The 72,089-nt window shown below is 37.7% G+C and overlaps 1 protein-coding gene across 1 annotated transcript; it reads right to left on the reverse strand.

Annotated features, from left to right (window-relative positions):
• Nucleotides 1-28,650: 28,650 nt before the first annotated feature.
• Nucleotides 28,651-57,264, reverse strand: LOC117074973 (zinc finger protein 85-like). The gene is given in 6 exon segments (XM_033196973.1): nucleotides 28,651-28,844; nucleotides 29,403-29,654; nucleotides 29,823-30,419; nucleotides 50,884-50,958; nucleotides 52,026-52,152; nucleotides 57,241-57,264. Coding segments are annotated over 6 exon segments (1,269 nt in total).
• Between the last annotated feature and the right edge of the window lie 14,825 nt (nucleotides 57,265-72,089).

Raw genomic sequence — 72,089 nt, forward strand, 5'->3', positions numbered from 1 at the left:
GGCCCAAGAAAAATTATTTTACATCGTTGAAGCTTCAGTCTTCATTATTAATAAAATATTTAAATTACAAAACTAAAAGGTGGATGTTACTTAAATGATTCTTGATGTATAAATGGATTTTTAAAATGGAATACATGAAACGAAATATAATTCTACCTTATAAAAGGAAATCATGTCATATGTTACAATAAAGATGAACCTTTAGGGCTACTCCTGTAAAGCAAGCATTTTGGGAGGCCAAGATGAGAAAATCTTTTGAGCGCGGGAGTTTAAGACTACCTGCGGCAAAACAGGAGGACTACATCTCTCAAATAAAACAAAACCAAAAAAAAAAAAAAAGAAAAAATAAACCTTTAGGTCATTAGGTTAAGTGAAATTGCCAGGAACAAAATAACAGAGAGCATATTTATATGAGATATCTTCAGTAGTGAAATTCATAAAAATAGATCCTAGAATGATGCTTGTCAACAACTGGGGGTGGGTTAAAGTGACAGTTGTTGTATAATGGATTTAAATTGCCTTTTACTTCCACAAAATGTAAAACTTCTGGTGGTCTGTTGCATCAAAATTTGAATATACTTAATAAACTTAACCGTACACTTTGTGGTCAAATATATATAATAACATAAAAAACAAGCCTAATTATCAAAAATATAAATTTTTTTATACTTTATGTTCTAAGGTACATGTGAACAACATGCGGGTTTGTTACGTATGTATACATGTGCCATGTTGGTGTGCTGTACCCATTAACTCATCATTTACATTAGGTATATCTCCTAATGCTATCCCTAGCCCTACCCCCACCCCACAACACGCCCCGGTGTGTGATGTTCCCCTTCCTGTCTCCAAGTGTTCTCATTGCTAAATTCCCACCTATGAGTGAGAACATGCGATGTGTGGTTTTCTGTTCTTGTGATAGTTTGCTGAGAATGATGGTTTCTAGCTGCATCCATGTCCCTACAAAGTACATGGACTTTTCCTTTTTTACAACTGCATAGTATTCCATGGTGTATATGTGCCACATTTTCTTAATCCAGTCTGTCATTGATAGACAATTGGTAGATTCCAAGTCTTTGCTATTGTAAATAGTGCTGCAATAAACATACATGTGCATGTGTCTTTATAGCAGCATGATTTATAATCCTTTTGGTATATCCCCAGTAATGGGATGGCTGGGTCATATGGTACATCTAGTTCTAGATCCTTGAGGAACCTCCACACTGTCTTCCACAATGGTTGAACTAGTTTACAGTCCCACCAACAGTGTAAAAGTGTTCCTATTTCTCCATATCCTCTCCAGAACCTGTTGTTTCCTGACTTTTTAATGACTGCCATTCTAACTGGTGTGAGATGGTATCTCATTGTGGTTTTGATTTGGATTTCTCTGATTGCTAGTGATGAAGAGCATTTTTTCATCTGTCTGTTGGCTGCATAAATGTCTTCTTTTGAGAAGTGCCTGTTCATATCCTTTGCCCACTTTTCGATGTTTTTTTTTTTTTTTTTTTCTTGTAAATTTGTTTGAGTTCTTCATAGGTTTTGGATATTAGCCCTTTTTCAGATGAGTAGATTGCAAAAATTTTCTCCCATTCTGTAGGACATCTGTTTCCTCTGATGGTAATTTCTTTTGCTGTGTAGAAACTCTTTAGTTTAATTAGATCCCATTTGTCAATTTTGGCTTTTGTTGCCATTGCTTTTGGTGTTTTAGACATGAAGTCCTTTCCCATGCCAATGTCCTGAATGGTATTGCCTAGGTTTTCTTCTAGGGTGTTTATGGTTTTAGGTCTAACAGTTAAGCTCTAATCCATCTTGAATTAATTTTTGTATAAGGTGCAACTTTCTACATATGGCTAGCCAGTTCCAAGTTTCTACATATGGCTAGCCAGTTTTCCCAGCACCATTTATTAAATAGGGAATTCTTTCCCCATTTCTTGTTTTTCTCAGGTTTGTGAAAGATCAGATGGTTGTAGATGTGTGGTATTATTTCTGAGGGCTCCGTCTGTTCCATTGGTCTAGATCTCTGTTTTGGCACCAGTACCATGCTGTTTTGGTTACTGTAGCCTTGTAGTGTAGTTTGAAGTCAGGTAGCATGATGCCTCCAGCTTTGTTCTTTTGGCTTAGGATTGTCTTGACAATGAGAGCTCCTTTTTGGTTCCATATGAACTTTAAAGCAGTTTTTTCCAATTATGTGAAAAAAGTCATTGATAGCTTAATGAGGATGACATTGAATCTATACATTACCTTGGGCAGTATGGCCATTTTCACAATATTGATTCTTCCTATCCATGAGCATGGAAGATTCTTCCATTTGTTTGTGTCCTCTTTTATTTCATTGAGCAGTGGCTTGTAGTTCTCCTTGAAGAGGTACATCACATCCCTTGTAAGTTGGATTCCTAGGTATTTTATTCTCGTTGAAACAATTGTGAATGGGAGTTACCTCATGATTTGGTTCTCTGTTTGTCTGTTATTGGTGTATAAGAATGCTTGTGATTTTTGTGCATTGATTTTTGTATCCTGAGACTTTGCTGAAGTTGCTTATCAGCTTGAGGAGATTTTGGGCTGAGATGATGGGGTTTGCTAAATATACAATCATGTCATCTGCAAACAGGGACAATATGACTTCCTCTTTTCCTAATTGAATACTCTTTATTTCTTTCTCTTGCTTGATAGTCCTGGCCAAAACTTCCAACACTATGTTGAATAGGAGTGGTAAGAGAGGGCATCCCTGTCTTGTGCCAGTTTACAAAGGGAATGCTTCCGGTTTTTGTCCATTCAGTATGATATTGGCTGTGGGTTTGTCATAAATAGCTCTTATTATTATGAGATACTTTCCATCAATACCAAATTTATTGAGCATTTGTAGCATGAAGGGCTGTTGAATTTTGTCAAATACCTTTTCTGCATCTATTGAGATAATCATGTGGTTTTTGTCTTTGGTTCTGTTTATATGCTGGATTACATTTATTGATTTGCATATGTTGAACCAGACTTGCATCCAAGGGATGAAGTCGACTTGATCATGGTGGATAAGCTTTTTGATGTGCCACTGGATTCTGTTTGCCAATATTTTATTGAGGATTTTTGCATCAATGTTCATCAGGGATATTGGTCTAAATTTCTCTTTTTTTTTTTTTTTTTTTTGTTTCTCTGCCAGGCTTTGGTATCAGGAAGATGTTGGTGTTATAACATGAGTTAGGCGGGATACCTTCTTCTATTGATTGGAATAGTTTCAGAAGGAATGGTACCAGCTCCTCCTTGTACCTCTGGTAGAATTCGGTTGTGAATCTGTCTGGTCCTCGACTTTTTTTGGTTGGTAGGCTATTAATTATTGCCTCAATTTCAGAACCTGTTATTGTTCTATTCAGGGATTCAGCTTCTTCCTGGTTTAGTCTTGGGAGAGTGTATGTGTCTAGGAATTTATCCATTTCTTCTAGGTTTTCTCATTTATTTGCGTAGAGGTGTTTATAGTATTCTCTGATGGTAGTTTGTATTTCTATGGGGTCAATGATGATATCTTCTTTATCATTTTTTATTGCATCTATTTGATTCTTCTCTCTTTTCTTCTTTATTAGTCTTGCTAGCAGTGTATAAATTTTGTTGATCTTTTCAAGAAACCAACTCCTGGATTCACTGATTTTTTTGAAGTGTTTTTTTTTTGTGTCTCTATTTCCCTCAGTTCTGCACTGATCTTAATTATTTCTTGCCTTCTGCTAGCTTTTGAATATGTTTGCTCTTGCTTCTCTAGTTCTTTTAACTATGATTTTAGGGTATCAATTTTAGATCTTTCCTGCTTTCTCTTGTGGGTATTTAGTGCTGTAAATTTCCCTCTACACACTGCTTTAAATGTGTCCCAGAGATTCTGGTATGTTATATCTTTGTTCTCATTGGTTTCAAAGAACATCTTTATTTCTGCCTTCATTTCGTTATGTACCCAGTAGTCATTCAGAAGCAGGTTGTTCAGTTTCCATGTAGTTGAGTGGTTTTGAGTGAGTTCCTTAATCCTGAGTTCTAGTTTGATTGCACTGTTGTCTGAGAGACAGTTTGTTATAATTTCTGTTCTTGTACATTTGCTGAGGAGTGCTTTACTTCCAACTATTTGGTCAATTTTGGAATAAGTGCGATGTGGTGCTGAGAAGGACGTATATTCTGTTGATTTGGGGTATAGAGTTCTGTAGATGTCCATTAGGTCTTCTTCGTGTAGACCTAATGCACCAGGAATTGGTGAGTTCAATTCCTGGATATCCTTGTTAACTTTCTGTATCGATCTGTCTAATGTTGACAGTGGGATGTTAAAGGCTCCCATTATTATTGTGTGGGAGTCTAAGTCTCTTTGTAAGTCTCTAAGGACTTGCTTTATGAATCTGGGTGCTACTGTGTTGGGTGCATATATATTTAGGATAGTTAGCTCTTCTTGTTGAATTGATCCCTTTACCATTATGTAATGGCCTTCTTTGTCTTTTTTGATCTTTGTTGGTTAAAAGTCTGTTTTATCAGAGACTAGGATTGCAACCTCTGCCTTTTTTTGTTTTCCATTTGCTTGGTAAATCTTCCATCATCCTTTTATTTTGAGCCTATTTGTGTCTCTGCACATGAGATGGGTCACCTGAATACAGCAAAGTGATGGGTCTTGACTCTTTATCCAATTTGCCAGTCTGTGTCTTTTATTTTTTTTATTTATTTATTTTTTTTTTGAGGCAGAGTCTCGCTCTGTCGCCCAGGCTGGAGTGCAGTGGCCGGTTCTCAGCTCACTGCAAGCTCCGCCTCCCGGGTTTACGCCATTCTCCTGCCTCAGCCTCCCGAGTAGCTGGGACTACAGGCGCCCGCCACGTCGCCCGGCTAGTTTTTGTATTTTTAGTAGAGACGGGGTTTCACCGTGTTAGCCAGGATGGTCTCGATCTCCTGACCTCGTGATCCGCCCGTCTCGGCCTCCCAAAGTGCTGGGATTACAGGCTTGAGCCACCGCGCCCGGCCCAGTCTGTGTCTTTTAATTGGAGCATTTAGCCCATTTACATTTAAGGTTAATATTGTTATGTGTGAACTTGATCCTGTCATTATGCTGTTAGCTGGTTATTTTGCTCATTAGTTGATGCAGTTTCTTCCTAGCATCAATGGTCTTTACATTTTGGCATGTTTTTGTAGTGACTGGTACTGGTTGTTCCTTTCCATGTTTAGTGCTTTCTTCAGGAGCTCTTGTAGGGCGGGCCTGGTGGTGACAAAATTTCTCAGCATTTGCTTCTCTGTGAAGGATTTTATTTCTCCTTTACTTATGAAACTTAATTTGTCTGGATATGAAATTCTGGGTTAAAAATTCTTTTCTTTAAGAGTGTTGAATATTGGCTCCCACTCTCTTTTGGCTTGTAGAATTTCTGCTGAGAGACCTGCTGTTAGAAATTTTTAATTCAAAAAGGCTTGACCTTCCATCTTTGCTTTATGATTATGCAAAGTTTCATTTCCATTATCATGCCAACTTTCTACCTTCTCTTTCTACTGCTACTGAGATTTTCTTAATTTTCTTTCATGCTTTATGAAAAAATTAAATGCATTTGTCTGGGATTTATTATCACTTACTATGGAACTTTAGCTTTTGGTTTTTCTTTTCTTTTTGAGATGGAGTCTTGATCTGTCCCCAGGCTGGAGTGCAGTGGTGCCATCTCGACTCACTGCAACCTCCGCCTCACAGGTTCAAGCAATTCTCCTGCCCCAGCAGAGTAACTGCCGGGTAGCTGCAATTACAGGTGCCTGCCACCACACCCGGCTAATTTTTGCATTTTTAGTGGAGATGGGAGTTTCACCATGTTGACCAGGCTGGTCTTGAACTCCTGACCTCATGTTCAGCCCACCTTGGCCTCCTAAAGAGCTGGGATTACAGGCATGAGCCACCGTGCCATCAGTTTTTCTTTTTTCTTAAGGCAAATTTATCAGGAAAGTAAAGGAATAGAAGAATGGCTGCTCCATAGGCAGGGCAACCTGGCTTTTGATTTTTATTCTCATAAATTTTTTTGGAAAGGAATCATTTGAAGAACACTAGTAGTAATTACCTGCTATGTAAAGTTGTGTAGGAGAAATACTCAAAATTGCACTTCTCTTTTAAAGCAAAGCTCTAGAAGCCCACGTAATGCTTTCCGTCAAGTGTCAAATCTAAAATTCATTTTCTTGCCGGGAATGGTGGCTCATGCCTGTAATCCCATCACTTTGGGAGGCTGAGGTGGGTGGATCACGTGAGGTCAGGAGTTTGAGACCACCCAGCCAGTATGGTGAAACCCCATCTCTACTAAAAATACAACAAATTAGCCGGGTATAATGGCGGGTGCCTGTAATGCCAGCTACTTGGGAGGCTGAGGCAGGAAAATTGCTTGAATTCAGGAGGCAGAGGTTTCAGTGAGTGGAGATCATAAGACTCCCTTGCAATAAATAAAAATAAAATAAAATTCATTTTCTGTAAAGGACTGTTGCTTCCACTGGAAATGATGGATACCAAACTCAGTAGGCTTGTCTGTGCTTGCTTGGGGAATGGCTTAGTCATTGTATCCTAAGTCTCATAAGTAAAATAATTTCTTAGGAAATGGGAAAAAGTGATATTAACTTATGAAACTGAAATATTTTATTTTTTTATTTTTTATTTTTTTATTATACTTTAATTCTAGGGTACATGTGCATAACGTGCAGGTTTGTTACATATGTATACTTATGCCATATTGGTGTGCTGCACCCATCAACTTGTCAGCACCCATCAATTCATCATTTATATCATGTATAACTCCCCAATGCAATCCCTCCCTCCTCCCCCCTCCCCATGATAGGCCCCAGTGTGTGATGTTCCCCTTCCCAAGTCCAAGTGATCTCATTGTTCAGTTCCCACCTATGAGTGAGAACATGCCGTGTTTGGTTTTCTCTTCTTGTGATAGTTTGCTAAGAATGATGGTTTCCAGCTGCATCCATGTCCCTACAAAGGACGCAAACTCATCCTTTTTTATGGCTGCATAGTATTCCAAAACAACAGGTGTTGGAGTGGATGTGGAGAAATAGGAACACTTTTACACTGTTGGTGGGATTGTAAACTAGTTCAACCATTATGGAAAACAGTATGGCAATTCCTCAAGGATCTAGAACTAGATGTACCATATGACCCAGCCATCCCACTACTGGGTATATACCCAAAGGATTATAAATTATTCTACTACAAAGACACATGCACACGTATGTTTATTGCGGCACTATTCACAATAGCAAACACTTGGAATCAACCCAAATGTCCATCTGTGACAGACTGGATTAAGAAAATGTGGCACATATACACCATGGAATACTATGCAGCCATAAGAAACTGAAATGTTTTAAAATGCAGCTTATGGTGTAATGAAAATAATTTTGATATCTCAGTTACTGCAAACAGGGTTTGTTTCTTGTTCATGTAATTGCTCCACAGATTGACTGCATTTTAACTAGGTTTGTCTTCATTCCAAAATCCAGGATGATGAAGCAGTCTCTGTCTACATTGTTCTGATTATCATGGCTTAGGGAAAACAAGTGGTTAACCACATATTGGCTCTTAAAATGTATGCTCAGAAGTGACATACATTGCTCCAGTCCACCTACACTGACCAGATAAAGTTCCATAGGCACGTCTGATGTCTGTGGGTCTGGAAAATATACTCTTGGAAGGATCATCAAAAATCAGGGAACAATAACAAAGTTTACCACAAATATTTCCTACACAACTAAATACTAAGTTATGATACTTTCATTTATAAACAAATGAACTTTTTATTTAATACCTTTTAGTTAAATATTATTACTATTAGTAGTAATATTTAGTATCTATTTTGTACCTAGTATCTGAAAAAATCAATGATAGGCACTTTACTTTATTTTATATATATATATTTTGAGACATGGTCTCACTGCAGTGATGTGATCACGGCTCATGGCAGTGCCCATCTTGTGAATCAAGTAATCCTCCCACCTCAGCCTCCTAGCTAGCTGAGACTACAGACATGCACCTTTGTGGCTGCTAATTTATGTTTTGTACAGATGCAGCAAGGCTATGTTGCCCAGGCTGCTCTCCACCTCCTGGGATCCAGCAATCTTCCTGTCTTGGCCTCTCAAAATGTGGGATTACAGGTATAGGCCACCATGCCCAGCCAATAATAAGCATTTTACATGTGCAATGTCATTTAAATTTAAGAGGCTGACATATAATTATCCCCATTTTAAAGATGAAACTAGTGAGATTTAGTGAATTTGTTTTGAGTTGCACCGATAGTATAATAACAAGTAATGAAGTAGAACTGAGTCCAATTCTGTGTAAATTGCCTTATGCACACTAACAATAACAATGTGTCAGTTTATAAATATACTTAACTTGTACCCAAACCTACTTATTCTTTTTTTCTTTACTAATTTAAATTATCTTTGGCGCTGCCTTGAATAAAATACCCATATGGAGCCCATAAGAGAGCAGCACACCTGAGAATAAATATGAAGACAATGAAGCAACCACTTCCAGTGAGCTCAGCACAACCATGTGGCCACACTGTCTTGACCACCCTCACAAACCATGCAGGGCTCCAGGACATTTAAAACTGTAGCTGGTAACAGTAGTGAGCCACCTATGAAATTAAAGTTTCAACTATGTTTTAAAACTGAAAAGAACAAATATGATTACTGTTAACATTTTTAATTTGTTCATTTGACTTTGAGGATGAATGAGTAGATGCAAGACAGGGGAGATGACATGTCTGAATGGTCTTCTGAATTAATAAATTAATTTGATGTGGTCTATCAGAAGCCTGTTGGCAACTTCTAAACCAACCACAGCTATCTAAATTGTCTTTGTCAGTTCAAAGAGCCCCAAGGTGTATATGACTGATGCGGCCATCTGTGTCCTCATGGTGATGCGGTGATCGCATCCTGTGTACACATACAGAGCTAATACTATGGTTCACTCACAGAGCCCATGACTCAATCGGAAAACTAGATAACTCATTCTGAAATTCTCCCCCTCAGTAAATCCACAGGGAATCACTTGACTTTTATGTCTTGTTGGGTTTTGGTTTGCATGGAATAGCTTAAGAAGACTTTTTATTCTTTTCACTTTTTTAGGACTTGTTCTGAATGTGGAAAACAAGTCCAGAAGATTTTTTGTTTTTTGTTTTCTTTCTTTTTTTTTTCACTATTTGCTACATTTGTCCCAGATTATCTTAAACTTTTATGCTTATGTTTTAGTAAGCAAAACAGATGCTCCCTAGGATCTCTGGGATATTTATGAGGCATTGGAAAGAGAATATGAAGAGTAGCTTCACCTTTTACCTCAATCTTCTTTGAGGTTTGAATTGTTCAATTTTATGGTAGATTTTTTATTATGAGGTGCTGTGCTGTTATAAAATGTGACCTTGTGCACAAATGTGCAGACTCAATGTTTTTCCTAAAAATTAAAAGTATATGTATAAACAAGATAATTAATAAATAAACAGTATCCTTACAATCCCAAAGCCTGTTTATTGCTGAGTGAAGTGTCAGTGTGCCTTAGTTGCTAAAATTTCTAATACTTGCTCAGCCTGTTCAAGCCATATTTCATCATCTAGTCTTTCATGAGCTGACCCCTTGTTTGCCATCTCCCCTGTTGATTCTTGTTGACCACTGACCTCCACCTATTCGAACCCACTGTGGCCAGTGGGCAGAAACACATACAGTACTCTAGACTTAGAGGCGTTTCACTAATCTTACCTTCCACAATTCAGTCTACAGAAGATGAGAAAGACAGCTTTCTTTACCATTCTAAAGGATGCTTTTATGTACATTTGTGGTTTCTATCAGTAAGTGTAGGTAAGTGCACACAGACTTCAGTCAGATGAAACAACTAAAGAACTAAGGCACCCAAGATGATCATACAAAAACAGGAATTGTCTAAGACCATCGAAAATACAGTTACTGCAATTGCTGAGCTTTGAAAAATTCAAATATATATTGCTAACAAATCAAAACTTATTTTTGAAACCCAGTCTTCTCTGTACAGTTAGGCAATTTGTTAAAAAAAAACTTGAACGATTTTAAATGTTTATTTTTTAAAAAATATGTGATTATCATCTTTTCTTATGACGTGATAAATATGGAATAAAAATCTTCTCTTTTGGATATTTTGAATGCTTTACATGAACATTGTGATAGAATGTGAATTTACTCCTTGACATTTTATTATGGTTATTATTATGAACACACGTTTTGTTTATACAAAAAACTAGAACAAAGTGGAAGAAATTTTATAACAATGAGGATATATAGAACCAATTTTTTAAAGTATAATTAATGGTAATTTTTAAATTTTATTAGTATTTCTTTTTATGAATATACTTTAAGTTCTAGGGTGCATATGCACAACGTGCAGGTTTGTTACATATGTATACATGAGCCATGTTGGTGTGCTGTACCCATTAACTCGTCATTTACATTGGGTATATCTCCTAATGCTATCCCTCCCCGCTCCCCCGAACCCACCACAGGCCCCAGTGTGTGATGTTTCCCTTCCTGTGTCCAAGTGTTCTCATTGTTCAATTCCCACCTATGAGTGAGAACATGTGGTGTTTGGTTTTCTGTTCTTGTGATAGTTTGCTGAGAATGATGGTTTTCAGCTGCATCCATGTCCCTACAAAGGACACGAACTCATCCTTTTTTATGGCTGCATAGTATTCCATGGTGTATATGTGCCACATTTTCTTAATCCAGTCTGTCACTGATGGACATTTGGGTTGATTCCAAGTTTTTGCTATTGTGAATAGTGTCACAATAAACATACGTGTGCATGTGTCCTTATAGCAGCATGATTTATAATCCTTTGGGTATATCCCCAGTAATGGGATGGCTGGGTCAAATGGTATTTCTAGTTCTAGATCCTTGAGGAATCGCCACACTGTTTTCCACAATGGTTGAACTCGTTTACAGTCCCACCCACAGTGTAAAAGTGTTCCTATTTCTCCACATCCTCTCCAGAACCTGTTGTTTCCTGATTTTTTAATGATTGCCATTCTAACGGGTGTGAGATGGTATCTCATTGTGGTTTTGATTTGCATTTCTCTGATGGCCAGTAATGACGAGCATTTTTTCATGTGTCTGTTGGCTGTATGGATGTCTTCTTTTGAGAAGTGTCTATTCCTATCCTTTGCCCACTTTTTGATGGGATTATTTGTTTTTTTCTTGTAAATTTGTTTGAGTTCTTCATAGGTTCTGGATATTATCCCTTTGTCAGATGAGTAGATTGTAAAAATTTTCTTCCATTCTCTAGGTTGCCTGTTCACTCTGATGGTAGTTTGTTTTGTTGTGCAGAAGCTCTTTAGTTTAATTAGATCCCATTTGTCAATTTTGGCCTTTGTTGACATTGCTTTTGGTGTTTTAGACATGAAGTCCTTCCCCATTCCTATGTCCTGAATGGTATTACCTAGGTTTTCTTCTAGGGTTTTTATGGTATTAGGTCTAACATTTAAGTCTCTAATCCATCTTGAATTAATTTTCATATAAGGAGTAAGGCAAGGATTCAGTTTCAGCTTTCTATTTATGGCTGGTCAATTTTCCCAGCACCATTTATTAAATAGGGAATCCTTTCCCCATTTCTTGTTTTTTCAGGTTCATGAAAGATCAGATGGTTGTAGATGTGTGGTATTATTTCTGAGGACTCTCTTCTGTTCCGTTGGTCTATACATCTGTTTTGGCACCAGTGCCATGCTGTTTTGGTTACTGTAGCCTTGCAGTATAGTTTGAAGTCAGGTATCGTGATGCCTCCAGTTTTGTAGAACCAATTTTTAAAAAATATTCTTGTACACTATACACACTCAAATACATAAAATGGCTTGATTTTTTGTTCAAAATTAAATTTTATTTCACATTGATAGAAATCATGAAAAACATTTACATTTTCCCATGTTACAGCACAACATTTCAATGGAATATTTCTTGCCATAAATAATATCTTGCTGACTTGTAGAACCAAAATAACATTTTATGTTCTTCAAGGTAAAGAAAAATGACATAGTAAATGATTGTTTAAAATTTTTCAATTCAGACATAAACATATGGCTTCATCAACATCCTATATAGACCATTACTAAATTATTTCCATTACTGATTAGCACCCATTTATAAAGATGCATTCTTAATATTCTTTTGCTCAGCTAGAATAGAGCAGAAAAATTAACACAGTTCAGAAATATCAAGTATACATTTTTGCTACATATTAATCTGTATGGTAACTACACTTTATGTATATAGGGTTCTAACTAGCCTTTATTACCCATAAGTTTGTCTTCAGATAATTTTTACCAGTAATTTGGAAATTTTGGCAATTTATAATGATTACTATTTTTAAATTTGCATGAAAAACTAATACAAAAAAAATTTGACTCAAGTGAAAATTTCAAATAAGTCCATTGACAGATGAAAGTAAAGAAAAAAAATTACAAATAGATTCCTCATCTTCTACAGTAGTTGGTTTCAAACATGTAGAAAGTAAACTCTATGCTTGAGTAGATGAAACCATCTTAGAAGTTAGTTTTTGAGATCAGTCTTAAAGATATTTCAGAACATACTAGCATATGATCTAATTATTCTTTCAGTTGTTTACAGAAAAATAAAACCATAGAATTACTCCTGTTATCTGGGATGAAGATCCGAATAACTAGGTGTAAATTTGGATAAAGCAGAGTAATTTGTAATAAGTAATGCATGAACTTTTAATGTCTGATTTCCCTATAAAGCATAAATAGATTTTAAATACCTTATATCTGCCACCCAGAATGTCAAATTATAGCATGTGTGGACAGTAGCTTTCTATGGCAGAGAGGCAATATTTGGTCTGCTATGAAGGGCAATAAAGAAAGAACAAACTTTTTTTTCTTGAGAGAAAAGAATACTAAAAAGAAATAATATCAGGGAAAAGCAAAGCCTGGTCCCAAAATAAAAGGACATTAATTGAAGAGAACAAATTTACTCTTTCTTGACAATAAACAGCATTATCCCTATTATTAGGAATAATGTAATACCACCTCATTCTTATTATGTATTACAATCATTATGTATATATGAACATATTTATAAAAATACAGACACTGCATGATGACTAAGCAATTTTGGAATTAATCCATACACTAAGTCACAGCATGCATAAATTGTTTACATCTTAACTGCTTATTTACACTTGAACAAGAAAAAGTGTTGTTACCACTTATAAAAACATTCATAAAAACAAAGCCATGCAGCATCATTTCTAACACCTATGAGGAATTTTTTTCCTACGTCCACATGTTCTGCAATCTAAATTTTATATAAAGTAACACAGTTAGTTTTAAAGTAGACAATCAAGAAACATGCTTCAGAAGCTTTCTAGGACACTGGAATTGCAAAAGAAATGAGTGGGACAAAAGCCCAAAAAGCAGCATTTCTGGAGATTGTGGTTTTTCATCCACTGCTCTACAAAGGAAGCTCAATAAACAGTGTGAAATGATTCTTGATGCATGGAACCATGTGTTCCAGCTATGAGACAATGTATTGGCTCCTGGTCCAGAATATACACCACATCTTGCATAATATAAACCTAGCCTCTTAGAATATGATCTCACAGTTCACAAAATAAATGATTCTTTTTTTAATTATTTTTTATTTTTTTTATTATACTTTAAGTTCTAGGGTACATGTGCATAACGTGCAGGTTTGTTACATACGTATACTTGTGCCATGTTGGTGTGCTGCACCCAGCCATCCCACTACTGGGTATATACCCAAAGGATTATAAATCATGCTGCTCTAAAGACACATGCAGCACTATTCACAATAGCAAAGACTTGGAATCAACGCAAATGTCCATCTGTGACAGACTGGATTAAGAAAATGTGGCACATATACACCATGGAATAATATGCAGCCATAAAATAACTGATTCTTTTAAGACTATGCTCTGGGTGATGTGGGCCATCACAAGACCAATAAGTCTTATAGACTGGAGCCTACTGCAGTACTTCTTTTTCTGTAAAATGAGCTCTGTCATGAGTGGCAATCATATGTAAGGTATCAGGACAGAGAATAAGAACTCAGCAAATGCAGTAAGTTGATGCTAGGGAAAGCATAATTCAAATTATGAATTTGAAATGAGAAAAATCAGTGTTGAAATATGTGTTAATTCCAGTAAGAAAAATTCTCTACCACTTCCAAGAAAAAAGAGAAAGAATATTACTAGAATCTCACCAGGAATCTAACTGGTCTATTCAAGGTAGCTCACTTTTCCAGGGTTTAAGCATTGGTCATTTTTGGCAATCTTGGTGCTCATTTGGGTCAGTAGCCAGTATTGGTAAAGTCCATGTTCTTGAACTCATGAAAAACCTCCTTACTCTCATGGCCACATTGTCTCCCATGAACCTATTAGGCAAACACTGAGGAATCTGTGAAAAAAAGTCTAATATTTACACCTCAGTTCTTTATTGGTTCTACTATGGGTAGCCCCTCATACTCATAAAGAGCATGCATATGGGAAACAAACATTCTCTTTTTCTGCTCTTTCCAGCTGGTCAGTCATACACCTCATTGTAGATTCATTGCTGAATCTCCTATTTATGTCAAGGTCTTTCCAGTTCCAAACTTATGGCCATCAGCAATAAATTCATGCAGGTGCGTACCTTTAGATGATGTAAATAAAAACAGATATGCTTTCCAAATTTCTGCCATGTGGAAGACTTTCTCTTCTCCAGTTTTTTGTGTGTTTTCTTTGTTTTTGCTTATTTTTTGGGCCAAATAGTTACCAGCCTACATTATACTGGTAATAACATCTGTATATAGGTACACTTTTTCCTCCATTGGTTAGCTGTTCATAAGAAACACCAATGGGACTGCCTTAGTTGTGGGTTGAGGGGGGGGTCACAATAAACGGAAGTGGGTGCCATGGAGGTCTGAGTCACCTCCACGTGCAATCCTTTCATGCCTACCACATCTGCTTCAGCTTGATAGCCTATAGACGGATGTATCTTGCTTATATACAGCACCTGTGCATACCATGCTATTTCCCAGTAGATTTTATAACAGTTCATAAGAAATATCTCAGATCTTGTTACTTGGAATCCCATGATCAGTTGTTCAATCTCTACAAGAGTGCAGTGGCAAGCCAGGGGCTATTTTCAGTAGATAATTGACAGAAACATATGTTTTTTCACATCCGTGGAATTCTGCACTGAAGATATCCCTTGAGCTTACTGGAGACTCCATACAGCACAGTGGCCTGCTGCAGATGCTCAAGCACCATCCTGTGACCCCTACTGCACAGCTGCCTTCCCTCCAGCTGCACCTCTGCAGAGATGTCTTTGCTCTGAGTTTCAGTCAAGATGGGCAGCTTTCTGAGTTACTCTGTGCATGTGTTGAAGCAGCATTCTCAAATATGGCATGGTTTGTCTCCAAAATGTAAAGGGGTTAACAAGAGTTGTGCCTCTTTTGCAGAGATACATGTTTCTATGTGCAAAACATTTTCTTACACATTGAAGAGGCTGTCTTGACAATCTGAAGACCACTGAGACTCTAGAGATTTTACATGGCGCATTAATCTCTGCAGTGGCCAAGCAAGCTAATTCAGTAGAGATATCATAGAAATTCACATCTTTGGTTCAACGTCAGAGCAGCAGAATTGAGGTGTTCTTTACTCTGTCTCAAATGCTCTCATCTGAAATATAGAAATGGTTAATTACCTCATTTATTTTAGGTCTCTGCTCAAATTTTCTGAGCCTGAGACTTTTGTATAGAAAATTAAACACCACCATCACTCTCCAAGACCCTAACCTTGCTTTTCTCATATAATCATGTGTGTGTATATATAGACATGTTGACATATATCTCTCTATATGTGAATGACACCTTGTTATTATTATTTGTCTATATTCTTCTGCTCCCCAAAATAAAAGCTCTTTTTAGATTAGTACCTGGTTCATTTTTATTTTGTCCTATTTACTCTCACATCCTCAGTTCCTAGAATGTGCATGATACACAGTAGGAGCTCAATAAACAAAAATTCACTTTAAATAAAATCATCTGCATTTGTCTTTTCTTACATTTCTATAAGGAAATACCTGAGGTTGGATAATTTATTTGAAAATAGATTTAGTTGGGTCGCAGTTTCACAGGCTGCACACGAAGCATAGTGTTGATCATCTCTTGGGCTTCTGAGAAGGCCTCAGGAAACTTACAATCATGACAGAAGGTGAAGGGGAAGAAGGCATGTTTCGTATGGCCAGAGCAGGTGGAAGAGAGATGGGGAAGGGAGATACCACATACTTTCACACAAGTAGGTCTTGAGAGAAGTCTAACATGAGAACAACACCAAAGGGAGAATTTCATCCTTATGATTCACTTACCTCCCACCAGGTCCCACCTCCACCATGGAGGATTACAATTTGACAAGAGATTTTGTCAGGGACACATATCCAAACTATGTAATTATCAAATATAAAGGGTAGAATGCATTCATTTTTAGATATCCAAGATCTCAAAAAATCTACCTAACATACACACTCTCTGTGGACATCAGGATACTAACTCTCTGTGGAGTCAGCAAGAAAAATGACAGCAGAAAAAAAAGGAGGTCCCAGAGTCAGGGCATCCACTCACAGCTTCACACTGTGCAGAAAGAAACCAAATCTGAGGAGGAGGAAGACAGGCTGCAGGAGGGACATCTGCAGGGGAAGAAAAATGTAACCCAGAGATAATTTAAAGTTTTGCCAATAAATGAAAAACTATTTCAAGACAAATATACGTTAAGGGGTAGTATTTAGTATTTCAGCAGATCTTAATAGGCATAAACAAAATCAAACTAGTGTAGACTAAAATTATTGTTTGGTTCAAGAAATAAATTTGTATCAAAAAGGTAATAAAATCAAAGTATACTGCTTGGGTCTGTCATTAATAATATTTAATTATTTACCTTACAGCATTCACTGAGTACAAATTTAGGTAAAAATTATGCTGTTAATACTTTGAGTTGCTAGAGGAGTGGGAAAGGGAAGTTGACAGAAAAGTGGTTTTCAAGTATATGTCAGTAACAAAGGGCAATTTCTAGAGTTTATATGGTTTAATTTAAAACAGAGAAAAAAGGAATTAAAAACCGAAAGGGGGAACAGAACTAGACTTTACAACAAATAATCTCTGAATATTTATTACTTTGATTAAAATAATAATTTTCAAAATAATATAATCTTAAGAATTAGCAAATTCAGGGCCTTCAAATTAGCTGATGCTGTGAAACTAGATGTTCTAGAACCAAATGTAACAAAATATCTGAGGAAAATAAAACTCTCAGTAAAACTGCTTACACATGGAAGCCAGCAAGAAAATATATCTATATACGGTTTTCACCATGAACTGAAAGAACTAATGAGGGGAACAAAGAAAACCTAGTTCATATATCGATTAGTTCATGTAGCTATTAAGTGGAGATTAGGGATCCATTTCACCATATTATTTAAAATAAATTTGTAATTTATTTATCCTGAATATAATGCCTTAGCATAATGCCATAATTTTCTACATAATACATTTAGGCCTATTTTCTATGAATATTATTCTGGGCATCTCTTATTATAAATTCTATGAATATAGTAGAAGACAAGAAAAATGTTTATTCATTGAGTTTTACAGTACTTCAGGTATCTTTACCTAGAGTGTTAAACCAAATATTTTTAAATGAAAATCTAATCTCTAAGAAATCTGTTTAAGGCCAGGCACAGTGGCTTATGCCTCTAATCCCAGCACTTTGGGAGGCCAAAGCAGGTGGATCACCTGAGATCAGGAGTTCAAGTCCAGCCTGACCAACATGGTGAAACAACGTCTCTACTAAAAATACAAAAATTAGCAAGGTGCGGTAGTGCATGCCTGTAATCCCAGCTACTCCAGAGGCTGAGGCAGGAGAATCACTTGAACCCAGGAGGCAGAGGTTGCACTGAGCAGAGATTGTGCCACTGCTCTCCAGCCTGCACAACAAGAGCAAAACTCTGTCTCCAACAACAACAACAGCAAAAACTACTTAAAATGAAAATGTTCAGTAGATTCTGATGAAAACATAATCCTGGAATATATTACAAGGGACATTATGCAGGTTCTGTAAACATCTTTAAAGCTGAATTAAATTCTCAAAGCCTAAATTTTTTATTTCCCTGATTGCAATTTCTAAGTTTCTTAAAGCTATAAGGATTTAGTCATACACACCAACACACAGAAAATAGTGATCTAATCAAGTAAGATATGTGGCCTCAGGCAGGTATAACTCAAATTATTTCTTAGAAGTTTTCTTTCTTTCTTTTTTTTTTTTTTGAAATGGAGTCTCGCTCTGTCGCCCAGGCTGGAGTGCAGTGGCACGATCTCGGCTCACTGCAATCTCTGCCTCCCGGGTTCATGTCATTCTCCTGCCTCAGCCTCCGGAGTAGCTGGGATTACAGGCGCCCGCCACTTCGCCCGGCTAGTTTTTTGTATTTTTTTTTTTTTTTTTTTAGTAGAGACAGGGTTTCACCGTGTTAGCCAGGATGGTCTCGATCTCCTGACCTCGTGATCTGCCCGTCTCGGCCTTCCAAAGTGCTGGGATTACAGGCTTGAGCCACCGCGCCTGGCCTATTTCTTAGAAGTTTTCTAATTCTTTTTCAAACAAATTAGAGAATAAAGTAGAAGGCAACCAGATTGTTGGGGGGGTGGGGGTGGGGGGCAGAAAAATAAGTTAAATTATCCCTTGGAGAATAAGAAATTAACATTCCAAAAGTTAGTAGCACTTCTTTCTTTTTTTTTTTTTTGAGATGGAGTATCCCTCTGTGGCCCAGGCTGGAGTACAGTGGCCGGATCTCAGCTCACTGCAAGCTCCGCCTCCCGGGTTTACGCCATTCTCCTGCCTCAGCCTCCCAAGCAGCTGGGATTACAGGCACCCGCCACCTTGCCCGGCTAGTTTTTTTTTTTTTTTTTTTTGTATTTTTTAGTAGAGACGGGGTTTCACGGTGTTAGCCAGGATGGTCTCGATCTCCTGACCTCGTGATCCACCCGTCTCGGCCTCCCAAAGTGCTAGGATTACAGGCTTGAGCCACTGCGCCCTGCCAGTTAGCAGTACTTCTATACGATAATTAAGTATCTCAAAATAAAATTAAAAACAAACCTATTTACAATAACGGTAGTAACAATGCTTTAAAATAAATTTTACTAAAACATTGAAACACCTATATATTAGAATCTAAAGAACATTAAACTAAAGAATTAATAAACAAATAAAAAATATTACTCATTCATGAATTGACCTTATTAATATTGTTAAGTATCTCTATTACACAAAATGATCTAAAGAGATGATAAAGTCTCTATCAAAATACCAGTAACATACCTAATAGAAAGTTTAAAAAATATGTCTAATATTTGTATGGTATTACAAAGGACCCTGAATAGCCAAAGCAATCAAGCAAAAAAGGCTGAAGATATCATTCTACCTGATTTTGAAATATACTACAAAACTATAGCAACCAAAACAGTGGGGTACTTGAATAAAAACAGACATATAGGCCAATGGAGCAGAAAAGAGAGAAGAGAAATATATTCATGTATTTACAGATGATTTTTGATATAGGTGACAATTTTTTAGAGAAAGGTCAGTATCTTCAATAAACGGTGTTGAGGAAACTTATAGCCACATGTACAGCAATGAAATGAGACCCTCATCTCACATCATATATAAAAATCAACTCAAAATAAATTGGATACTTAAATGTAAGTTCTGAAACTCTAAAACTACTACAAAAAATATACACTGAAAGTCCCATAACATTGGTTGTGGCAGTGACTTTTTAAACTTAACCTCAAAATCACAGGGAACAAAAGGTAAAACAGATGAGTCAGATTACTTAAAATTAACAAGCCATGGCACAGAATCTGATACAATCAACAAGATGAGACAATTAAAAAATGGGAGACAATTTTTGCAAATCATACATGTGACAAGGGGTTACTATAAAAATATGTATGAAAGTCAAATGACAATACAACAAAAAACAAATCATTACTAAAAAAGAGCAAAAGGCTTAAATATTTTCCAAAAAGAAGACATACATATGGCCAAGAGATATATTTAAAAATGCTCAATGTCAATTATTATAAGGAAAAGACAATCCACAAAAATTATGAGATATCAATACACTCCTGTGAGGAGAATGACTCTTACTAAAAGAAAAAGAAGTGTTGGTAAAGATGTGAGACAAAGAAAATGCTTGCACATTGTTGGTTTGAATGTAAATCAGGACAGTCATTATTTAAAAAAAACAAAAACAGATTTCTCAAAATATTTAGAATTAAACTACCATGTAATACAGCAATTGCACTATTGGATATATATCCAAAACAAATGAAATCAGAATGAAGAAGCATTTGCACTTCTATGTTGCTTGCAACTCTCTTCACAATAGCCAAAATATAGAATAAACAGTTTAATGTCTAATGAGTAAATAAAGACAATGTGGTATATATACACAATGGAACACTATTTCTCTTTAAAACAGAAATTTCTATTAATTTCAATCACATAGATTAATCTGGAGGATATTATATTAGTTGAAATAAGCCAGGCACAGAAAGATTAATATCTCATAATTTCACTTGCACATAGATTCTAAAAAACTTAATTTCACTGAAGTAGAGAGTAAAATGGTGATTGTCAGATATCGCGGTATTTAGAAGAAAGGGGGGAATCAGAAACATGTCTGCTAAAAAATACATAACTGCAGGTGGATAGAAGGAGTAAGTTAGAGAGGTTTGTTGCATAGCATAGTAACTATAGTTCATAATGCTGTATTAAATTTTAAAAAAATACTAAGACAATTTCATGTGGTCTCAAAACAAATATGTAACTGTGTTTGGTAAAGAATTGATTACCTAGAACTAAGCATTTGATAATGTATATATACTTCAAAACATCATGTTTTATAAAATAAATACACATTTTATCTGTCCAGTTTAAAAATAGATTTTTTTTTTTTTTTTTTTTAGACGGAGTCTCGCTCTGTCGCTCAGGCTGGAGTGCAGTGGCTGGATCTCAGCTCACTGCAAGCTCCGCCTCCCGGGCTCTCCCAATTCCCCTGCCCCAGCCTCCCGAGTAGCTGGGACTACAGGGGCCTGCCACCTCGCCCGGCTAGTTTTTTGTAGTTTTTAGTAGAGACAGGGTTTCACCGTGTTAGCCAGGATGGTCTTGATCGCCTGACCTCGTGATCCGCCCGTCTCGGCCTCCCAAAGTGCTGGGATTACAGGCTTGAGCCAACGCGCCCGGCCTAAAAATAGATTTTTAAAACATGATAGGATACCAGTATTTCAAATACTGTCTGTCTTTGACAAAAACTGGCTAAATGGTATCAAAAATATATAGTTTTTGTGCTGTTCTTGTTATTTAATTTGTCAGACATAACCATAGAAATGCTGATATTTAATAGCATTTTCTAGACCCAGGACAGTAAATGGGAGGAGTCAATGTACTTTAGGGCTTTTACTTTAAGCTTCTGGCACCTGGAGTTTCTGGTGCTGACGGTAATGTTATGAAAGACACTAAAAGGGCAGGTGTTGCTTACGGTCCCATTGACTGGCCACTCTGTGAACACAGTAAACAAGTTTGCATGCAAAATAACAGAAAATGTTTTAATCCAAAAGCTGCCATGATCGTCAAAATTTTCCCAGAGAAAGTGTCCAAAGAGTTGGATACAGTTAGGTGACTAAGGATAAAAACTGTAGACTGAACTTCACCCACTAAAAATTTAAATAGAATAAGTGAGAAATTTCTCCAAATTATAATATCAATATGGAAAAGAAATATTGTTTTAAATTTCAAATCCAGAGATTATTTTACAACATGTAACATTCACATTTAAAAATAGAGCATTCTGCATGGAAACATAAGTTGTGCTCTAAGCGTATCATAGAAAACTAAATTTAGAAATTTTCACTTACCATGTTAACTCTCTTAAAAATCTAATTTTAAATATGCATTTTCTAATAATTTTACCTTTGTCACACTTTGTGTAAAAATCTAATAACATTTTCTTTTTACAAACAAAGAAAAACAATGCTAACTGATGTAATCTTACCTTTGGACAGTGTATGCTTATCTTAATTAACTGATCTGAAAGTTACACTGACAGGCAAATTCTCCAGGTAAAACCAATTTTTCAGTGCATTAAAAAATACCAACTGTCTCATCAGAACCCACAAAGTACCATGTAAAGTAATGTGGCATGAAGGCAACAGTGAGAAAACTACAGCCCTAACTCAGAAAAAAAATTTTTTAAAAAGGGCTGTGATGCATATATAGTTGGAATACAAATAATAAGAAAAATGAAATTAAAGATAGAATTTCTCTTTAAATTCATCAAGAGTCAGCTTTGTAGCCTGGAACAAAATGTCTACTAAACATGAAGAATCAATGTTGGCCAGGCACAGTGGCTCATGCATGGAATCCCAGCACTTTGGGAGGCTGAGGTGTGTGGATCACTTCAGGTCAGGAGTTTGAGACCAGGTGGCCAACATGGTAAACCCCCACATCTACTGAAAAATACAAAAATTAGCCAGGCATTGTGGCACACACCTGCAGTCTCAGCTACTCAGGGGCTGAGGCATGAGAATCACGGAACCTGGGAGGAGGAGGCTGCAGTGAGGCCAGATCCTGCCACTGAACTCCAGTCTGGGTGACAGAGCAAGACTTTGGTGTAAAAAAAAAAAAAAATCAATCAGTGTTATTGCTTCACCACTGATATGTCTCTATCTGACTTGAAGTTACAAATTAACTCCAGCTGGAATATTTATGGCTTATCATGGAGAATCTATTACACAGCAAGCATTGTCGTGTTTGTTTGATACTTTATGTATAATGTCCTCTTAACTTAATGAAACCTCCCTACTATTCACCTGAACAAATTAGCTCAATCAGAAAATAAATTTACTTACGTTAATTACAAAAAGTGAAAGACTCAATAACTAAAAAACAGTAGGCTTATATACAGTTCTCCAATTGAAAGAACAAAGTGGAATGTTCTAACTAAATGAAATGTAACTTAATACACTAACTGTGAAATTACATCTAACAGTTATTATGTGTGCACTACTACATTTTATGAAAATCATTCATGTAATTTCTGACCAGCTCACAAGATGAATACTCCATACACTATGAAACAACAAAACAAAAAGACAAGAAAGAAGGAAATTGTGGGTCTAGCATGAGTACCAGAGAAGTGAAAGAGAATTTGCATGGGGAGATGTTGAACCGTAAACCATAAAATTTACAGTAATGAATACAATACAAAGCAGAGGATAGATTTGCTTTCAGCATTTTTGAGGTTTTTAGTTTTCTAGTGAATTCGTGTCCTTAAAGGATTTGTTTTTTCCAATACTGCTTTTTGTTTTCTGAATATAGATACAAATTTATACTGACCCAAATGTATTTACTTACTCCATAATTTCCTTATGCCAAAGGTTTATCTTTAAACTAATATATGTGTATGTTTAACTCTATGTAAATCAAAACTAAGTCTATATGTGTTTGCAGGCAGAGAGGCAACATGTTCAAATAAAAATATATAATAAATTTATTTGGGGCTGGGCACCATGGCTTATGCCTGTAATCCTGGCAACTTGGGAGGCCTGGATGGGTGGATCATTTGAGGTCAGGAGCTCAAGACCAGTCTGGCGAACATGGCAAATCCCCATCTCTATTAAAAATGTAAAAATTAGCTGGCAGTAGTGGCAGGCACCTGTATTCCCAGCTACTTGGGAGGCTGAGGCAGAATCACTTGAACTGGGGAGGCAGAGATGACAGTGAGCTGAGATCACATCACTGCACTCCAGCCTGGGCAACAGAGCAAGACCCTGCCTCAGAAAAATAATTATTTAGGACTCAGAAATGTCTGGATTTTATCCATGTATGTAATTTTTGTTATAATCATTAAAATGACCCTGTAGGAAATAAAAGTTTACTTGTACATTTTAAATTAACTGAAAGTGTATAATTAGAATGTTTTTAATAGAGAGGATAAATGCTAGAGGTAATGAATACCTCACTTACCTCGATGTGATTATTACATATTATAAGCCTGTATAAAAATGTGCCATACCTGGCATGAATGTTTATACATACTATATGCCACAAAAATTAAGCAAAACAAACTTAAAGACAAAAAAATAATAATTTAACCTACAGGAACAATATTCCTAAGCTTATTTGCACTTTAAAGACACTGGCAAAAGAGATTACTGGAGATGTAAGTTCATTATATTACAAATATATTAGCCCATTTTCATGCTGTTGATAAAGACATACCTGAGACTGGGCAATTTATAAGAGAAAGGTTTAATTGGACTTAAATTTCCATGTGGCTGGGGAAGCCTCACAATCGTGGTGGAATGTAAGGAGGAGCAAGTCACATGTTACATGGATGGTGGCAGGCAAAGAGAGAAAACTTGTGCAGGGAAATTCTTCTTTTTGAAATCATCAGATCTTGCTAGACTTATTTGCTATTATGAGAACAGCATGGGAAAGACTTGCCCCATTGTTCAATGATCTCCCACGGCTCCTTCCCAAAACACGTGGGAATTAAAGAGGAGATTTATTTGGGTGAGGACACAGCCAAACCATATCATTCCATTCTGGCCCCTCCCAAATCATATGTCCTCACATTTCAAAACAAATCATGTTTTCCTAACTGTTCCCCAAAGTCTTAACTCACTCCAGCATTAACTCAAAAGTCCACAATCCAAAGTCTCATTTGAGACAAGGCAAGTCCCTTCCACCTATGAGCCTGTAAAATCAAAGGTGGTTTACTTCCTGCATACAATGGGGTTGCAGGCATTAGGTAAATACAACCATTCAAATGGGAGAAATTTGCCAAAACAAAAGAGCTACAGACCTCATGCAGGTCTGAAATCCAGCACAGCCATCAAATATTAAGGTTCCAGAATGATGTCCTTTGACTCCATATCTCATATCCTTGCTGAGGTGGGAAATTAAAGAAAAATAAAATTAAAGAGAAAGAGAAATAAGTTTCCCTGTGTTAGGCTGACTTGTCCAGAGGCAGTAACAGGCACAGCCCAGACTCAGAAAGAGTCTCGATAATATTATCTAATGTGCTCTGGAGACTCTCCCAGCACTCCCTCAACATAAGAAGAAGAAAAACACATCTTCCTTTGTTTTATGGAATGAATCTATAGATTGCTGTTCTCTGTAACTAGTGACTTCCAGTATTCTGTTTGATCTAAGTACAATGAAGGTCATGAGAAGTTTGAGTAGGCCTGTACTATAGCTGCCTGAGCACCATAGTGAAGGTAATAAGATAAGCCCGTGCCCAGGCAAACCTAGATAACGGATATCTGGGTTGCTTGGCAATGGTCATGTGCAATCCTGTATGTGTCCTGCCTCTGTATCCCTGACAGCTCTGCCCCTGTGTCTTTGCAGGGTACAGCCTCCCTCCTTGCTACTTTCATTGACTGCTATTGAATGTCTGTGACTTTTCCAGGCACACAATGCAAGCTGTCAGTGGATCTACCATTCTGGGGTCTGGAGGACATTGGCCCTCTTCTTACAGCTCCACTAGGCAGTACCATGGTAGGGATTCAATGGGGGGGCTCTGAGCCATTTCCCTTAAGCATTGCTGTAGCAGAGGTTCTGCATGAGAGCCCTGCTCCTGCAGCAAACTTTGCCTGGACATCCAGGCATTTCCATACATCTTCTGAAATCAAGGTGGAGGTTCCCAAATCCCAATGCTTGACTTCTGTATATTGGCAGGCTCAACACGAGGTGGAACCTGCCAAGGCTTGAGGCTTGCACCCTCTGAAGCCATGACTTGAGCTCTACGTTGGCCCCTTTCAGCCATGACTGCAGTTGCTGGGAGGCAGGGCATGAAGCCCCTAGGCTCCAAACAGCATGAGAACCCTGGACCTGAACTAAGAAGCCACTTTTTCCTCTTTAGCCTCCAGGCCTGTGATAGGAGATGTGGGGAAAAGAAAGAGAGATCAAAATGGAGTTTTTATGTCTTCCTTTTCTACATAGACACAGTAACAATCTGATCTCTCTTTCCCCCACAGGAGAGGCTGCCATGAAGCTCTGACCTGGAGACATTTCCCCCATTGTCTTGAAGATTAACATTTGGCTGTTACTTATGCAAATTTATGCAGCCAGCTTGAATTTCTCCTCAGAAAATGGAATTTTCTCTTCTAGCACATTGTCAAACTGTGAAATTTTCAAACGTTCATGCTCTGCTTCCCTTATAAAATTGAATGCCTTTAACAGCACCCAAGTCACCTCTGGAATGCTTTGCTGCTCTAGATCACAGTTCCACAAATCTCTAGGGCAGGGGTAAAATGCTGCCAGTCTCTTTGCCAAAACATAGCAAGAGTCACCTTTGCTCCAGTCCCCAGCAAGTTTCTCATTGACATCTGAGACTATCTCAGCCTGGACCTTGTTGTTCATATCACAATCAGCATTTTTGTGAAAGCCATTCAACAAGTCTCCAGGATGTTCCAAACTTTCCCACATTTTCCTGTCTTCTTTGGAGCCCTCCAAACTGTTCCAACCTCTGTTATGCAGTTTCAAAGTCACTTCTACATTTTGGGGCATCTTTTCAGCAGTGCCCCACTCTACTGGTAAAAACTTACTGTATCAGTCCATTTACACACTGCTGATAAAGACATACCCAAGACTGGACAGTGAACAAAAGAAAGAAGTTTAATTGGACTTATGGTTCCGTGTGACTGGGGAAGCCTCACAATCATGGTGGACGGAAAGGAGAAACAAGTCACATCTTACATGGATGGCAGCAGGAAAAGAGAGAACTTGTGCAGGGGAACTCCTCTTTTTAAAACTATTGGATCTTGTGAGACTTATTTCACTATCACAAGAACAACGTGGGAAAGACTTGCACCATGATTCAATAACCTCCCACTGAGTTCCTCCCACAATGTGTGGGAATTCAAGATGAAATATGGGTGGGGAAAGAGCCAAACTATGTCACCAAATAAGATATCATTACCATCTTTTACCTACATTTTTTAGTGAGGTGGGATAGGTTAAAGTTAGTGGTATAATAATGCTTCTTTCAATGAACAATAGTCTTAACATATTAAAAAATGTTGAATTAAAAAATTAAGTTCATATGTAATCTAAAAATTTGAAACTGTACTGCATTCTATTGCATAAAAGTACCATTAGGGCTGGGCACAGTGGCTCATGCCTGTAATCTCAGCACTTTGGGAGGCCAAGGCAGGTGGATCACCTGAGGTTAGGAGTTCAAGACCAGCCTGGCCAACATGGTGAAACCCTCTCTCTACTAAAAATAGAAAAATTAGCTGGGCATGATGGGAGGTGCCTGTAATCCCAGCTACTCAGGAGGGTGAGGTAGGAGAATCACTTGAACCTAGGAGGCAGAGGTTGTAGTGAGCTGAGACTGCACCACTGAATCCCAGCCTGGGTGACAGAGCAACACTCTATATCAAAAACACATACGAAAAAAACCCAAACAATTAGTAAAATGATATACCAATAATTAATTACCTTTAATTTAAACTAAAATTAAAAATGTTTTTCTCACGATAATGCAGAAGAATATTATCCTGAACACCTACCTCATGCATCACTCAATATTATAAGTTAACCACAGAGACCTCTCTATTTGGATTTCCATGATGCATCTTACATTTTAATGTCTTTCCTCTTCCATAGAAAGGGTTATAAAAAAAAGCCCACCTGATAAGAAATAATTTTTTGTATCTCTGATGCAGTAACATTATATCATATGCTTTCACATGTGTAATTTGAGAGCGGAATACCCTTATTTGCTTTTCAAAAAATCTATAGTTTTTTCAAGAAAGTGTGCTTTGAATGTAGTAACTCTCCAAAAAATCTTCTACTCCTTTTAAAGTTATATACAAATAATTTAACAACTTTAGTTTTACATAAATTTCTGTACTCAAAACTCTGATTTTGAGTAGTATGTGAAGTTTCAATGGCTTAGGTATTACTACTGTGTATTCTCTGACATTTACATTGACTTCATATTGGATTAAATATGTTTTCAAATTTATTGCATTTGCAAAAATATATTTTAATATGAATGCTCCTGTGTTTTGTAAGCTTTAGTTTTTGAAAACAATGCTTTCCCAAATTCATTACATTTGTAGGTTTTTTAAACCCCAATATAGACTCCGTCTTGAACAAAATTCGAGCAACTGGCTTTAGAGTTTTCCTCTAGTACAAAATGTGTAGAATAAGATCTATGAAACAAATAAAGATACTACAACCCTTTTCATATTTGTAATGTTTGTCTTCAGAATACTCTTCTTCACTTTAAAGGGTTACATTTCCTGCAAGATCTTTTGACAAAAATTGCATTTATAGTGCTTTTATTAAGTACAAACTCTCTGAGGTTGAGAACACTGTGAGCAGATAATAATGGCTTTCCCACATTCTTTGTATTGATATAATTTTCCCCAAGCATAAATGCTTTACTGTGCAGTAAAGTGTAAGCATTTGTAAAAAGTTTTCTCACATTCTTCACACTTGTAGGAGTTTTCTCCAGTATGAATTATCTTACATACAATCAAGTGTGACAAACATTTAAAGGCTTTTTCACATTCTTCACATTTCTAGGGTTCCTCATTGTTATTATTTCTTTTATGTTTAGAAACGTTTGAGGTGTTGTCAAAAGCATTGTACCAATTCCCAGGTTTGTAGAGTTTCTCTGTGGTATGAGTGATCTCATGTCTGTTAAGAATTGAGGACTTGTTAAAGGCTTTGCCACATTCTTCACATTGTAAGGCTTCTCTCCAGTATGAATTATCTTATGTTTAATAAGGGTTGAGGACTATTTAAATCCTTGGCCACATTTGCACATTTGTAGGGTTTTTTTCCAGTGTAAATTATCTTATGTTCAGTAGAGATTGAGAATACCCAAAAGACTTTGCCACATTTTTCTCATTTGTAGGGTTTCTCTCCGGTATGAATTTTCTTATGTCTAGTAAGGTGTGAGGAACAGTTAAAAGGTTTGTCACATTTTTCACACTTGTAAGGTTTCTCTCCAGAATTCTCTTTTTTTTTTGAGATGGAGTCTTGCTCTGTCGCCCGGGCTGGAGTGCAGTGGCCGGATCTCAGCTCACTGCAAGCTCCGCCTCCCGGGTTTACGCCATTCTCCTGCCTCAGCCTCCGGAGTAGCTGGGACTACAGGCGCCCGCCACCTCGCCCGGCTAGTTTTTTGTATTTTTAGTAGAGACGGGGTTTCACCGTGTTAGCCAGGATGGTCTCAATCTCCTGACCTCGTGATCCACCCATCTCGGCCTCCCAAAGTGCTGGGATTACAGGCTTGAGCCACCGCGCCTGGCCCTCTCCAGAATTCTCTTACGTTTAGTAAGAACTGATGACCACATAAAGCTTTTGCCACCTTCATTACATTTGTAGGGTTTCTCTCCAGTATGAATTCTTTTATGTGCAGTAAAAGTTGAGAATATGCTAAAGTCTTTGCCACATTCTTCACATTTGTAGGGTTTCTCTCCAGTATGAATTATCTTATGTCTAGTTAGGTGTGGGGAATGATTAAAAGCTTTGCCACATTCTTCACATTTATATGATTTCTCTCCAGTATGAATTCTTTTATGTCTAGTCAGGGTTGAGGACCAGTAAAATGCTTTGCCACATTCATGACATTTATAGGGTTTCTTCCCAGTATGAGTTATATTATATCTAGTGTAAGTTGAGAACCAGTTAAAGCTATTTCCACATTCATCACATTTGCAGGGTTTCTCCCCATTATGAATTCTCTTATGTTTAGTAAGATCTGAGAGCTGGTAAAATGTTTTGCCACATTCTTCACATTTGAAGGGTTTCTCTCCAGTGTGAATTCTCTTATGTTTAGTAAGATTTGAGGACTGGGTAAAGGCTTTGCCACATTCTTCACATTTGTACGGACTCTCCCCAGTATGAATTCTCTCATGCTTAGTAAGGCTTGAGGACCAGTTAAAGCTTTTGCCACAAACTTTACATTTGTAGAACTTCTTTCTAGTGTGAGTTTTCCTATGCTGATTTAGTTGTGAAAACATTCAAAATGATTTGCCACATTCTTTGCATTTGAAAGGTTTCTTTCTAGTGTGTCTTATCTTACGTCTATTTGAATTTAAAATTCTGTGAAAGAATGTTACATATCTATTACATTGAAATATGTTACTCTGGGTAGTTGTTAAACATTGGTTAAATTCATTATAATGTCCTTTGTGTACTTTACACTCATCCACACTTTTACAGCCTTTCCTTAATTGTAAATTCTCATGTCCACATTTTTCATATCTTCTCAGTATCTTTTCTTGGAAAGAATACTTTATGTCTTGCTCTGGCCAAAGAAGTTGAGGAAAATGAGAACACATAACTGAAAGAAATAAGAAAAACCAAATTACTCCACTTACTAGACTCAAATATACATTACAAATCTAACCTATAAGATTATTGAAACCACAAAAGCAAGATGGCACAGCAAAATACCACAGACTTAAATTTCTTCAGAGACATATAAATCTAACAAAAACATCCAGACCAAAATACTTTTGTGGAAAATATAATGAGTTAAGTGTGTACTGTGCTCCAGGAGAGAACAATGCAAAGAGCCACAAAAAAAGAAGAAAAAAAAAATCCATTACATTTAAACAACACAGCTCTTCCTGCTCCCCAGTATAACATAGTGCCTTTGGAAATAAATTGCCAACTTTTTTTTTTTTTTTTTTTTTTTTTTTTTGAGATGGAGACCCGCTCCATCATTCAGGCTGAAATGCAGTGGCATGACCTTGGCTCACTGCAACTTTCACCTTTCAGGTTCAAGTGATTTTCCTGTCTCAGCCTCCTGAATGGCTGGGATTATAGGCACCCACCACCACATTCAGCTAATTTTTGTATTTTTAGTAGAGATGGGGTTTCACCACGTTGGCCAGGCTGGTCTCAAATTTCTGACTTCAAGTGATCCAGCCACCTCAGCCTCCCAAAGTGGTGGGATTAAAGGTATGAGCCACTGCTCCCTGTCTCCTGGCTTCTTTTTTAGAAGAGAAGAAAAACAGTGTCACATACATCTTTCTTTCTGGCTTCTAGGGGCCTTTTCAGACACTGGTTTCTGTCTTCCATGATATGAAATGCTGAAAGAAATGGTGGTATAATTTGCAATGACAGTTTGAGTCTGCTGAGACCAAAGGTAAATGTTACAGCAGCAGAGAGACTCCAGTACCACAGATAGAAAGCAGGTGTAGCAAGGGATTACTGACTATTAAGAAGGAACATGAATAAACTCCTTTATGAAAAAACAAAAACATTTGACAAGACACATCTTAAGGACATGTTTGAGAGACTCCCAGGATCTCTAGCCAAGATAATTGGTTTCAGACTATGCCAGGACAAAGTTACATTATAAAGATTGGCAAACAGGTTTTTTTTTTTTTTTTTAATGGTCCAAAATCTCAGTCAAAAATGAAAATGTCTACAAAATATTAGGGCAATATGGTCCCATCAAAAAAATTACAAAATTTTTAAAAAGCAACCATATAAAAATGAAGATGTATGATTAACACTCAATTAGTGAAACAGGAACACAGACAACTATTACAAATAAGAAAATTAAGAATAACAACAAAATATTAAAAACATCAAAAAAACTGGAGGTAATAAGTACAAAAAGAACTGAAAAATTCTGAAAGTAAGAAAAAAATGATATAATGAAGCTCAACAAGCAAACTAGGATATACACAGAGAGATGTATAACAAATACATAAGCACAATTTCAAAAGTCACAGCAAGAAAAGAATCTTAGGAGATGGATGATAGAATTGATGTGTCATTTATAAGCATTGTCTTATCAGATAACTAGTGAATTTGTCAACAAAAATTTTGCAGGCCAGAATGGAACTGTGTGATATTGTCAAAGTTCTGGGAAACAAACAAATGAACAAACAAGAACAAAAACAAAAACTACAAAACTCCATGTGAAGTGAGAATAATACAATCAGCAAAACTGTCCTACCAAATAAAAAAAGAACCTTCCAAAATAATCAAATTCTGAGAAAGTATATTGGCAATCTATATGCCCTACATATCAAAGCAGCTGAAATAAGTTCCGTCCACTAAAAATAACATGATCCAAAAAAAGAAACATATAATCATATGAAAATATATAACATTCTGGGAAAGATGTGCACATATTCAAAAATAGAATTTCTTAGCATTACAATGGTGCAGAAACATTTTTATTCTCTAAAATTTGAAAGATAAAAGCATAGATATTATTATAAACCTCTGTTAATATAATTAGCAATATCAGTAACAAACAAGAGATGTAATGAAAAACTTTTGTATGCAGCTGAAGTTAAATTTTTACCAGATTATAATATATTGTTATATTCTTTAGAGGTTTTATGTAATCTCCAAGGGACCGCACACAAAATAGTCTGCATGTATAAACAAAAGAAAACAAGAAATAAGTAAAAACATATTAATACAACAATCAAAATGACACAAAGAAAGATGGAAAGAGAAAATGAGGAACACAGACACAAGAATAAGATAAAACAAAATTACTAATAGGTCTTTCTCTTTCAGAAAATTATATATATATTTAACTTTCCAATCAAGAGACATGCTTTAAACAAAAGAATTTATTTTAAAAATGTAAAAATCAAGATCCAACTTGCTTTTCTACAAGAGTCAATTGAGATCTAATGATGAAAAAAAGATTAAAAGTGGCAAGATAGAAGTAAACACATTTCATGTAAATATTAACCAGATGAGAGCAGAAGGCATAAAAACAATATTAGATAAGCTACATCTTAGGTAAAAAACTGTCATATTTTATAAAATGTACTTGAAGTTAAAACTCCAAAGACATACAGTAGGACATTAAGCAATAATGGATTCATTCACTGTAAACCTATGTCAAATTTGTATATAGGTGTATGTATGTGTGTTTGCAAGTGTATGTGTGTATGTGTGTGTGCATCTCACATTAGGATTCCAAATATATAAAGCAAATATTGACAGAATTGAAGAAACAGAGAACAATATAATTACATAGAACATTTCAATACCGCACTTTCTGTAATTAAAATAAAAGACAGAATATTAGTAAAGAACGAGAGGACTTCAAGGCAGTATAAAACAATTCTATCTAACAGAGGTACAGAGAACACTTTCTTTTTTTTTTTTTTTTTTTGAGGCGGAGTCTCGCTCTGTCGCCCGGACTGGAGTGCAGTGGCCGGATCTCAGCTCATTGCAAGCTCTGCCTCCCGGGTTTACGCCATTCTCCTGCCTCAGCCTCCTGAGTAGCTGGGACTACAGGCGCCCGCCACCTCGCCCGGCTAGTTTTTTTTGTATTTTTAGTAGAGATGGGGTTTCACCGTGTTAGCCAGGAAGGTCTTGATCTCCTGACCTCGTGATCCGCCCGTCTCGGCCTCCCAAAGTGCTGGGATTACAGGCTTGAGCCACCGCGCCCGGCCGAGAACACTTTCAAAAACATCAGAATACCCTTCTCAATAGCTGATATAACATTTTTCTTGATAGATCACCTGTTAGGCCAAAAAAACGTTTTAACTAATTTTGTAAAACTGAAATTTTATAAATTACTTTCTATCATCAAAATGGAATGAGAGTATAAAATAATAACAGAAAAAAGTTGAAAAATTCACAAATATATAGAAATTAAACAACACACTATTTGACATGCTCTTGTTCAAAGGTTGAAGTGATTAATATTATGAAGATGTCTATACGGCTCAATGTAATCTACAGATTTAACGCAATGCCCTTCAAACTTCTCATTGCATTTTTGAAGAAATAGAAGCAGTAACCTCAAAAGTATAGGAATTTCAAGAGGCAATAAAGTACTCAACAATCTTCAAAAAAGGAATAATGATGGAGGCATTACAGTTTCTGATTTTAAAACACATTGCAAAACTAGAGAATTAAAACAAATTAGTATGGGTCTAAAGCTGAAAAAGTATACTAATAAAATAGAATGCAGCACATATACAAACTTTCACATATATGGTCATCATAGTCGTTTGCAATTATTGTGGCATTGTGACTAAAAGCCAATGGGTAAAAGCAATGCAAATTTCTGTCACAACGTCATTCAGTAGATATAATTTGAAATAAAAAATTACTGGAATATTACTCCGTTTTCAAAAAGCAGAAAATATTCTAACAACTATAAAGATAAATCTTGATGACATTATGCAAAATGAAATGAGCCAGCCACAAAATGACAGAAACTGTATAAAATATACAAAGCAGTTACACCCTTAAAAACAGAGAACAGAATGGTGTTGGAAAAGTGCCAGGAAATGAGAAAAATCAAAGGTGTGTAATGTGTATTGAGATCTAGCTTTGCAAGATAAAAACATTCTAGCAATATGTTGCATAGCAATGCCAATATAATTAACATGACTAAGCTCAATATTTGAAAATATTGTATTGTAAATTGTGTTGTGTTTTTGACAAGTAAAAGTGAACAATAGTACCTAAAAGAGATTCAGAGTTAAATAGTTTTTATTTTTTTTTTTTATTTTTTTTGCAGCTATTTCATTGGTTTATTTTTTTTTTTTTTTTTTTTTATTATACTTTAAGTTCTAGGGTACATGTGCATGACGTTATATCATGTATAACTCCCCAATGCAATCCCTCCCTCCTCCCCCCTCCCCATGATAGGCCCCAGTGTGTGATGTTCCCCTTCCCGAGTCCAAGTGATCTCAGTTCAGTTCCCACCTATGAGTGAGAACATGCGGTGTTTGGTTTTCTCTTCTTGTGATAGTTTGCTAAGAATGATGGTTTCCAGCTGCATCCATGTCCCTACAAAGGACGCAAACTCATCCTTTTTGATGGCTGCATAGTATTCCATGGTGTATATGTGCCACATTTTCTTAATCCAGTCTGTCACAGATGGACATTTGGGTTGATTCCAAGCCTTTGCTATTGTGAATAGTGCCGCAATAAACAAACGTGTGCATGTGTCTTTGTAGTAGAGTAATTTATAATCCTTTGGGTATATACCCAGTAGTGGGATGGCTGGGTCATATGGTACATCTAGTTCTAGATCCTTGAGGAATCGCCATACTGTTTTCCATAATGGTTGAAGTAGTTTACAATCCCACCAACAGTGTAAAAGTGTTCCTATTTCTCCACATCCTCTCCAACACCTGTTGTTTCCTGACTTCTTAATGATTGCCATTCTAACTGGTGTGAGATGGTATCTCATTGTGGTTTTGATTTGCATTTCTCTGATGGCCAGTGATGATGAGCATTTTTTCATGTGTCTGTTGGCTGTATGGATGTCTTCTTTTGAGAAATGTCTGTTCATATCCTTTCCCCACTTTTTGATGGGGTTGTTTGCTTTTTTCTTGTATATTTGTTTGAGTTCTTGGTAGATTCTGGATATTAGCCCTTTGTCAGATGAGTAGGTTGCAAAAATTTTTTCCCATTCTGTAGGTTGCCTGTTCACTCTGATGGCAGTTTCTTTGGCTGTGCAAAAGCTCTTTAGTTTAATTAGATCCCATGTGTCAATTTTTGCTTTTGCTGCCGTTGCTTTTGGTGTTTTAGACATGAAGTCCTTGCCCATGCCTATGTCCTGAATGGTACTACCTAGATTTTCTTCTAGGGTTTTTATGGTATTAGGTCTAACATTTAAGTCTCTAATCCATCTTGAATTAATTTTCGTATAAGGGTAAGGAAAGGATCCAGTTTCAGCTTTCTACTTATGGCTAGCCAATTTTCCCAGCACCATTTATTAAATAGGGAATCCTTTCCCCATTTCTTGTTTCTCTCAGGTTTGTCAAAGATCAGATGGCTGTAGATGTGTGGTATTATTTCTGAGGACTGTGTTCTGTTCCATTGGTCTATATCTCTGTTGTGGTACCAGTACCATGCTGTTTTGGTTACTGTAGCCTTGTAGTATAGTTTGAAGTCAGGTAGCGTGACGCCTCCAGCTTTGTCCTTTTGACTTAGGATTGTCTTGGCAATGCGGGCTCTTTTTTGGTTCCATATGAACTTTAAAGCAGTTTTTTCCAATTCTGTGAAGAAAGTCATTGGTAGCTTGATGGGGATGGCATTGAATCTATAAATCACCTTGGGCAGTATGGCCATTTTCACGATATTGATTCTTCCTATCCATGAGCATGGTATGTTCTTCCATTTGTTTGTGTCCTCTTTGATTTCACTGAGCAGTGGTTTGTAGTTCTCCTTGAAGAGGTCCTTTACATCCCTTGTAAGCTGGATTCCTAGGTATTTGATTCTCTTTGAAGCAATTGTGAATGGAAGTTCATTCCTGATTTGGCTCTCTGCTTGTCTGTTACTAGTGTATAAGAATGCTTGTGATTTTTGCACATTAATTTGTATCCTGAGACTTTGCTGAAGTTGCTTATCAGCTTAAGCAGATTTTGGGCTGAGACAATGGGGTTTTCTAAATATACATCATGTCATCTGCAAACAGGGACAATCTGACTTCTTCTTTTCCTAACTGGATACCCTTGATTTCTTTCTCTTGCCTGATTGCCCTAGCCAGAACTTCCAACACTATGTTGAATAGGAGTGGTGAGAGAGGCATCCCTGTCTTGTGCCAGTTTTCAAAGGGAATTTTTCCAGTTTTTGCCCATTCAGTATGATATTAGCTGTGGGTTTGTCATAAATAGCTCTTATTATTTTGAGGTACGTTCCATCAATACCAAATTTATTGAGCGTTTTTAGCATATAGGGCTGTTGAATTTTGTCAAAAGCCTTTTCTGCATCTATTGAGATAATCATGTGGTTCTTGTCTTTGGTTCTGTTTATATGCTGGATTACGTTTATGATTTGCGAATGTTGAACCAGCCTTGCATCCCAGGGATGAAGCCCACTTGATCATGGTGGATAAGCTTTTTGATGTGCTGCTGAATCCGGTTTGCCAGTATTTATTGAGATTTTTGCATCGATGTTCATCAGGGATATTGGTCTAAAATTCTCTCTTTTGTTGTGTCTCTGCCAGGCTTTGGTATCAGGATGATGTTGGCCTCATAAAAAGAGTTAGGGAGGATTCCCTCTTTTTCTCTTGATTGAAATAGTTTCAGAAGGAATGGTACCAGCTCCACCTTGTACCTCTGGTAGAATTCAGCTGTGAATCCATCTGGTCCTGGACTTTTTTTGGTGGGTAGGCTATTAATTGTTGCCTCAATTTCAGAGCCTGCTATTGGTCTATTCAGGGATTCAACTTCGTCCTGGTTTAGTCTTGGGAGAGTGTAAGTGTCCAGGAAATTATCCATTTCTTCTAGATTTAGTTTCTAGTTGATTTGCGTAGAGGCATTTATAGTATTCTCTGATGGCAGTTTGTATTTCTGTGGGGTCGGTGGTGATATCCCCTTTATCATTTTTTATTGCGTCTATTTGATTCTCTCTCTTTTCTTCTTTATTAGTCTAGCTAGCGGTCTGTCAATTTTGTTGATCTTTTCAAAAAACCAACTCCTGGATTCATTGATTTTTTGGAGGGTTTTTTGTGACTCTATCTCCTTCAGTTCTGCTCTGATCTTAGTTATTTCTTGCCTTCTGCTAGCTTTTGAATGTGTTTGCTCTTGCCTCTCTAGTTCTTTTAATTGTGATGTTAGAGTGTCAATTTTAGATCTCTCCTGCTTTCTCTTGTGGGCATTTAGTGCTATAAATTTCCCTCTACACACTGCTTTAAATGTGTCCCAGAGATTCTGGTATGTTGTATCTTTGTTCTCATTGGTTTCAAAGAACATCTTTATTTCTGCTTTCATTTCGTTATGTACCCAGTAGTCATTCAGGAGCAGGTTGTTCAGTTTCCATGTAGTTGAGCGGTTTGGATTGAGTTTCTTAGTCCTGAGTTCTAGTTTGATTGCACTGTGGTCTGAGAGACAGTTTGTTATAATTTCTGTTCTTGTACATTTGCTGAGGAGTGCTTTACTTCCAATTATGTGGTCAATTTTGGAATAAGTGCGATGTGGTGCTGAGAAGAATGTATATTCTGTTGATTTGGGGTGGAGAGTTCTATAGATGTCTATTAGGTCCGCTTGGTGCAGAGATGAGTTCAATTCCTGGATATCCTTGTTCACTTTCTGTCTGGTTGATCTGTCTAATGTTGACAGTGGAGTGTTGAAGTCTCCCATTATTATTGTATGGGAGTCTAAGTCTCTTTGTAGGTCTCTAAGGACTTGCTTTATGAATCTGGGTGCTCCTGTATTGGGTGCATATATATTTAGGAGAGTTAGCTCTTCCTGTTGAATTGATCCCTTTACCATGATGTAATGGCCTTCTTTGTCTCTTTTGATCTTTGATGGTTTAAAGTCTGTTTTATCAGAGACTAGGATTGCAACCCCTGCTTTTCTTTGTTCTCCATTTGCTTGGTAGATCTTCCTCCATCCCTTATTTTGAGCCTATGTATGTCTCTGCATGTGAGATGGGTCTCCTGAATACAGCAGACTGATGGGTCTTGACTCTTGATCCAGTTTGCCAGTCTGTGTCTTTTAATTGGAGCATTTAGTCCATTGACATTTAAGGTTAATATTGTTATGTGTGAACTTGATCCTGTCATTATGATATTAACTGGTTATTTTGCTCGTTAGTTGATGCAGTTTCTTCCTAGCCTCGATGGTCTTTACATTTTGGCATGTTTTTGCAATGGCTGGTACCGGTTGTTCCTTTCCATGTTTAGGGCTTCCTTCAGGGTCTCTTGTAAGGCAGGCCTGGTGGTGACAAAATCTCTAAGCATTTGCTTATCTGTAAAGGATTTTATTTCTCCTTCACTGATGAAGCTTAGTTTGGCTGGATATGAAATTCTGGGTTGAAAATTCTTTTCTTTAAGAACGTTGAATATTGGCCCCCACTCTCTTCTGGCTTGTAGAGTTTCTGCCGAGAGGTCTGCTGTTATTCTGATGGGCTTCCCTTTGTGGGTAACCCGACCTTTCTCTCTGGCTGCCCTTAAGATTTTTTCCTTCATTTCAACTTTGGTGAATCTGGCAATTATGTGTCTTGGAGTTGCTCTTCTGGAGGAGTATCTTTGTGGCGTTCTCTGTATTTCCTGAATTTGAATGTTGGCCTGCCCTACTAGGTTGGGGAAGTTCTCCTGGATGATATCCTGAAGAGTGTTTTCCAACTTGGTTCCATTTTCCCCCTCACTTTCAGGCACCCCAATCAGACGTAGATTTGGTCTTTTTACATAATCCCATACTTCTTGCAGGCTTTGTTCATTTCTTTTTCTTCTTTTTTCTTTTGGTTTCTCTTCTCGCTTCATTTCATTCATTTGATCCTCAATCGCTGATACTCTTTCTTCCAGTTGATCGAGTCGGTTACTGAAGCTTGTGCATTTGTCACGTATTTCTCGTGTCATGGTTTTCATCTCTGTCATTTCGTTTATGATCTTCTCTGCATTAATTAATCTAGCTGTCAATTCTTCCACTTTTTTTTCAAGATTTTTAGTTTCTTTGCGCTGGGTACGTAATTCCTCCTTTAGCTCTGAGAGGTTTGATGGAGTGAAGCCTTCTTCTCTCATCTCGTCAAAGTCATTCTCTGACCAGCTTTGATCCGTTGCTGGCGATGGGCTGCACTCCTTTGCAGGGGGAGATGCGCTCTCATTTTTTGAATTTCCAGCTTTTTTGCCCTGCTTCTTCCCCATCTTTGTGGTTTTATCTGTCTCTGGACTTTGATGATGGTGACGTACGGATGGGGTTTTGGTATAGGTGTCCTTCCTGTTTGATAGTTTTCCGTCTGACAGTCAGAAGGACTGTCTGTTGGTCTGTTGGAGATTGCTTGAGTCCACTCCAGACCCTGTTTGCCTGGGTATCAGCAGCAGAGGTTGCCGAAGATAGAATATTGCTGAACAGCGAGTGTACCTGTCTGATTCTTTCTTTGGAAGTTTCCTCTCAGGGGTGACGCCACCCTGTGAGGTGTGGGGTGTCAGACTGCCCCTAGTGGGGGATGTCTCCCAGCTAGGCTACTCAGGGGTCAGGGACCCACCTGAGCAGGCAGTCTGTCCGTTTTCAGATCTCAACCTCCGCGTTAGGAGATCCGCGCTCTCCCCAAAGCTGTCAGACAGAGTCGTTCGCGTCTGCACCGCCCCTGCTCTTTCCCCTAATGGGCTGCAGCTGTGCGCTGTCCGCAGAGGTAGAGTCTACAGAGACAGGCAGGCTTCCTTGAGCTGCTGTGAGCTCCACCCAGTTCGAGCTTCCCAGCGGCTTTGTTTACCTACTTAAGCCTCAGCAATGGCGGGCGCCCCTCCCCCAGCCTCGCTGCTGCCTTGCGGATAGATCGCCGCAGACGGCTGTGTTAGCAGTGAGGGAGGCTCCGTGGGCGTGGGACCCTCCCGGCCAGGTGTGGGATATATTCTCCTGGTGTGCCTGTTTCCTTAAAGCGCAGTATTGGGGGGGGAGTTACCCGATTTTCCAGGTGTTGTGTGTCTCAGTTCCCCTGGCTAGGAAAAAGGGATCCCTTTCCCCCTTGCGCTTCCAGGTGAGGCGATGCCTCGCCCTGCTTCAGCTCACGCTGGTCAGGCTGCAGCAGCTGACCAGCACCGATTGTCCGGCACTCCCTAGCGAGATGACCCCAGTACCTCAGTTGAAAACGCAGAAATCACCGGTCTTCTGTGTCGCTCGCGCTGGGAGCTGGAGACTGGAGCTGCTCCTATTCGGCCATCTTGCTCCGCCCCCAGGATAGTTTTTAAATTATCATCAAATCCAAAAGTGCTTATCCCACACAAAAATAATATAGATTCCCAAATAGATGTTGGAATTAGAAAAGCTTTTATGACTACTCACCTAGACAGAATTAAACAACCATTCATAACAAACCTACACAACACATATACATGTCATTAAAAAATACAGGGATAAATTTATCCAGACAAATAAACATAGAGATAATTATATTGGCAATAGACATATAGCTGATTCATATTTGATTCTGCTCCACACTGTATTAAACTGCACAAAGTTAAGTATTGTCATACAGAATTATATTATAAACTAAAAAAACTGAAACACAATTAACTGGTGTGAGGTGGCATACCCTAAAATATATAACACAAAAATTTAAAACATGGAATGTAAAACTTATTGGAGGTCATTAAGTAGATCAATATATTCATGAAAGGAATCTTAGAAGAATATGGGGAAAAAGTAATATAGAGATTACTTGAAGATACAAAAGGCTGCAAACTTTTTTGATGTAATAACATTCTTAACCAATACTTGAGTCAAATTTGTTTTACTTCAAAAACAATATATAAAGAGACTTTCCAAAATAAAAGGTGAGGGTGCTCTTTATCACTAGCACAGTCCTACAAAAAAATGCTACATGGTGGCCAGGCATAGTGACTCATGCCTGTAATCCTACATCTTTAGGAGGCCAAGGCAGTCAGACTAATTGAGAACAAGAGTTCAATATCAGCCTGAGCAACATAGTGAGACTTTGCATATAAAAAAGGAGAAATGCTAAAATGAGTCCATTATGTTGAAAAATAAAATGATACTGGACAGCATCATAGAACTACATACAAATATAAAGCTCTATTAAATGTAAACATCTATTAAATATAAATATACAGACACTTATAGAATCCTTTGCTATTATAATGATGGTGCCTAGAACCCTGAAAGTTCATCTACATAATATAAAAAACAAAATATAAATCTGCATAAATCTGTTAATAGACACACAATATAAAATGATTTTTAGTATCAATAACAAACTGGAAATATAGAGCTATAGTTTTTCTATTCAATTAAAGTTGTTATGAGATTAAAATATATTGTTTTAACTTTAAGATGTTTTATGTAGTCTCCATTTTTCAAGATGATTACAAAGATAATATTTATAGAAAGTATGCAAAACAAAAAAATAAAACATCACTGCAAAATAAAAATAAAAATAAGGCAATAAAACAGGAAATAAAAATATATCTTCAAAAAAACATATAAAGCAGTAACACTGAAACTGGTAGTGCTAACTTTATTTCTTTAAGTATTCATTTTAAAAATAAATTAATTCAATTACTTAATAAAAAGAAATGTATTCCCAGGACTTTGGGAAGCCAAAATGGGCTGATCACTTATTTCAGGAGTTTAAGACCAGCCTGGGCAGCATTACAAAACCTAAACCCTGTCTCTACAAAATACATTTAAAAAGTAAAAAAAAAAAAAAAAAAAAGAAACTATCTCAGTGTAATGGCACATACCTGTAACCCAGCTACTGGAGAGTCTGAAATGAGATCATCAGAGTTTGGGAGGTTAAGGCTGCAGTTAGCCATGATCATGCCACTGCAAAACAGACTGGTTGGCAGTGTGTGTGAAACCTTATCTCAAAAATAAATGAATAAATAAATAAGTAAATAAATAAATTTATATAAAGCAAAAGACATAAAATGCCTGAGTGGTTTATAAAAAAATACACACAATATGCTGCCTACAGGAGACTCATTTTAACATAGTCAAATAGGCTAAAACTAAGAGTAGAAACAATATCTATTCCATGCAAATAGTGACTACAATTCAGTGAGGTCATCATAATTATATTAGACAGAATGTGGTTTATATCAAGTACTAGTATGAGACAAATACTGGCATTATATAATGGTAAAATAGGTCAATTTACCAAGAATCTAAAACTAATATATTTATCTATCTATAGGGATGTGTATTTATAACATCAGCCTCCAAAATACATAAAGCAAAATTAACAAAAGTGAAACTAGAAATATATAGCAACATCACAAGACCTCATTTTCAATAATAAATAGAAAATTCAGATGAAAGATCAATAAGAAAACATGAAAGATGGACAACAATAGAGACGGTATTGATTATTTTGCATATAGAGGATTACCTGAGAGTGGACAATTTATAAAGATAAAAGGTTTATTTGGCTTACATTTTGGCAAACTGTACAAAAAGTACGTGCCAGCATCTGCTTCCGGTGAGGGTTTCGGGAAGCTTACAATCATATGGAAGCCAAAAATCACATGGTAAGAGACAGAGCAAGTGTGAGGTGAAGGAGCCAGGTTCTTTTAATAAAGTAACTCTCATTTGAATTCATGGAGTGTAATGTTTTTGATTACCAAGAGGATGGCGTCAAGCCATTCGTGAAATATTTGCCCCCATGACCAAAACACATCCCACCAGGTCTCACATCTAACATTGAGGATTACATAGAAGCATAAGGTTTGGAGAACATGGACATCAAAACCATATCATCGACCAAATGGGCTTAACAGACAGGTACAAAACTTTCCAGTCAAAAGCAAGCAAATACACAATATTCTTTTTTGCATCTGGTGTATTCTGTTAAGCCACATACTAAGTCTAGTCTTATTAAATTTAGGAATATCGTGTGGGTAGCACATGCCTGTAATCCCAACACTTTGGAAGACCAAGGAGAGAGGATCACTTGGGGCTGCAGATTTAAGACAAGCCTGGGCAACATAGTGAGACCCTGTTCATTAAAATAATCAAAAAGTTAGCCAGACATGGTAGTGCGTGTCAGTACTCCCACCTACTCAGGAGGTTGTGGTGAGAGAATCAGTTGAGCACAAGAGGTTGAGGCTGCAGGGAGCCAAAATCATGCCAGTGTACTCCAGCCTAGGTGACAGAGTAAGATCATATCTCAAAATAACAATGACAACAACAAGTAAATTTAAGATCAAAATTATACACTTTGTGTCTTCTGAACGAAACTGAATAAAACTAGAAATTGAGAGCTGAAGTAAAATTGGCAAATCAAAAATATGTGAAAATAAAATACAATCCAACATTTCTTGCTCAAGGGTCAAAATATTTAACTTTTTAAAGATGTCAACACAACCTACAGTGGTGAACAAATTCAATGAAATCTGTATAAAAATCCCAATAGCAGTTTTTTACAGAAATATTGTTTAAAATTTTTAAATTTTATTATGAGCTTTTGCCATACATCCATTAAAAAAAAAACAAAGTCATTATAATTTCTGATTTTAAAACATTTTAAAGGCTACAATGACAGAAGCAATGTGGTACTGACATAAAGACAAATAAACAGATGAGAATTCGGAAATAAACCCTTCTATATGTGATCAAATGCTCTTCCGCAAAGTTGCCATGAGCACACAATAGAGAAAAGATAAACTCTTCAAAATATAATGTTAAAAACTGGATATCTACACTGATACAATAAATTCAGATCGTTTCTTTAAGCCATCTACAAAAAAAAATTTTAAATAATATAGTGAGACTTAAAAAGAAACTAACAAATCTGTTAGAAAAAATATAGGGGAAAGACATGACATTGGTCTTGGCGCCATTTTCTTAGATGTGACATTAAGTGCATTGGCAATAAAGAGAAGAACAGAAAAATTTAACTACACTATACTTCAAAATTTCTGCATATCAAAAAGAAAAAAACATTTAATAGAGTGGCAATGCCTCCTAGAAAATGAGTGAAAATATTTGCAAATCACATGTAATGAGTCAATATTCAGAATATATAAACAACTCTTAAAACTAAACCATAAAGTTGACTAACAATTTAAAAATGAACAAATTACATTTTCATTAAGAAAGAAACAAAAATGGGGAAAAGTATTTGAAATAACATGCAAAATTACTAATTTGTAGAGAAATGCATAAAAATCACAATAAAAACAAAATCACCTTATACCAATTAAAATGACCACTAAAATTTTTTTTAAAACACCAAATCTGTTGATAATGCAATGAAAATGAAACCCACATTAATTACTGGTGAAAGTAAGGATGCAGCTATTATTTTAAAATGCTATAAATGTTCCTCAAATAATTAAAAATAAAATTATCATCAACTACAGCAATCCAATTTGTGAATCTACATCTAAAATATGCAACAAAGGACCTAAAAAATATATTTGAACATCCATGTATATTGTGCCAGTATGCAAAAAAGCCAAAAGGCTGAAGCCACCCAGATGTCCCTTGATTTATAAACATAAAAATGTATATACAATGGAATATTATTCAGCCTTAAAAAGAAAATCTTGTCACATTTTAGGTAAACTTTGAGAATATCACGTCACCTGAAATAAGCTGGATACTATATGGATACAAAATAATGGATACTATATGATTCTACTTTATGAAGTGTCTTATGTATTCACATTCATAAAAACAGAAGGAGAAAGGGTGTTTGTCAAGGGCTGGAGGAGACAGGGTAAAATGGGTGTCTGTTACTTAGTGAATATTGAGTTTTAGTTCCACAAGATGTAAAATTTCTAGAAGTCTTTTGCATAAGAAGTTGAATATACTTAACATGCATTAAATGTACAGCTTTTTTTTTTTTTTTTTTTGAGACAGGGTCTCCCACTGTCACCCAAGCTGGAGTACAGTAGCACAATTATGGCAAACTGCAGCCTCAAACTCCCAGGCTCAAGTTATGCTGCCCGATCAATCTCCCAATTAGCTGAAACTGCAGGTGCACACCACCATGCCTGGCTATTTATAAACATTTTTTGTAGAGAGGGGGGTCCTCGTTTGTTGCCCAGGCTGGTCTCACACTTTTGCGCTCTAGCAATTCTCCTATCTTGGCCTCCCCAAATCCTGGGATTACAGAGGTGAACCCTCATCTTGTCCGTCCCTGAAATGTACACTTAAATAGATTTAAGATTGTAAATTTTATAGCATGTGTTTTTGAAAGGAGTTAGCTTGCCTTGGGTAGATAGCAAGGGAAGGGTCTGCGGAGAACCCCTGGGCCATGGGTCACTGCTTCATCCCCACATAACATAAAAAGCAGCCTGGGAAAAAAATTGAGGCTGCAGGTACGGATAAGGGAACTAGCACAGGGAGTTGTGCCTAGGGACATGCCCACAGCTGCACAGATAGAAAAACCTCTAGCCCATTTGGATAACAACTTGCACAAAACCTCCAACTCACTCAGAAAAGGGAACAAAGCCTGGCATAGAAATGCCTTTCTGCCTTGATACTAGCAGGTTCCCAGAAAAATTTCGTTTTTCATGTTTTTGATGGGCATGGGCACGGTGGACTCCAGTAGGTTCCAGTGGGTGCTGTACTTTTCTTTATTAGGACTGTAAGTCCGGCTTCTATGAATTACTTCAGCCGCCGATTGGTCCTCGGCCAAGATCCGGGCCAAGCTTTCACTTCAGCTTCTGATAGGTCCTACGTCAAGCTAAGTAGCGTCTATGAATCATTATTTCAGTTCCTGATTGGTCCTGGGCCAAGGTGCCAGGCCAAGCTGAGTCACACATTCACCAAGAAAGCCTGCAGACTAAGCACATTCCTTCCCCTTTCCAGTTCATAAAAACCCCAGAACAGGCCCCATAACGGGTACTCCCATTCAGGACCCCCTCTCTGCTGGCAGAGAGCTTTCTTATTTCACTTATTAAACTTTTGGTTTAACTTCCCCTTTTTGTCTGTGCTCCTTGATTTTCTTGGAGGTAGGACAAAGAACTCCAGGCATTATCTCAGACAATGAAAGACTGTTGTATTTTTACGACAATGAATATTTTTTAAAACAGAAACTGAAAAAATACAGAATTAAAAATCTTTCCAAAAATTACCATCAAATCACAAAAAATGTTTTACAGAAAGAAAATATATATTCACTATTAAACACATGGTGAAAACAAGACTATGTCCGTGACTTCCAAGACTACTTCCATTCACTTAGACAAGATAAAAACAACCATTGCAAATCAGCTAAAAAAGAACATATACAAAATAAACCATAATCAAAATTGGGATTATATTTGGAGATAAACAGATACACACATCTGATTGTGATAGGCCTGTGACTGATTTATCTCTTAATTAAATACCACATGAACTTCAAGTGTACAAAGAAAATTGTAAATTGTCTAAATTGATAATGCATAAGTAAAACCAAAAAAACAAAATAAATCGATGTTAAAGAACATATATTGAAAAAGCACACTAATATGGAACTGTAAAACAACAAGGAGAATATTTACTCATAAAATCTGATATGCAGCATTGATGTACCATTTAAAAAAATTATCTAGGACACTACAATATTTGACTGTAACTGTGTACTCATGGAAGGCAGGTATTTTGAATCATTGGCATGCATTGTATGGCAATAAACTTTCAGAGATAATGCAGTATAATCATAAATAGAAGATTCCAATGGAAAACTTTTAATAAATAAGCATTTAGAAGAAACTAGAGTTAACGGAAAATTTTTAATAGCAAAGACTTGGAATCAACCCAAATGTCCATCTGTGACAGACTGGATTAAGAAAATGTGGCACATATACACCATGGAATACTATGCAGCCATCAAAAAGGATGAGTTTGCGTCCTTTGTAGGGACATGGATGCAGCTGGAAACCATCATTCTAGCAAACTATCACAAAAGAGAAAACCAACACCGCATGTTCTCACTCATAGGTGGGAACTGAACAATGAATCACTGGACTCGGGAGGGGAACATACACACTGGGGCCTATCATGGGGAGGGGGGAGGAGGGAGGGATTGCATTGCGGAGTTATACATGATATAACGTTATGCACATGTACCCTAGAACTTAAGTATATAAAAAAAAATATAATAAATAATAAATAATAAATAATAAATAAATTTAAGATAAAGGACTTACGTAGTAAGGAAAACTCATGAAAAGATTCAGCTGTAATCAAAATAATTGTGTTTTAGATTGTTTTCATAAAAAAAAGAAAAATAAAAATAAAATAAATAAATAAATAAGCATTTAGAAGAAACTAGAGTTAATGGAAAACTTTTAATAAATAAACATTTAGAAGAAACTAGAGTTAATTTGCATGTTTTAAATAAATGCTATTTTACACAAGATTAAACTGCTGTAATCCAATTTTAGAAGCAAAGAATATTCTTACATTGCTAAGAAAAAATTTATTGTAATCTCAGCACTTTGGGAGGCTGAGGCGGGCAGATCATTTGAGGTCAGGAATTTGAGAGTAGCCTGGTCAACATAGTAAAACCCTGTCTCTACTAAAAATACAAAAATTATCCAGATGTGCTGGTGCACACCTATAGTTCCAGCTACTCTGGAGGCTAAGGCAGGAGAATCACTTGAACCTGGGATGCGGAGGTTGCAGTAAGCCAAGATCATGCCACTGCACTCCAGTCTAGGTGACAGAGTGAGACTCCCTCTCAAAAAAACAAACACACACAAAAAAGTATATTTTGCAGAATATGGCAAGAGCCATATTATTTCCAAATAAATATTTGGAAATAAATTATGCTATTATTTAGATACAGACGGAAGAAATGGGTGCAAATCCTGTAATTTCTTTTTACCTTCAGAAAACTTAGATTTGCAAGTAATTATTTTAGTAAATATGAAGTACCTACTAATTATCTAATTTACTTCAGGCATAACATGTAAATTCTGGCATATTTTCCTAAATGTCTGAATCTAAAATTACAGACAAATTTCAAATGGAAAATAGAAAGTAAAAATATATAGAGAGAGTGACATCAGTAAGATGGAAAAATGAAAGATGCCCTATTTTCTTCTCTTCCCACAGCAAGAAATTTTGTCAGCCATCACTGATAAAAATGTCTTCATGAGAGAACCAGGCATCATGGCTCACATCTGTAATGACAGTTACATGGTACATTAAGTTTGAAGAATTGCTTCAGGCCAATCTTTCAAGACCATCCTGAGTTATGCAGCAAGACCGCATCTCAAAAGTAAGTGCCTTTAAGATAGCTTTGAGATCCAGGGAGGGACTTGTGAAACTGCAAAAGCCTAAAATTAGAGTGCTCTTTTTCCCAAAGCAGGCCCTCACTCAGGTGGCAAACTACAAAACCTCTATTCTTGGCTACATACCAGAAAATGGCCCCCCCAACTTGGTCCCCCTGAGAATTCTGAACTTACTCTGTAAACATTCCAAACTTCTCCCAGCTACAGTCTGGGAGAAGTCCTGTCCTTCCAGAGGCCTTAAGAAAGATACTCATTTATATCCATGTAGGGTGGCCTGCAGATATTGACCTTTATTGTGGTCTCTGAAGCAGTTTAAGGACTCAGTTCCAGTTCCTGAACCACAGTTCATGGCCACTTCTGCCTACATAGAAACCCATACAGTGACCTGGGGAAGTCCTCTCTGGTACTCAGTAAAAGCCATACTCATCCATATCCTGATATAAGTCCCATCATATGCACACCTGACTGCAAAAACCTGCCCTAGTGTTTGCCCTACAGAAATTCAGTTTGTTCAAATATGTAATGGAAATTACAACTACCCATGTTTCTTGTAACAAGCCAACTAAAAGTGGACCCTAGGGCAGACGCAGCAGCTTTGTGACTAAGCTACAACTCTTCTCCACTACAAACCCAGAGGGCATCTCATCACCCTGGGGCCCAACAAAACAAGATCTCTACTTTCTGAAACCAGTGTAAAAAACTTGAAAGAGGAGTTTTGCATATTCACAGACACCAATGCAAAACTATATTGTGCCCATTGTCAATGCTTTTATATTAACATCACAGTGGAAGTATGTGGCAGAATTAGCAAAAAAAAAAAAAAATAAATAAATAATAAAAAAAGCAATTAAAATTGAAGACAAATAAGTGTAAAAAGTCATTTGTTGTAGATCATATGATCTTATATGTATTTTAAAAAGTACATTAAAACCTGTCTAAACTAATGAATATACTCAGTAAATTAGCAAATATAAAATTAACGTACAAGTTATGGTTTTATACATGTAAAAAAGCACCATCTGATATAATAAAGAAAACAATTCTATTTACAATAGCATTAAAATAATAAACTTCTGAGAATAAATTTAACCAAATTGATAAAAAAATCTTTACAATGAAAGATGTATCAATGAAAGAAATTAGAGAAGACACAAATATATTATAAAACAGTTCACATCTATGAACTAAAGGAATAGCGTAAAAGTGACATATTATCCAAAGTGATCTACAGATTCAATAAACTCCCTATTGAAATTCCAGTGGTATTTTTCTCACAGTAATAAAAAATACAATCTTAAAATTTACATGAAACCTCAATAAACTTTGAATAGCCAAAGCAATCTTGAGGAAAAAGAGCAAAGCAGAAGGACATCGTACTTTATAATTTCAAACTCTATTTTAAGACTATAGTAATAAAAACAGGATGGGCTGTGCAAGAAAAAATGAACAAAAAAACAATGGAACAGAAACCACTACACTCACACATTTCAGACATAATGCAAAAAAAAGAACTTAAAAAATAGTTTAACATAAAGTTTTAAAAATTATGCAGATACTTGTGTGGACTATAAAAAAAATGACAAAGCAATCGATTGTGCACTCTCATATTCCATGAAGAGGACTGTGGCTCTTACTGTAAACTTAAAGAGCACCGAAGGGAAAGTAGAATCCTTGGAGAATTTAAGTCTAAGACAGGCCGGGCGTGGTGGCTCATGCCTGTAATCCCAGCACTTTGGAAGGCCGAGGCGAGCAGATCCCCTGAGGTTGGGAGTTTTAGACCAGCCTGACCAACATGGAGAAACTCCATCTCTACTAAAAATTCAAAATTAGCCAGGCGTGGTGCTGCATGCCTGTAATTTCAGCTACTCAGGAGGCTGAGGCAGGAGAATCGCCTGAACCCGGGAGGCAGAGGTTGTGGTGAGCCAAGATTGTGCCATTGCACTGCAGCCTGGGCAACAAGAGTGAAACACCATTAAAAAAAAAAAAAAAAAAGAACAAAAACAAACAAACAAAAATGTCTAAGACAGAAGATGGGTATGTGAGAATAAAAGAAAAAGAACTCAGACTTCTCAGAAACTATCTCTTTTGGAACACAGCTTCCCAAATCACTGGCTTTCTCCTTGACCTTTGAACCTCTCATCTTTTGTATTCTCTTACCTACCTGGAGGTTTGGCTATCACTCCATGTCTTTTCATATTCCAAGACTCTTTTCCTTGCTCCAGACAGGTGATCAGGTCTGTCTGAGAGACAGCAATACCTGTTTTATTAAAAATAAATAACATGAATCTTGCTTAAATTCTCCAATCGCCAACTTAATAATGTGCTCAATAAAGAGGATATAATAAATATTCTAGTAAATTAATCCCCAAACACTAACTTATAACAGAATTTCTAAATATTTAGAAAATATTTTAAATTTGTAGCTTCCTTATTTCACTACCTGGTACCATTGAGTCAAAAATTGGTGGTGACGATTAGATTTAAATGTGTTGGCAACAATATTTTATGCCACTAAGTTTCTGGAATTACCACTAATCTAGAGTATAAGATACAGATCAGCTCAGGAATGTAGAAAGTTCAGGTCAAGACGAAACATCTTGAAGAAATTCTTTTTCACATGGACAAATTCCTAATATATTTTTTTGAAAACAGGGATATGAAACACATTTATGCAAAACATAAATTATCAGAAAAAAAATTCTAAAAAAAGAGAAATAAAACATTGTCCCGACCCGCAGGACAGTCAAACGGGCCCTGGAAGGGGGAGTGGGAATGGAGGAGACAAGAAAATACGAGAAATGGAGACAAGACAAATAGTCTGATCAAGTCTCGTTTATTGAATGCAGGGTCATGCCTTATATAGGCTGGCAGAGGAAGAGGTTGGGCCAGGGTGGTGACGGGGGGCCGGGTTGTCTCAAATTACAGTCGCGCATGTGCCGTGGGTTTGTACTGTTCCCGGGCGCGGGATCGCGCCTGCGCCGTAGGCTGCATATCTTCCTGGGCCGGGAAAATGTTTGCGCGCGCGCGGGAAAGGTTGGCGCGCGCGGGAACAGTTTAGGCGCGCCCGGGAAAAACTTAGGCGCGCGCGGGAAAAGCTTTGGGCGCGCGCGGGAACAGTTTTGGGCGCGCGCGGGAACAGTTTAGGCGCGCGCGGGAAGGGTTTATAATAAAGAATCCGGAAATGTGCCTTCTTGTCTCCGCTTTGCGGAGATCAAGCAACAGAGGTCGGCTAATTCCGGGCCTCATGGCTCCGGACAAAACATTTAGAGTATATTAGGAATTATGTATTGAAGTTATCCTCACCCAGGAAGACCAGGTTTCTGTAGTTCTCTAACATTATACTCCTATATAAATTCTGCTGCACAGGGTCCAGGCATTGCCACTTATTTAGAGAGAATTCTATGGCCATATCCATAAATGTCAACAGTTCCTGAAAAACACACACACACACAAACACATTTACCAAGTGGCCACATGCAAAATTTTACATTTGACTCAAGGTGAAATGACAGAGTACAAAGAACTGATTCTGACTTACAGGAATGACTGAAATTATCCAATAAAATAATTTTGAACACAGAAATATTCTGTAATGTATTCTCTGACTCTTAGAAGAGAGTGACATAAGACCCACAACATCAGTGTATATATGAAACTTTCCTGGATGATAAAGTATAAAATTAAGGGGATAAACACAAACATGTACATTTTTGAGTGTTATATTTACATTATTCAGGATGAATTATGTGTATTTTTTTTGGATGGAAAAGACATGTTGAGTTAGAAGGTACCTCTCAAACTTTAGTGTGTATAATAAACTGAAGATCTAGTTAATGCAGATTATTTTTTCAGATGATCTGAAATAAACTCTGAGTTTCTGCATTTCTAACAAGCTCAGCAATAAAGCCAATGTTTTTAGCCCAAGAAGATTGTTTTGTTAAACATCCAGTAAATGAGAAAGCCAGTTTTTCCTAGTTTTTCTTGGCCGTAAGCAAAGATGAAAACTTTCATTTCCCAAACATAGATATATGCAAAGAAAACCTAAGAAGGAGCAGCTGCCAGACTAAATGTATTAAATGTATGTATAAAGATATTTAACAATGAAGAGAAAAATAACTCTATCATGAAAAACTCTGTCACAGAGCTCACTATCCAAGTCAATAACATTAACTGCCCTAGGACAAATTTTTATGATGTGATGATGAACATAGAAGGACACAGCATCATTGCTTAAATATTGCTCCCCCCAAAAAGTATAGTCTGAATTTAATCATAAACAAAAATCAGTTTTATGCAAAGTTAAATACACAGATATTTCCCATGTTCTGTAATTTCTTTCTTTCTTTCTTTCTTTCTTTCTTCTTTCTTTCTTTCTTTCTTTCTTTCTTTCTTTCTCTCTCTCTCTCTCTCTCTCTCTCTCTCTCTCTTCTCTCTCTCTCTCTCTCTCTCTCTCTTCTTTCTTTCTTCTTTCTTTCTTTTTTGAGATGGAGTCTCACTCTGTCACCCAGGCTGGAGTGCAGTGGTGCGATCTTGGCTCATTGCAAGCTCTGCCTCCTGGGTTCAAGTGATTCTCCTGCCTCAGCCTCCTGAGTAGCTGGGATCAGAGGCATGTGCCACCACACCTGGCTAATTTTTGTATTTTTAGGAGAGATGGGGTCTCAACATGTTGGTCAGGCTGGTCTAGAACTCCTGATATTTTGATCAGCCCGGTCTAGAACTCCTGATCTTTTGATCAGCCCGCCTTGGCCTCCCAAAGTGCTGGGATTACAGGCATGAACCACTGTGCCCAGCCTCTGTAATTTTAATAGTGATTTTAGGTAGTCTTTTTTTAGCACCCTATGAGCAGATATCTCCCAAAAGTTTTTTTTCAGAACTTTCTGGGCAATAAATGCCACCCTGTTTTAAAAAGCATTTTCTTAATCCTATTCTGCATAGAGCTAATAGAGAACATAGATTGAACCTCATTACATATTCTCCATCTTTATTAAGAAATAATAACTCTTTTCCTCAATAGAAAACTCAAGTATCCATACCTTCCCATATTCAACAACCAAAAAGGAAATATTTTTAATAATGCAAACTATAAATTCATGGTGAGAATTCTTCAGGGCATAGAAGAAGTCATAATTTAGAAAACATAGAGAAGGCTCTGATATGCAGAAAAGAACATTTTTTCAGTGGCCCTTGACTGTTTAGTTACATTCATTATAGAGAAAAAACACAAGTAGAAAGTAAAGGTTTGCAAGTACTAAATGCATAGCGTTCCAGGAGGCACCATGCACAAAACTCTTGATCTGAGACATGTTTAGCTTAAAGAAAAAGAAAAGTCAGTTTTTTCCTCCTTCTCTGGGAGTCCTCAGATGAGATTCTCTGGACAAATTACACCTGCATCTTAAGAATATTCCTTTAAAGGCATCAGCAACATCTGTTTACCTACTGCCATTATACTCACAAGCAGAAGGACCAAGACCCATAGAAAAAGTGTAGCCATTTCTGTCCTTCATAACAGAAGAGATTCAGGAACAATGAGCTTCTCCATGGACATAAAAATGTAAGTTTCACCTTTTCTGTCCTCAGGTGCCCTTCCTTTTCACAGACACCAGCAATTTCTGCTACAGTAATGGAAATATGGGCCACCCTGTTCTGTCTCTACCAAACCCAAACAGAACAGGCCCTATGGGAACCCTTTAAGTATAAAGGTTAAACTTAGCTCTCATGAATGGATATTGAACCCCTCACACATGATTCTAGCCTCATCTTATGAGACACTTAAATAAAACAACATCAATGTTTCCACCCAGAACAATAAGCAGAACCTGTGGGGAGAACACTAACTAGAAGCCTGGGCTGACAACCATCTAGCTAAGCGTTGCCTCTTGAGCTGTAATGAGCTTATAAATCACTTGGTAATTTTGGCCCCATTCTATGTAATGCGATTCTGAAGGTTTGCAAAGGGTTCATGAATGGTTGTTTTAAACAAGTGCCCTGTCAATGCTGATGTTGCTCCCACTGGGATCATTATTAGCATTAGTTAGAGAAAGTAGGCACAGCACAGACTCCCTTATACTCAGCACACTTATCACAACAGAAATACTTCTAGTACAACAGAAAACAACCAATTGCCATCCTAAAGTATCATATTCTTTGCTGGTTCTTTCAAGTTTACAAATAAACAGAAGGCAACAATGTCTGAATAAGTCTGCATTTAGAAAACAACATGCATGCATGTACTAATGCAATGTTTATTAAGCAGGTACTATGTGCTTAAGAGTATGTTACAGACTCATTGTGCTTGGAATAACACAATATGTGATTTAATTCTTATAACAACCTGAAAGTTGATACTAAGTGTTTAATAATTCCCAGGATTTAGATAAAGTGCCCAGCATAATTATTTCTTTTTCTGTTTCTCTGTCACTGATTTTAAAAATGTATAGAATAAAAGTTAAATAGAGACAGATGAGAGGGATACAGAAAAAAAGTTTAATGTAGTTTAGAAAAATGTTTATTGTGTTTATATTTACTTTTTTGTGACTTGTGGAGCAACCACTGTATCTGAAGGTATAGAAAATCAGTTGCTAAATGAAATATTTCTGCAAACACTGATTTTATTTTAAAAAATTAAAAATTAAGACCCTAAAATACATACCTTATTTTTCCCATGTATCTGCTTTTGGGTGTCAGGAAATTGAATACCAGCTCTAAAAGGGCAGCAGGATTGACCATTCAAACTCTGATCTATTCCAATTAGTTCCATGAGGCAGGATGCCAGGGTAAGGCCAGACCTAAATAAGGTCCCCCCAAAAAGTGAATTTGAACAGAACTGGGGCAAGGAGTGAAACCTATATAGAAATCTGTTCTCTATGCCACTGGGGTATTTCCAGTACTGTTCTTCCTAAGCTTACCTAAGAGAAAATTAAATCTCAGAGTTTCTGTAATTTTAATTTTTTTTTTATTATTATACTTTAAGTTCTAGGGTACATGTGCATAACGTTTATATCATGTATAACTCCCCAATGCAATCCCTCCCTCCTCCCCCCTCCCCATGATAGGCCCCAGTGTGTGATGTTCCCCTTCCCGAGTCCAAGTGATCTCATTGTTCAGTTCCCACCTATGAGTGAGAACATGCGGTGTTTGGTTTTCTCTTCTTGTGACAGTTTGCTAAGAATGATGGTTTCCAGCTGCATCCATGTCCCTACAAAGGACGCAAACTCATCCTTTTTGATGGCTGCATAGTATTCCATGGTGTATATGTGCCACATTTTCTTAATCCAGTCTGTCACAGATGGACATTTGGGTTGATTCCAAGTCTTTGCTATTGTGAATAGTGCCGCAATAAACATACGTGTGCATGTGTCTTTGTAGTAGAGTAATTTATAATCCTTTGGGTATATACCCAGTAGTGGGATGGCTAGCAACCGCCTTATCAATTTTATAACATATACTAATAAGCAATGTAAACAAATCTCTTAAGGTTTCATTAGAAGATAAATGTCTTCTTAGCAAGGTAAAAGAAATAAAAATAATAATAAGTCTTGGTCAGACACAGTAGCTCACCTGAGGTCAGGAGTTTGAGACCAGCCTGGCCAAAATGGCAAAATCCCATCTCTACTATAAATGCAAAAAAAAAAAAAAAAAAAAAAAAATTCTGGGTGTGGTGGTCGGTGCCTGTAGTCCCAGATACTTGGGACACTGAGGTAGGATAATTGTTTGAACTTGGGAGGCAGAAGTTGCAGTGAGCCAAGATCGCACCACTGCACTCCAGCCTAGGTGACAGAGTGAGACTCCATCTCAAATAATAAAAACAACAGCTCTTCTGTCCATAAATATCCCTTTAGGTGATAACATTAGAAGTTACAATAATACAAAGTGGCCAAGGATTTTTGCACACGTTTATTCATTGCAACAACCATATGTTGCTTAATTCTTTATCTAGTTGCTAGTCTAGACTAAAAGTTTCTGGATGGTAGGGACCATGACTGCTTCATCTATTTTTGACATGGCCATATGTAATGGAAGCAATTAATTTATCTGAGTCTCCAGACTGTCTTCTTGTTTTTTACCCAAGTACCAGGAAATGGGAGAAACTCTCATCTAGGTACCAACCAAAGACATCTCTTGTATGAGGGGAGGAACATAAGATGGCTCATTTCTCTTACACTGAGACAGAAGCAGAATTAACCACTCTTCTCAGACTGACACAATTCTCCTGTGGACATCTTCAAATATCTCAAAGATGCCCAGCTGATTGTGAGAGGGTTCCTAGTGACGCTGGGCTGATGGCCCAATGACAAGCCAGGCAGGAGAGACTCAGGCTGATTTCAAATAGAAAATAAAATTGCTCTGGTGGAGCTTCAAAACCTGGATCAATTGTCCAGATCAGCTAGCCTTTGACTAAGAAGAACATCAATAATACTCTAGTATCAGATGTCATGGGTGGTTGGGTATAGGTGTGATCATGGTTCTGGGTACTTTGTGGCCTTGATCTCTCACTCTTAACATGCTTGTTTACACTTACAGATTCTGACATCAGGCCAGGCATGGTGGTTCATACCTATAATCTCAGCACTTTGGGAGGCTGAGGTGGGTGGGTCACTCAAGGTCAGGAGTTCAAGACCAACCTGGCCAACATGGTGAAACCTCATCTCTACTAAAAATACAAAAATTAGCAAGGGATAGTAGCACATGCCTGTAATCCCAGCTGCTCATGAGGCTGAAGCAGGAGAATCACTTGAACCTGGGGGGAGGAGGTTGCGGTGAGTCGAGATGGTGCCACTGCAGTCCAGTCTGGGTGACAGAGTGAGTGAGACCCTGTCTCAAAATCAAACAAACAACAACAACAACAACAACAGCAAAAAACAAAACAAAAAACAGATTCTGCCATCAAATTCGATTCACACCTGCAGCTTCTCACATAACTGTAGCAGGTTACTGGAAAAGCCCTAAAAATCTCAAAGAGCCACAGTTTCCAACAGAGGCTTTAAGATATCTATGCTGACATGTCTCAGTGCAGAAAATGCCTCCTGTTGGTTTCCTGTACATTCTCAATCAAAAGCCTGGCCCTGTGTTGAAATCCCAGGCAGAGACCAGACGTTATGTGCAGATTCTGGGATCAACCTGGCTCTGCATTCTTGGGTGTTACAGCAAACAGAATACAATCAAGAAGGGGGATTCCCCTCATAGAGGCTGCTCTAGCACATTCTAAATAATGTCTACCTAAAAGAAAAAAGCTGAGGCAATATGAATATAAGTAGATAGTTTACTTAAGCCAAGCTTGAGGATTGTAATGGGGGGGGCAAAGATTCAAGTTGCCTGGACTCTATTTTGATTAGCAGCAGTTACAAGTAGATTTTTAAAGGCAAAAAGAGAGGGACAGAAAGTGGGCCGACCGACACAAAGTCCTTTGTCAAAAATTCTTATTTATTACAGAAATAACATTGAGTTTTGATTGAATATACATTGTTAAAACTTAGGGTATAAGTTATATTGTCCAGTGTGGCATTATTCGTTTAATTTTTAGCTACTTGTTGCAATAGTGAACAGTTTCAACAGATGAATGCATAGTTCAAATGGTGATCAAAGACATAATTGTGCTCTCCTTTTAAGGTCTTTCTAAGTCTGACAACTAAAAAGTTTTGCATTCTTCAGATAAAAGTTTGTATTTTTCCCCACATCTCAAGAGCTGGATCCAGTATCTGAAGCTGCAGATTTAGGTCCTCAATGGGTGGAGTAGCATCATGTTACCTGCACATTTGTAGGCCTTTTACCAAGCGGAGGAAGGTGAAAGTGGAGATTCTCACATCCAGATGTCTACTCAATGCACATGTATTACTCTGATTGGGCTTCTGGGCCCCATAGTCTCTGAATCAGTTTCAGTTCTGAAGACACAAGAGTCATTGAAAGAGGTAAAATGACTGATTGTTGCTTTGTGAGGTTTGTAGAAATGTTATCTAGCTTCTCTAAAAGTGACTGTAGAGGACTATGAATACCAAATATGCAGGGATACAATTCTGCCTGCATATTTAGGGGATGGCATATACTTTACAGCATAATTGGAAGGTTGACAGGGTAAGTTTTCTCTAGAGTAAAGCTTGCTTTGCACCTTATATGTTTATATCATGTCTGGTAATTCTAGCCAGTTATTGCAAAATATAGTTAAAAGAAAAATTTTCTCCAGTCCCAGAGGAACTCCATAATGATAGAACAGAAAGAAAATTTTTATTATGCAATTAAACCAAAATGTGACATGTGTCACAGTCAACCTGCTTAAGAGATTGCAAAGACAAAAGGATGATCACCATAATCAGTCTACAAGTGTAAGAATTTCCAGCACTATGTCACCAATAGTTCATTCTGAATTCACTTGGTAACTGGGGAGGCCATCCATGTATACTAATTGGTTATATTCAATGACAAAATAAGCTTTTTAAATTTTCATAAAAGGAGGTTATTTTGCAACTTGAAGCCAGGTCCCTGCTGATATTAGGCTGTCACTCTGCAACAGAAATAGTTGGAAGGGTGCTTTTTGGCTAGTTACATTTTAAAGCGATGAATCTCTACTCCCAGAGCACTGGACTGTATCACTCCTGTTTGTTCTTTCCTGGTAGCTAGTGTCCTTTCTTGACTCCTATAATCTGCCACTAAGGCACAGGCCACAGCACAGAGCTCACAGCTGGCAGCTCACATCTTATGTGAACCTCAATTGCCACATCAGCACTTCAGTTTGTATTTATTATGGTGATATGGAAAAAATATCACTGGATTTTCAGCATGAGTCTGAGTATTTCTCACTGTGACAGCCCACCTCATCCACAGATACCATGGCATCCTAATAAGGCTTCTGAAAGACACCCAAAGTACTGAAGAGAAAATCACCTCTCAGTCTGAGGAAGATAGTATTGAGAGAAAAAAAGAAATTAAAAATATCTTAAGAAAAAACTTAGATTAGATATAAGATCAAATTAGCCAGAAAATATTCCCCTCAAAGGAATGTATCTCTAAACACCCAAAGTGTACACCTACTCTCAGCATGAAAAAAAAGAGCATTATGAAGAAACATATTCTCAGCAGAATTTTATAAGATTTCTTTTTCATTTCTGCTCCTCTTTTATCTAGCTACTGAATGGGGGATTTATATTGGAATACATCTGACAATTTCTACCAGCACATTTTGATGAAGAATTGACTCTGACTTTGTTTATATAGTTGAATATATTTGAGCTTGCAACATAGCTAACTTAAGACTTATTAGGGTTTTTGGGTGGGTACATCATCTGTGTTTGTTTGTCCTGTAACAGCAGCATTCAAATTTAGTCAAATAAAACACACTAAATTTATGCTTAACTATAATTATACCTACTGGATAAATTAACAAGCATGTCAGCCTAATATCTACTGTAATAATTCAGTAGTAAATTTTCTTTGGATATTAGATACAAATATCTAAGTATAAATAATTTTAATGTACTAATGATAATGTACGTAAGTTTTTTTTTAAAAGTCTGTAACCATAATTAAGTTAAAACACTGTATTCAAAAGTATGAATAACAATATTAACATGACTTTTTAAGGGATTTATTCAAAGTAAATATTGTAGCCTTATGTTCATACTATTGCAGAGAATGCTGTTCTAATCATATGAATGAAGTTGTCTACAAACACTACACATAACTATGCTAATTATTCTGAAGTAATAAATATTAACTGAAATATAGCTACAGAGTCCACTGTTCATTTTATACATTGAACTGTTCTTGGCTTTGCGGTGTTAAGTACTTCAAGCCTCAAATATCAGATAATTACTTTGAATAATCAGTTTTCTATCAAAGGAACTTACTCAGTATCTTTCAGTCTTTATCATTCTGTAATGCTAAATTTAATCCTATGTTTGTGCTCAACTTTTGTCAGCTCTTTTTTTTTTTTTTTTTTTTTTTTTTTGAGACGGAGTCTCGCTCTGTCTCCCGGGCTGGAGTGCAGTGGCCGGATCTCAGCTCACTGCAAGCTCCGCCTCCCGGGTTTACGCCATTCTCTCGCCTCAGCCTCCCGAGTAGCTGGGACTACAGGCGCCCGCCATCTCGCCCGGCTAATTTTTTGTATATTTTAGTAGAGACGGGGTTTCATCGTGTTAGCCAGGATGGTCTCGATCTCCTGTTTTGTCAGCTCTTAAAAGAGCTTTCATCTAGACAAATCTGTGTCCACTTGAAAAGACTAAAAATAGAAAAAGTAAATATTTGCCAAAGCAAAAGCAAAGCAATGGTTCTGAGGTTCTAAATAAAGACAGTTCTGAGTCAAGAGGAATGACAAAATGTTCACTTCGCTGTTAATGTAATTTATATATATTTCAAAAAGCAGAGAAAAATTGCTACACATAATCTAAATGCTTTAAGAAAAAAGAGAGGAAGAAAATATTCTCCCTTATTTTCAGGTAGGAGAATAAAACTTCTTATTTCAAATTTATATTTTCTTCTACACCAGCCAGATCTCTGGACATGCTGTTGAACTCTTGGAATCTGAGTTTTAGTAGACACTGGATTCAGGCATTTAAAGAGTAGCCTTGGGCACACCGTATGTGCATGAATGTTTCTAGGGGGAAAAGCAGAGGAGAAAAGAGAGTTATAAAAATCCACGGGTACACATGAATTAAGCAAGTTCTTAGATACCTATGGTGAGACTTAAGATTCTGACACAATAAAAGTGGGAGACTACAACACCCCACAGACACTATTAGACAGATTCTTTAAGGAAGAAAATTAACAAAGATATTAGGACCTAAACTCAACACCTGACCAAGTACTTCTAATATACATCTACAGAACTCTCCATCTAAAACCAATGTAGTATACATTCTTTTCATCACCATGTGGCACATACTCTAAAACTGACCACACAATCAGGAATAAAACACTCTTCAGCAAATTCAAAAATCCCCAAATTATACCAATCTCATACTTAGACCAGAGCTTGATAAAGATATAATTAAAAAAACACCCACTTGAAATCATACAATTACATGGAAATTAAACAACCTTCACCAAAATGACTTTTGGTAAATAATAGAATTAATGCAGGAATCAAGAAGTTCTTTGAAACAAATGAGAACATTTGATACAAGATACCAGAATTTCTACAACACAGCTAAGGCAGTGTTAAGAGGAAAATATACCACTAAATGCTCACATCAAAAAGTTAGAAAGATCTCAATATAACAACCTAAGATCATAAATATAAGAATGAGAGAAGCAAGAGCAAACTAACCCCTAAACTAGCAGAAAGTAAAAAAAAAACCAAAATCAAATCTGAACTGAAAAAGATATAGACATGAGAAGCTATATAAAAAAATCAAGAAATCCAGGAGTCAAGCTTTTGAAAAAATTAGTAAGATAAATAAACCACTAACAAGATTAATGAAGAAAGAAGATCCAAATAAACACAATTAGAAAGGACAGAATGGACATTACCGCTGACCCCACAAAAATGCAAATAAATATTGACACCTACTATAAACATCTCTAGACACACAAACAAGAAAACCTAGAGAAAAATGAATAAATTCCTGGAAAATGCATCCTTCCATGACTAAACAATAAAGAAACTGAATCCCTGAATAGATTAATAAATTGAATTAGTAATACGCAGCCTACCAACCAAAAAAGAAAGAAAAAAAAAGGCCCAAGAGCAGACAGATTCACAGCTAATTCTACCAGATGTACAAAGAAAAGCTGGTATTATGCCTCCTAAAACAATCCCAAAATATTAAGAAGGGATTCTTCCCCAAGGCATTCTGTAAGAACAGCATCAGCTGGGCACAGTAGCTCATGCCTATACTCCCAGCACTTTGCGAGGCAGAATCTGCCAGATCACCTGAGGTCGGGAGTTCAACACCAGCCTGGCCAACATGTTGAAACTCCATCTCTACTAAAAATACAAAAATTAGCTGGGCATGGTGCTGGGCACCTGTAATCCCAGCTATTCGGGAAGCTGAGGCAGGAGAATTGCTTGAACTCAGGAGGCAGAGGTTGCAGTGAGCTGAGATCATGCCACTGCACTCCAGCCTGGGTGACAGAGTGAGATGCTGTACCAAAAAAAGAAAAAGAAAAAGAAAGCATCATTTTGATACCAAAATTTGATAGGGATGAAACAAAAAAAGAAAACTTCAAGCCAATATATTTGATAAACTTTGATGCAAAAATCCTCGACAAAATACTGGCAAACCAAATCCAGCAGCATGTCAAAAAGCTAATCCACTACTATCAAGTAGGTTTTATCCCTGAAATGCAAGGTTGGTTTAACATAGGCAAATCAATAAATGTTATACATCACACAAAAAGAACTAAAGACCACAAGATTATCTCAATAGATGCAGAAAAAACTTGCATAAAATTTCACATCATTCATGTTAAAAACTCTCAAACTAGGGATTGAAGGTACATACTTCAAACTAATGAATTATCTATAACAAACCCACAACCAACATACTGAATGGTCACAAGCTGGAAGCATTCCTCTTTGAAAACTGGCACAAAACAAGGTTGCCTTCTCTCACCACTCCTATTCAACACAGACTTGGAAATCCTGGCCAGAGCAATCTGGCAAGAGAAAGAAATAAAATGCACTCAAACAGGAAGAGAGGAGGCCAAACTATCCCTGTTTGCAGATGACATAATTCTATATCTTGGAAGCCCTACAGTTTTGGCAGAAAAGCCCTTTAAACTGACAAACAACTTCAGCAAAATCTCAGGGTACAAAATAAATGCGTAAAAATCAGTAGCATCCCTGTACATAAACAATATCAAAGCCAAAAGCCAAATTGAAAACACAATTCCATTTACAACTGTTACAAAAAGAATAGCATATCTAGGAATACAGCTAAACAGGGAGGTGAAAGATCTCTATGTCAAGAATTACAAAATATTGCTTACAGAAGTCAGAGATGATGCAAACAAATGGAAAACTATTTTATGCCATGGACAGAAAAGATTGATATTATTAAAATAGACATACTGCTCCCCAAAATTTACAAGCCTATAGTCCAGGCTACTCAGGAGGCTGAGGCAGGACAATCACTTGAACCTGGGAGGTGGAGGTTGCTGTGAGCTGAGATCATGCCACTGCACTCCAGCCTGGGTGACAGAGTGAGACTCCATCTCCAAAAAAAAAAAAAAAAAAAAAAAATTAACACTAATCTTGGCCTTTTGTCTTTTATTTATCAAGGCATAAGTTTGTTCACATATAAGGTTGGGTGCAGAATCCTCTACAAAAAAAAGCTATCTACATCAAGGTTGCCATCCACTTTTGAGGAGAAACTCCCCTGCTTAGCTTTGCCTTAAGATCTCCAATGGGTACACAGTTGCAAGGGTTTGGGGAGAGACCCGTCTAAGTTATGAAATTATGAACCCCAGATTTAAGGTTCTGAAGTCTTACTGCATTGTAGATGGCAAGCAGACTCAATCTCTGGGTTCTAAATTATGAAGGGTTTTATTGTCCTCAATTAGTAGACTACTAAATGCTTTCTTTACTTGGTGAAAATATGTTTTGTCATAATGCATTAAGGCCTTTCTGCGTTTGGAAATATTAGACTTCAGTAACAGAAGACACATAAGGTTTTATTATTAGGTGCATATTCTGCATAATGATTATTTTATAAGGGTCAACACATGTTTTCCACTCTACTTGGATCCGATTATCATTAACATTCAATTACAAAAACAATCCAGTCAATTTATTTAGCTCTGTTCAAGACTACTGTATGTGAGCAGTACTGTATCTGTTAAGTAATACCATTTTTAACAGTTTTATAACTTGTCTAGTGAAATGTGTATCTCTGTCATTGGAGACATTTTCAGAGGAAGTGACTTTTTCCTCTTTTTCCATGAGGAAAACGTATTTCTCAAGTATGTTTTTAGCTACTATTATAACATCAGCCTTCTTGCATAAGAAAACTTTTATACTACCAAGCCAGAGTGAGGTGTTGAAACCCAGGTTAGATGGTGCTCCCCTGCCCGCTCCCCAGGACTTTGAAAATTAAAAATCCTCATGCTGGTCTGGGGAGAAGGGGTCTCTGAAGTCTGACCCTTCCCTTCCTTCTAACTTTTCCATATACTCCACTTTCTCCCCCTTGCATTCTGCTCCAGCCAAGATCACTGGGGCCCCTCTGCACTGCCTTCTTTCTCTTCAGAAGCTCTTCTCGGGGCCTGGGTTCTCAACACCGGCAGATCTTTTCTAACCCTCTCCCTCCCCCGTCACCAAACCCCAGATCCCCTCCTGTGTCTCTGCCCTTCCTCTGCTTCTCTCCTTTCATGGTTTCTCCCATCTTGGCATTAACTCAGGGTAATCTAGGGGTCTAAAGGTGTAGATTTAAAATGACCTTGGGCAGGACATATAAGGCTGGGTTTATTAGACCATCTGCAATTCCTAAAGGGTCAATAATAGAACCTCCTAACCCCAAGGTGAGAAATATCTCCCAGGACAGGTGACCTAAAGAGTTGCATGCATGACCAAGAGGCACCACTTTACCAGACAGATGCTAAAGGGACAGAGGAGGGGAGGGCTGGAAGCACATAAACACCTTTTCTGCTTTTCACTCTAATCCACTCATTTGTGTCCTAACAGAAAGCCTGCAGGAGGGGTAGGGACTTGCCCAAGGTCACCAGTACCTTGGAGGGGGCTGAGCCAGGGCAACGGAGGGAGACAGTCTCCTGACCAAGGTGAGTTTCTGTCCCCTTCTAAGAGCCAGAGTGACTTTGCAGTGAACATGGGCTTCTTACGCTCACTGGCAGGGTGCCTGGCAAAGAAGCTACATGACAGCCAGCTCTGCCACTCTGCAGCCTCCAGTAGGCATCTATTTCCCCTATGGTCTTCTTCCCCTTGGACCCAACTGTCCAGTTTCTTCACCCACTATTCAGACCCCATCTTGTGCTGGCCACTACAGGCTTGGGTGTCAGGGGCCCTCAGAGCTCAGACCTCTTTCATGCTTTCCTTGGGGCATTTCTGGGATTCTCTTATTCTCTGGGTGGGCTGGTGACCCTTTTCTTTGGAGCTTTCCACCTTAACCCAGGCAGTCCAAGTTAGAAATTTCCCATTTATCTTCCAGCTGCGAATTATTGCTCACTTGAATCTTTTGCTTCCTAATCAAAAATTAATCTCTGATTCATTTCTCTCCCCTGCATAACCTCTGTGAGAAATACCAGGTGCTTGAGCCTCAGGAGGGTTCTTGCCCATATTTTCCTATCTCCACCTCCCTCTCCCAGGCACTTAGAATCTGCCCCTCCATTCACACATATATATCCAGGGCCTACTCTGTTCTAGGCCCTGGATATATAGCTGTGAAAGAAACCATGTCCCCACTGTGTAGGTGTGAGCACAGATGTAAGTTTAGGGACCAAACACAGCCATGCTGAGCAGAAGAGAGAAAGTGATAACCAGGAACAGGAAAATTCCCGAACCCAGCAAATCAAGGAGCCAAATGAAAGCCTTTTATCCTGCATTGGCCATGTAACCCCATCAACACTCCAAGAGAGCATTTTCTTTTAGAGATACTGATAGTCTTCATTTTCTAGTAATACTGTAAAGGAATCTAATTTCTCCCATCAACCTGTCCTCAGGAACAAAATTCCACATTAGAATGCTATTCTTAGGAAGGAATATTACTAGATTAGGCTGAAAGAAAATTGAGGACGTTGTTATCAGTCACTCACACCCTGAAGGGACATTAATTCACCAAAGTCTTGGTGGGTGATGGGAAGAGCTCATTACAAGGAGGTCTTGATGCACAGAATAAGAAGGGGACAGAGGAACCCAGGGAGGCTAGGTCTTGACAAAATTCCGATCATAGGAGGTACTGTTATATGCCATCTCAGAGAGGAGGAAACTGAAGCACAGGCAGCTAACTCACTTAAGACCATGCTGCTCCACAGTAAAGGAGGCAGAATCTAAACCCGTGCGGCCTGTCTTGCTATCAGAGCTTGCCCCCATAACCTTGTTCTGCAGTTAAGCAGAATTGCACTGTGGTTAAGTACACAGCCTCTGGGTTCACATCCCAGGTGCTCTGCCATTTCCACCTTTGTGACAGTGGGCAAGTTACTTGTTTGTGTTCAGTGTCCTCTGTAAAGAGGGGATAGTAGTATCGGCCTCGTGGAGTCCCTTAAGTGACTTAATAGCTGAAACATATTTAGAAGAGTGCCATGCACAGAGTTACCATCTAGCAAATATAGTGTATTGTCTCTGAACCACAGATGAGCACATGTCCCTGACAAGTCTAAAGTTCAGGATTCTAAAATACCAGACTGTGGGATCCTGGAATCCTCCAACAGCGTTCTAACATCTTTTGGCTGCAGAATTGTGTGCTGCTTCTTGGGGACAACCAGTTAAGCCCTACAGTTGACAGATATAGTGATGTCAAAGCCTTGGCTCCATGCACGCTCCCTCATCGGATTTACACATGTAATCCAGGCCTGTGTGGTCCAGGGAGAAGGTGAGGCATGAAGGTGGGTGGGTGGGTGCATTAATCCACTGAAGCATGCTGTTTCTAGGCCTGTTGAACTTGTGGACCTAGGGGCTGTTTCTGGACCTGAAAGGGTCTTACACTCACTTTAACATGAAGCTTTGATCTGCAGTGATCCCAGAACTTTATCTCTCCCTGTGAGCCTGTCAGAGTGTTTACACTGAATGGCACATTAGGGCCTGGTCAGGTAGCCATGGCAAATGAAAAGACCTTCTGCACTGGCTTCATTGTGCTGAGGCTTTTCCTAACTCGCCCTCAGCACATACCTCATGAGCTATGATTGGCTCCAGGTCTAGGACACCTTCTGCAGCAGTAGCATGGTGACTGGGGACATCATTTGAAAGCACATGTCACTGCTTCTCAAAGTAGGTGGTGGTGGGGCTGGGTGAGACAAAGGAAGGCTGGAGATTGTGCCTCTGTTCCATGCATCTGTCCTGATTCTTCAATTATATTCTCATTTTGACTGTTATCTTCTTTCTGCTTTTAAAAACATCTGTCCATCCATCCATTCTTTCATCCTCCCATCTATCTGCTCATAACAGGTAGCTGACAGACACCTCATACAGGAAAGCTCTGGCTGGCATCTGGTAGGTGCCCCTCTGGGACGAAGCTTCCAGAGAAAGGAATAGGTAGCAATCTTTGCTGTTCTGCTACCTCCACTGCTGATACCCAGACATACAGGGTCTAGAGTGAACTTCCAGCAAATTCCAGGGGATCTGCAGCAGAGGAGGATGACTGTTAAAAGGAAAACTAACAAACAGAAAGGAATAGCACATCCACTTAGAGACCCCATCCAAAGATCAACAACATCAAAGACCAAAGGCAGATAAATCCACAAAACTGGGGAGAAACCAGCGCAAAAAGGCTGAAAATTCCAAAAGCCAGAATGCCTCTTCTCCAAAGGATCACAAACCTCATCAGCAAGGGAACAAAACTGGATGGAGAATGAGTTAGATGAATTGACACAAGTAGGCTTCAGAAGGTGGGTAATAACAAAATTCTCCGAGCTAAAGGAGCATGTTCTAAGCCAGTGCAAGGAAGCTAAGAATCTTGAAAAAAGCTTAGATGAATTGCTAACTAGAATAACCAGTTTAGAGAAGAACATAAATGACCTGATGGAGCTGAAAGACACAGTATGAGAACTTTGTGAAGCATACACAAGTATCAATAGCTGAATTGATCAAACAGAAGAAAGGATAGCAGAGATTGAAGATCAACTTAATGAAATAAAGTATGAATACAAGATTAGAGCAAAAAGAATGAAAACGAATGAACAAAGCCTCCAAGAAATATGGGGCTATGTGAAAAGACCAAATCCACATTCGATTGGTGTATCTGAAAGTGACAGGGAGAATGGAACCAAGCTGGAAAACACTCTTCAGGATATTATCCAGGAAAACTTCCCCAACCTAGCAAGACATAAGTAGTTTGATTTTTAATGAAAACTTGTTTTATTTAACTCTGAGTTGTGACAACAAATGTTGTAGTCTATCTCCAAATTCTTCTATAGTTTAATAATTTTATTCTTGTTTTTATGAATGATTGACCCCGATATTTATTTTGGAAAGAGGAATTCTACAGGTTTCCAACATTCAAATTCAGGAAATACAGAGAACACGACAAAGATATTCTTGAGAAGGGCAACCCCAAGGCATATTCAAGTCAGATTCACCAAGGTTGAAATGAAGGAAAAAAAGATAAGTGCAGCCAGAGAGAAAGGTCAGGTTACTCACAAACGGAAGCCCATCAAAGTAACAGCAGATCTCTCTGCAGAAACCCTACAAGCCAGAAGAGAGTGGGGGCCAATATTCGACATTCTTAAGGAAAAGAATTTTCAACCCAGAATTTCATATCCAGCCAAACTAAGCTTCATAAACAAAGGAGAAATAAAATCCTTTAAAAACTAAACAAAAAATTAAATATTCATGAAATAGTTTAGAATTATTTAGGGTACATATTGCCCAGGGTTACTTGACATATGAACTTGTATACCTGTTAATTGGACCATCAGATGCTAAATCCTAGATGACACAATGTAATTGGTCCGACTTGGTAGGAAACTTGTAGAATTCCTCTTTACAAAATAAATATCGGGGTCAAAATCATTCATAAAAACAAGAATAAAAGTATTAAACTAGAATAATTTGGAGATAGACTACAACATTTGTTGTCACAACTCAGAGTTAAATAAAACAGGTTTTCATTAAAAATCAAACTTGTTAAAGTTGTCATAAAACTTAAATAATAATAACAGAGATAATTATATAATAAAAGCTATTACAAATACTCAACAGGAAACTTTACAAATTTTTATTATTTTGCATTTATATTTTACTATCAACTGTAATGATCATTGTGTTTCCAAAAAATATATATATGCCATTATGAGGTGATTAGAAGCAGACAAGGAGGTTAAATATTCCCTCCTAGACTCAGCAACACTGCCAGAGAACTAAATCTGTGCCAAATGCCCTGGCGGGCCCAGCATGTGGTACTGAGAAATGATTGAGTGGCCCTTTTTCCCACTCAAGGAGCCCACAGTCTGAAGATGTATAGACAAAACACTAGTGCAAGTGCATGTAAAAGAAGAGTAAATGCTATAATAAAAATAAAGCAGGATGTTGGGAGGAGGGCAGGGGAGCCATAACATTCGAGGGACCCAAATGACTCACTGAGGTGACATTGATGCCATGACCAGGATGACAACAGAGGGTCAGCCCTGCACAAGTCTGGGAACAGTGTGCCAGAGAGATACCACTCCTGGTGCAGAAACATGCAGGCAGAAGTGACTTTGGCAGAGGATTTGAGAAAGAGGCCAGTGGGTCTAGAGGGAGCCTGGGGAAGAGAAGAGGAGAGAGGAGACTCTGGGGTCTGGAAGGAGAAGACAGTGATCTGCTTCTCTCTGACAACATTGTCCCCAAATGTATCCCCTATAAACAACAAATGCTTACTGTCTCATGATTTATGTGGATGAGAATCTGGACACAGCTTCACTGGCTGCCTGCACATTGGGCTCCGTGAGCCCGGGGCTGTGTTCTCAGCTGAAGCTGGGCTGTGGGAAGATTGGCTTCCAAGCATACTCATGTGGGTATTGGCTGGATTCAGTGTAGACTGAGAGCCTGAGTGTCTCTGGGGGCCTGAGCACTCCCTTAGTCTCTGTTATGTAGGCCTCTGCATAGGGCAGCTCATAACACTGGAATTTGCCTTTTGAATTTGAGGAATGCAGTAGAAAGACAGGGAGAGAAATACATATTGACAGAGAAAGAGAAAGACATAGGCAGAGAATAAGGGAGAAAACACTGGACAGAGTAAGTAGAAGACATGAGAGAAATAGAGAGACAAAGAGATTGAGGGAGAAAACACAGAAAAAAAGTGACTAGGAGAAAATGACAGCTTTTTGGATAATAACATAATGGGAGTTGCAATAGACTGAACATTTTCCTACCGAAAATTGTATATGTTGAAATCCTTGCCTCCAGTGTAACAGTACTAGGAAGTGGGAGGTAATTAGGCTCTGAAGGTGATACCCTCATGAATGAGATTACTGGCTGTATAAAAGAAACCCTAGAGAGCTCCCTCCTCCACTATCTGTCAGCTAAAAATACAATGTAAAGTCCACAGTCAGAAACTCACAAGAGAGTTCTCACTAGAGCCCAACCATGGTGGCATTATGACCTTCAACCTCTGTCCTCCAGAACTGTGAGAAAGAATATTCTGTTTTTGATAAGTGACTCAGTCTATCTTTGCTATAACAGCCTGACCTAAGACGGAAGTGTTATCCCATCATTTCATTGCATTCTGTTCATCAGAAGTGAGTCATTAACCCCTTACTGTTGTGAACCTTCCTGTAGGCTGCCCACAACATAGTCCAAAGTGAAGGACATGGGTCTGATTCTGAATATGATGAGAAGGCACTGAAAGGGGAGCAATGTCAGAGGATGACAATATCTGAATTTCATTTCATCTCAAACTCTTATTGGTGCAGAATGAAAAATGAGGCTGAGAGGGGAAGTGACTTTCCAATATCACACTGCTGGACACAGGCCTGTTTGAGTTCTATTCTATGCTGCCTCCCATCCTTTCTTATAATTATTTTATCTCTAAGTGTGTGCATTATCTATGTGGGATACCACACCATGAGTTTTACAAGTTTTATCTCATACACACCTGATGAGTTCCCTAGGAAGGAGATGCTGGCATGTTACCCACTGTACAGGTTGAAAGGCCCCCAAACCCACTTTTCTAGTGTCACAGAACTAGTAAGGTAAAGTAGGTTCTTCCCCAGGTCTGTGACCTCATACCTGAGGCCATGGCTGCATTCGGGTCTTTCCAGGGTACTGAGGAGAGTTGTGCTTGCATAATTGTGCACAGGTAAAAAGTTGACATGCAGGGAGAGTGAACAGTGAGTAGCCCAGCAGGGCCTTTGGGTAGGTCTTATGGAAGGCAGCAAGGAGCTCAGAGGATGAAACTTTGAAAAAGTGATCTTACTTCCTTGGTGACAGACCCCAACAGAACTTAGAACTCTGGTAACCAAGAACCCACATCCTAGAGACAGCCCTGTATCCAGGTCACTTGGTGGGAAATGCTTAAGAAAGCACAGTGTGCTCCTGCTAGATCCCAACTCTCTTAGGCTGTTGCTTCAGGAAGGCCTAAAGTGAAAACCTTTTCTGAGATGCTGACATTGGCTTATTCCTCAGCTCAGATGTCTCTGAAGATTTTGCAGGGGTCACCCAGAGGCAACATATGGTGAGCCTAGGGTAGCCCCTCCAGCCTAGGTCTCACCAGTGCTTTCATTTCCCTTTGCTTTAGAATGTAAGGGAAAATCAGGAATTTAAAATAGCAAAAATTGACCAAAACTACATTTTTA

This window comes from Trachypithecus francoisi, unplaced genomic scaffold, assembly GCF_009764315.1.
Source record: "Trachypithecus francoisi isolate TF-2019V2 unplaced genomic scaffold, Tfra_2.0 Contig00180, whole genome shotgun sequence".
NCBI lineage: Eukaryota > Metazoa > Chordata > Mammalia > Primates > Cercopithecidae > Trachypithecus > Trachypithecus francoisi.